The 72,089-nt window shown below is 41.0% G+C and overlaps 3 protein-coding genes across 3 annotated transcripts; 2 read left to right on the top strand and 1 right to left on the bottom strand.

Annotated features, from left to right (window-relative positions):
- The first annotated feature begins 27,811 nt into the window (after positions 1 to 27,811).
- Positions 27,812 to 28,759, top strand: LOC101403057 (olfactory receptor 6V1-like). Its single transcript, XM_004430674.2, has one exon. The coding sequence runs from the start codon at positions 27,812 to 27,814 to the stop codon at positions 28,757 to 28,759; it is 948 nt and encodes a 315-aa protein (XP_004430731.2).
- A 14,769-nt stretch (positions 28,760 to 43,528) lies between these two features.
- Positions 43,529 to 44,470, bottom strand: OR6V1 (olfactory receptor family 6 subfamily V member 1). The gene has a single exon (XM_004430673.3). The coding sequence runs from the start codon at positions 44,468 to 44,470 to the stop codon at positions 43,529 to 43,531; it is 942 nt and encodes a 313-aa protein (XP_004430730.2).
- A 16,533-nt stretch (positions 44,471 to 61,003) lies between these two features.
- Positions 61,004 to 61,947, top strand: OR9A2 (olfactory receptor family 9 subfamily A member 2). Its single transcript, XM_014787792.2, is given in 2 exon segments — positions 61,004 to 61,427; positions 61,430 to 61,947. Coding segments are annotated over 2 exon segments (942 nt in total).
- Positions 61,948 to 72,089: the final 10,142 nt, after the last annotated feature.

The following is a 72,089-nucleotide window of genomic DNA, read 5'->3' as shown; positions in this document are numbered from 1 at the left end:
TTGGTAATGAGTCATGGGGCAGGGGGTGGGAATGCTGTTCAAGTTCATGTGCATGTGACCTTGCCTGTTAGCCAAGTGCCAGTTACTACAGTCTGATGTGCCTGTGCATGTGTCTGTGTATTGGTGTTTCTAATATAAGTCAATGCCTTTCTGCACATGGGTCTGTGAGTTCCAATATATGGTTGATGAACACGTGCATTCCCAGAACAGTGTGTCCTCTGCTTTGCCTCATTTCCATATGGTATCTCTGGAAGTCCAAGCCCAGGATAAATATCCGGCTGCTGGCCTGTGCCAAGAAACCTTGTGCTAAACCACTTATGACGTTGAGCTAATCCCACAGTGTTGTTTTTGGATGATTTGGGAGACATGAATCTTTGGGATAGAAAATTAACCTTGTGACTGCTAGTCATGGAATAGCCTGGGCAGGACTGAGTCACCCCACTAGCTATCGAAGAAGGAACTGTTTCTCTAAACTCCGAAGGAGGGCACCCCGAGAAACATATCCCTCCGGGTATGTTTCCAATGAGGCAAATGATACAGATGGAGAGAGGACTACTTCTCTTCCTAATCTATGACCATATTAGGGGCTGGGACAGAGTGAGATAAGAAGATGCCCCACACTGAGCGTTGATGGAACTGACTTGGAACCAAAGAGGGAGAAATGCACATGGAAGTAAGGTGGTGGGGAGGAGGGGTGCTGTCTGTCAACATCAGCTGCAAGGGGATCATTGCATAAGCCATATAGCTAATGTCACCACCAGGTAATAGAATCCAGGAATTCCAGTGAGAATTTAGCCTATCATACACCATCCTACTTTCTCCATTAGCTTATTCCCTATTGTATAATCTGGAATGTCTGCATTTCTGAAGGGGGGATATAGGTATGAAGGAATAAACTGCTTCCTTCTTTCAAGGCAATACCATTTGTTTTTGGCAATAAATGCCTAAGGTATGGAGTATTGTCAGAGAGGACCTGGGTATGTGGCTGATGCTGATAACTAAAGCTGGAAGGACTTCGTTAGTGACTGGCTCGGGAAGCCAATCATCTCTTTTCCTGCAATGCACTAAGAGCAAGTTTCCATGGTTCTTGATGTGTGGCAAATAATATCACTTGGACGAATTAATTATATCAGAATTTCTGAGGATGATGCCTGGGCATCAGTATTGTTAAATACATCATAGAAGTGATTGTAATATGCAGCCAGGGTTTCAAAACAATGAATTTATGGAACCTTTCAGACTGGAAACATGTACCCAGAATATTCAACCAGGCACCTAGATATTGAAAGAGGAATAGAAGAGGAGACTGTGTCTCCTTTGTCCACGTAAGAATCTGGGTGTACTGCTCACCACGTGACACTTTTATGATGTTCAGTGGTTGTGTCTGAAAACTGAGCTGAGCCAATTAGATTTTCTGTCTCAAAATTTGAAGGGAGACACAAAGGCAATATTGGATGCCTGACCTGAAAGTTCAGGATAAATTGGGACATGGTGGTCTTTAAGAATCTATGGTCACACAGATTTATCGGGTAGGAGAGACTTAGAGGAAGTTGGTCAGGAGAGAGAAGAGGATGAAAGAGCGGTGGGAGAAGCAATAGAGTGACATGGGGGACACAGACAGAGGAGGATGATCAGTCCTTAGAGATGCCTTGCTTCGTCCCCTTGCTGAGGTCTTTTCCTATACTGCATTGTAACCAGAAGAACATAAGTAGAACTCTGATTTAGAATTCTAGGCGAGAAAGAAGCTGTTTTCTCTCCTGTCTTCAAGCCTGGCATTTACCTATCTCCCTGTCTCAAATGCATTTTCTTTTCCTCTCTGTCCCTCAAATACCTACTCCTTTTTAAAGAACAGTTTCAACGTGATTCCTACTTGGCTCCCCCAGAACAAGCTACAGCCCACTCTTTGCTCACTCTATACTCACATAGGATTTTGTTCATGTTTATTTATTCCTTTTACACATTAAATTGTAATTTTCTGTTTACTTGTCTTCTGTACTCGATTTTGAACTCCTTGAGGATAAAAGTTATGTCTGGTTTATGTTTTTCACCGGTATCTAATGTAGTTCTTGGGATATAGCAGTTGCTGAATAGAAGCTTGTTAATTGAGCACATTCTTAAAGGTTGAATGGGGCTGAGTTTGTTGAACTTTCTGTTTTCTCATATGCTCAGAAAAAGGTTGATAAACATAAAATCTTTCCAGAATTGGATCTGAAGCTTGAAAATTATTTCCCCCAGTAATTTCTTACTTTAAATAACTACTAAAATCCTTTAGCAGGAAATTCTCCTCTTCTGTCTTTAAACATAATACTTTCATAGAAAATTGGAAAGAGAACTAAGACATAATAATAAGATTAGTTTATTAAACGGAACCTGTTTTATTTAATGGCAATATGCCTTTGCAAATTAATTATCCAAACAATTAAAATGAACCACTTAGCATAACTTCCCCAAACGTGGGATTTTGAAATGCATATTTAAGTGCTACAATTGTTTTCATGAACGGTGACTTGAATGGCATCAGAGGTTGTGTAAATACATGACACCTGGAGTCAAAATGAAACTGTATTTTTCATACCTGAGCCAATAATGTGATAGCCATGACTATACCTGGAACGCCATGGACATCATATAAACTGCATATTGTAGAGGGTTTTTTGGCTGCAATGCTTGATTTATGACTGGATGCCTTCAATAAGGAGTAATGCGTCCTGTGCTACAATCTATTATTGGCTAGTCAGATAGCCAGTAATGAGCCAAATGTGAAACAATTGCATTGAAAGTGTTTTATTTATTAAAAAATTTTTTCTTCTTTTTTTCCTGTTCTGATCTATTTTATGTTGACTTTTTTTTTTAATGTGGTAACATTGGTTTATGACATTATATAAAGTTTGGGTGTACATTGTTATATTTCGATTTCTGTGCAGATTACATCATGTTCACTTCCCAAAGACTAATTACAATCCATCACCACACATGTGTGCCTAATCACCCCTTTCACCCTCTTGCCTCCCCGCTTCCCCTCTGGTAACCACCAATCCAATCTCTTTCTCTAAGTGTTTGTTTGTTGTTGTTTTTATTTTCTATTTATGAGTGAGATCATACAGTATTTGACTTTCTCCCTCTGACTTATATCTCTTAGCATGATACCCTCAAGGTCAATCCATGTTGTCATGAATTGCCGGATTTCATACTTGTTTTATGGCTGAGTAGTATTCCATTGTGTATATATACCACATCTTCTTTATACATTTTTCCCTTGATGGGCACCTAGGTTGCTTCCAAGTCTTTGCTATTGTGAATAATGCTGCAGTGAACACAGGGGTGCATCTATCTTTACACACGCATGTTTTCATGTTCTTTGGATAAACACCCAGCAGTGGAATAGCTGGATCCTATGATAATTCTATTTTTAATTTTTTTGAGGAATCTGCATACTGTTTTCCATAGTGGCTGCACCAGTTTGCACTCTCACCAGCAGTGTAGGAGAGTTTCCTTCTCTCTACATCCTCTCCAACACGTGTTGTTTCCTATCTTGTTAATTATAGCCATTCTGACCAGAGTGAGGTGATATCTCATTGTAGTTTTGATTTGCATTTCCTTGATAATTAGTGATGTTGACCATCTTTTCATATGCCTGTTGGCCATTTGTAGATCTTTTTTAGAGACATGTCTGTTCAGACCTTTTACCCATTTTTTAAATTGGGTTGTTAGTTATTTTGTTGTTGAGATATATGAGTTCTTTATATATTTTGGATATTAACCCCTTATCAGATATATGGTTTGCAAATATCGTCTCTCAATTTTTAGGTTGTCTTTTCGTTTTGTTGATGACTTTCATTTCATTTGCTGTGCAGAAGCTTTTTAGTTTGATGTAGTCCCATTTGTTTATTTTTTCTATTGTTTCCCCTGCCTGGTCAGACATGGTACTTGAAAATATGCTGCTAAGACCAATGTTGAAGAGTGTACTGCCTATGTTTTCTTCTAGAAAGTTCATGGTTTCAGGTCTACATTCAAGTCTTTAATCCATTTTGAGTTAATTTTCGTATATGGTGTAAGATAATGGTCTACTTTCATTCTTTTGCATGTGGCTGTCCAGTTTTCCCAACACCATTTGTCGAAGAGACATTCCTTTCTCTGTTGTATGTTCTTGGTTCGCTTGTTGAAAATTAGCTGTCCATAGATATGTGGGTTTATTTCTGGGCTCTTGATTCTGTTTCATTGATCTGTGTGTCTGTTTTTGTGCCAGTACCATGCTGTTTTGATCACTATAGCCTTGCGGTATATTTTGAAGTCAGGGAGTGTGATACCTCCAGCTTTGTTCTTTATTCTCAGGATTGCTTTGGCTATTCTGGGTCTTTTGTTGTTCCATTTAAATTTTAGGATTCTTTTTTCTATTTCTGTGAAAAGTGTTGTTGGAACTTTGATAGGGATTGCATTGAATCTGTAGATTGCTTTAGGAAGTATGGACATTTTAACTATGCTAATTCTTCCAATCCAAAAGCATGGAATATCTTTCCATTTCTTTTCGTTGTCTTCAATTTCTTTCAGCAATGTTTTATAGTTTTCCGTGTACAGATCTTTCACCTCTTTAGTTAAGTTTATTCCTAGGTATTTTATTCTTTTTGTTGCAATTGTAAATGGGATTGTACTCTTAATTTCTCTTTCTGCCACTTTGTTTTTAGTGTATAGAAATGCAACTGATTTTTGTGTGTTAATTTTGTATCCTGCAGCTTTACTGTATTCATGTATTATTTCTAAAATTTTTTTGGTGGATTCTTTAGAGTTTTCTATATAAAATAATTTCATTTGCAAATAGTGACAGTTTCACTTCTTCCTTCCCAATTTGGATCCCTTTTATTTCTTTTTCTTGCCTGATTGCTCTGGTGAGGACTTCCAATACTATGTTAAAAAGGAGTGGTGAAAGGGGGCATCCCTGTCTGGTTCCTGTTCCTGATAGCTTTCAGTTTTTCTCCATTGAGAATGATATTAGCTGTGGGTTTGTCATATATTGCCTTTATTATCTTGAAGTACTTTCCTTCTATACCCATTTTATTCAGAGTTTTTATCATAAATGGGTGCTGTATCTTGTCAAATGCTTTCTCTGCACCTATTGAGATGATCATGTGATTTTTATTCTTCATTTTATTAATGTGGTGTGTCACGTTGATTGATTTGTGGATATTGAACCATGCCTGCATCCCTGGAATAAATCCCACTTGATCATGGTGTATGATCTTTTTAGTGTATTGCTGTATTTGATTTGCTAGTATTTTGTTCAGGATTTTTGCATTGATGTTCATCAGTGATATTGGCCTGTAATTTTCTTTTTTTGTGTCGTACTTATCTGGTTTTGGTATCAGGGTAATATTGGCTTTGTAGAATGAGTTAGGAAGCTTCCTCTCCTCTTCAATTTTTTGAAACAGTTTGAGAAGGATTGATATTAAGTCTTCTTTGAATGTTTGGTAGAATTCACCAGGGAAGCCATCTGGTCCTGGACTTTTATTTTTTGTGAGGTTTTTGATTACTGTTTCAATCTCCTTACTGGTGATTGGTCTATTCAAATTCTCTATTTCTTCTTGATCCAGTTTTGGGAGGTTGTATGATTCTAAGAATTAATCCATTTCTTCTAGATTATCCAATTTGTTGGCATGTAGGTTTTCATAGTATTCTCTTATAATCTTTTGTATTTCTGATGTGTCTATTGTAATTTCTCTTCTGTAATTTCTGTATTTATTTATTTGAGGCTCTTCTCTTTTTTTTCTTGGTCAGTCTAGCTAGAAGTTTGTCAATATCTTTTCAAAGAACCAGCTCTTGCATTTATTGATTTTTTCCATAGTGTTTTTTAGTCTCTATTTTCTTTATTTCTGCTCTGATTTTTATTATTTTCTTCCTTCTACTGATTTTAGCCTTTCTGTGTTCTTCTTTTTCCAGTTCCTTTAGGTGCACTGTTAGATTGTTTATTCGAGATTTTTCTGGTTTGTTGAGGTAGGTTACTGCTATAAACTTTCCTCTTAGAACTGCTTTTGCTATATCCCATAAATTCGGGCATGTAGTATTTTCATTTTCATTTGTCTCCAGGTTTTTTTTATTTTTCTTTTGATTTCTTCATTGACCTCATCATTGTTCAGTAACATTTTTTTAAATCTCCACATATTTGTGGCTTTTCTGATTTTCGTCTTGCAGTTGATTTCTAGTTTCATACCACGGTGGTCAGAAAAGATGCTTGCTATTATTCCAATCTTCTTAAATTTATTGAGACTTGTTTTGTGGCCTAATATGTGATCAATCTTGGAGAATGTTCTATGTGAATTTGAAAAGAATGTGTATTCTGTGGTCTTTGGATGGAATGTTCTGTATATATCCACTAAGGCCATCTGGTCTAATGTGTCTTTTAAGGCCAATGTTTCCTTATTGATTTTCTGTGTGGATGCTCTCTCTGTTGGTATTAGTGGAGTGTTAACATCCCCTACTATTATTGTGTTACTGTTTATTTCTCCTTTTATGACTGTTAATAATTGCTTTATATATTTAGGTGCTCCTATGTTGGGTGCATAGATATTTACAAGTGTTATATCCTCTTGTTGGATTGTTCCCTTGGTCATTATGTAGTGCCCTTCTTTGTCTCTTGTTACAATTTTTTGTTTTAAAATCTGTTTTGTCTGATATAAGTATTGCTACCCCAGCTTTCTTTTCATTGCCATTTGCATGGACTATCTTTTTCCATCCCTTCACTTTCAGTTTGTGAGAGTCTTCAGCTCTGCTGTGTGTCTCTTTTATGCAACATATATATGGGTCTTGTTTTTTTATCCAATCAGCCACCCTTTGTCTTTTGATTGGAGCATTTAGTCCATTGACCTTTAAAGTAGCTATTGATAGGAACGTACTTATTGCCACTTTGTTACTTTTTTTCTGAGTGTTTTAGTAGTTATTCTCTGTTCCTTTCTTCTTCTCTTACTCTCTTCCCTTGTGACTTGATGGCTTTCTTTAGTATTATGTTTGGGTTCCTTTTTCTTAATATTTTGTGTATTTATTATAGGTTTCTGGTTTGTGATTACCGTGAGGTTCATATATAATAACTTACATATATAACAATCTGTATTAAGTTGATGGTCTTAGTTTGACCCCTTGCTAAAAGCTGTACTCTTTTACTCCTCTCATCCCACATTTTATGTTTTTGACATCATATCTAACCTCCTTTTTTGTGAGTGTGTCCATTACCCTCTTATCATGGAAATAGACAATTTTAGTACTTTTGTCCTTTGACCTTCATATTAGCTTCATGGGTTGTTGATCTGCTACCTTTATTGCATATTTGCCTTTACCCATGATTTTATTGCCTTTTTTTTTGATAATTTTCTTATTCCTGTCTGTGGTCCTCTCTTTTCCACTTAAATAAGTCCCTGTAGTATTTCTTTTAAAGCTGATTTCTTGGTGATAAACTCCCTTACTTTTTACTTGTCTGGGAAACTCTTTATCTCTCCTTTGATTGTGAATGATAACCTTGCCAGGTAGAGTATTCTTGGCTTTAGATTTTTTCCTTTTAGCGCTTTAAATACATCATGCCACTCCCTTCTAGCCTGTAAGGTTTCTGCTGAGAAGTCAACTGATAGCCTTATGAGGTTTCCTTTGTATGTAACTCATTGCCTTTCCCTTATAGCTTTTAGGATTTTTCTTTATCTTTAACTCTTGACACTTTAATTATAATGTGTCTCGGTGTGGGCCTCTTTGGGTTTATCTTGTTTGGTGCTCTCTGTGCTTCCTGTACGTGGATGTCTGTTTCCTTCATTAGGTTAGGAAAGTTTTGAGCTATTATTTCTTCAAATAGATTCTCTTCCCCTTTGTCTCTCTCTTCTCCTTCTGGGACACCTATAACACAGATGTTAGTGTGCTTGATGTTGTCCCAGAGGACCCTTAGACTGTCTTTGTTCTTTTTAATTCTTTTTTCTTTTAGCTCTTCAGCTTGGGTGATTTCCTCTAGCCTTTTGTCCAGCGTGGTGATCCATTCTTATGTATCCTCTACTCTGCTATTGAGTCCCTCTAGTGAATTTTTCATTTCCAGTATTATATTTTTCATTTCCGATTGGCTCTTTTTTATATTTTCCAATTCTTTGTTGACGTTCCCACTGAGTTCATCCATTCTTCTCCCAAGATCAGTGAGCATCCTTTTGCCTCTTTGTTTGAACTTTTTATCAGGTGGATTGGTTATCTCTGTTTCATTTAGTTCTTTTTCTGAGGATTTTTCTTCTTCCCTTACTTGGAACATATTCCTTTTTCTCCTTGTTTTGCTTCTTTCTCGGTGCTTACATCTATGTATTAGGCAGGTCAGCCACGTCTCCCAATCTTGGAGAGGTGGCCTCATGTAATAGATGTCCTCTGAGGTCCAGCAGTGTGCTTCCCTCTTGTCACCAGTTCCAAATGTTCCAGGAGCATCCCCTGTGTGGGCTATGTGTGTCCTTCTTTTATAGCAGGGTTGCTCTTGCTGCAGCTGCCTGGGGAGGCTAGGCTGTCCCCCTGGCCAGCTGGTTGTAATGCTCAGCTGCATGTCACTGCTATGGTTCTTTCAGTTACGTTATCAGGCTTGCGAGCCCTAGTACACTTGGCTGCAAGGTCTAATAGCACGTTGCTGTTGCAGTTTTTCTGTTAAGTGAGTAGGCCCCAGAGTGGCTGATTGCTAGGCTCAGGGGCTTACAATTGCTGTAGGCCTCTGGCCTGCGAGGCTGTTGTCAGCTCTCTCAGGGTTGCAGGTGAGTGGGGCCGGCCCCAGGCCTGGGAGCACCCAATTGTTTCAACCTTTGGAAAGTGGGGCTAATCCCCTATGTGGCTGTTTGAGAAGTGTGAGTCTGCTGCAGCTAACAGACCCCACTGCCCTCCTGGCCACACATCCCATCAACACAGTCCTGCCCTGTGTGCATGCCCCAACCCACTAAATTGGAGTCAGTTACCCCACCGCAGAGGCCCCACATGCTCCACCAATGCAGACCTGCCCCTCACACATGCCCTGCCCCACAAAGTTGGACCCACTCACCCAGTTGCCAACGTTCCAGGCACCCCACCTATGCTGGCCCACAAGTTGCCTGAGGGCTTGTTGTTGAATGTGGCCAATTCCTAGGGCAGGCTTCCTGCTCTGGCTGAGCTGCATTAAATCAGTGCTCTAATGGGTGGGTCAGACTTGTGGGCTAATTGGCCAGGGGAAGAACTCCAATGGGGTCATCCAGCATCTGTGTCAGCACAGCTGTACTAGGTCACAATAATGGCTGCCGCCAATGTCTCAGTCCCTGGAGAGGTCTCACCTCTAACTGAGATGCACCCAGAGTCTATCAGATGAGTCTCCTTTCACCAAAGAACTATGCACCTTTCTTTCTGGTGATTTTACATTGCTTTCTGAATGGGTGAATTTGTGCATGGGCCTTTTAAGAGCAGGTTTTTTTCCCCCTTATATCTGATAGCTTTTCTAGGGGTATTCTCCATTGTAGTTAATAGCCAACAAAGCCAGATATTATGACACTTGTTTTGGTTGTGCTGAGTCCAAAAGTTGCTTGTTGTGGTAATGCTCCCCTGCTCAGATCCCCCTCTCCTCCAGGGAAGGCTTCATACTTTAAGGTTGCTCCTGGCCAGCTGTGAATTGTTACAGCTATAAGGTGGCTTTTTTCTCTCCAGGAAGGAATTTCTGCCTCTTCCAGCTCAGTCAGCACTGTCCCTTTTTGTGGGGGTTCTTTTTGTCCAGGTTTCAGTTCTGTCTCAGGGATAATTGTTCCAAGAGTAGCTGCAAATTTGTTCTGTCCGTGGGAAGAGATGAGTTCATAGTCTGCCTACTCTGCCATCTTGACACTGTCTCCTCCTCTTAACATAATATATCCTTTATCCTCATTCCTCACTCCCATTCTCCTCTCATTCCCTACCAGCCAGCAGTCACTCTAATCTCTTCAGTGTCTATTTTCTGTCTATGTTCTTGGAAAATACATAGTAATGTTTTGCGGGCTGGTGCTTTTATTTTATTTATCCTCTTAAAATTTTTATTTTGACAAGATAGTAGAGTCACATGACTTTGTAAGAAACAATACAGAAAGATCTCATGTACCCTTAATCCAGTTTCTGCCAATGGTAACATCTTTAAAAACTATGGTACAATATCACAACCAGGATATTGACACTGAAAGTTAAGATACAGAACATTTCCATCACCAAAAGGATCCCTCATTTTGCTTTTGTATAGTCATATCTTCTTCTATCCTGCCTCCATTCCTTCCTTAACTCCTTATCTGTTTTCCATTTCTATAATTTTGTCATTTTAAGAATGTTACATAAATGGAATCATATAACATGTAACCTTTTGTTGTTAGTTCTTTTTTTTTTTTTTTTGTAGTCAGCATAATTCTCTGGAAAGTCATCCAGGTTATTGTATGTATTGATAGTTCATTCCTTTTTTAATAGCTGAGTAGTCTTCCATGGTATTGATGTACCACAGTTTGTCTAACCATTCACTGCTGAAGAACATTGGAGTTTCCAGTTTTTAGATATTATAAGTACAACCACTATAAACATTTGTGTACAGTCTTTTGTGTGTACATCAGTCTTCATTTCTCTAGGATAAATAACTAGGAGTGTAATTGCTGAATCATTTAGCAGTTGCATGTTTAGTGTTTAAAGATACTGCTAAACTGTTTTCTAGAGTGGCTACACCATTTTACATTCCCATCAGTAATGTATAAGTGCGCCAGTTTCTCCACATCCTCACCTGCATTTGATGTTGTCACAATTTTTATTTTAGGCATTCTGATAAGTAAATCTATCTGATAGGCTATATCTCATTGTGATTCCGTTTTCCCAATGGCTAATGTTGTTAAACATCTTTTCATGTGCTTTTTTTCCCCCCCATCTGTATATCTTCTTTGATTAAATGTTTCTTCATGTCTTTTGCCCATTTTCTAATTGGATTGTTTGTATTTTTGATGTTGAGTTTTGAGAGTTCTTATATATTCTATATCATAGCCTTTTTTTGTATATGTACTTTGCAAATATTTTCTCCTAATAGCTTGACTTTGATTTTTCATCCTCTTGACAGAGTCTTTTGCAGAGTAAAAATTTTTAATTTTCATGAAGTCCAATTTATCAATTTTTCATTTTACAGATTTTGCTTTTAGTGCAAAGTATGACTCTTTTTTCCTAGCCCTGGTCTCTGAAGATTTTCTCCTATGCTTTTTTTCCTATAGATTTTATAGTCTTATGTCTTACATTTAAGTCTATGAACCATTTTGATTGAATTTTTGTATAAGGTGTGGGATTTAGGTCAAGATTCCTTTTTTCGGTCTGTGAATATCCAATTGCTCCAGCATCACTTGTTGAAAAAGTTATCTTTCTTTCATTTAATTTCTTTTGCATCTTAGTGGAAAAAACCAGTTGGGCATATTTGTGTGGACCTATTTCTGGGTTCTCTGTTTTGTTCCATTGATCTATGTGTCTACCTCAATGTCAATACCACACAGTCTTGATTACCGTAGCTACATAATAAGTCTTGAAATTGGGTAGACCGATTCCTCCCACTTTTTCATTTCCAAAATTGTTTGAGCTATTCTAATTCCTTTGCTTTTCTATGCAAATTTTAGAATGATCTTGTAGATATCTATGAAAAATCTTGCTGGAAATTTGATAGGAGTTGTGTTAAACCTGTACATCAATTTGAGAAGAATTGACATCTTTACTATGTTGAGATTTCCCATCCATTAACATGGTATCTCTTTCTATTTGTTTAGATATTTTTGATTCGTTTCTTCAGTGTTGTGTAGTTTTCAGCATACAAGTCCTATACGTATTTTGTTAGATTTACACCTATGTATTTTACTTTTTTAAGAAATTGTACATGATGTTAGGTTTTTAATTTCAGTATCTATGTGCTCATTGCTAGCATATAAAAATATAATTGATTTTTGTATGTCTATCTTGTATCCTGCAAACATGTTAAACTCACTTACTAGTTCTAGGTGGGCTTTTGGGGTAGATTTCCTAGGATTTATACATAGACAATAATGCCATCTGCAAGGAAGGGCATTTTTATTGATTCTTTTCTGATATAAATGCTTTTTATTGCCTTTTTGTATTGGCTAGAACTTCTAGTGCTATGTTTAATAAGAGTGATGAGAGCAGACATCCTTGCCTTGTTCCCAATCTTAGGAGAAGAGCATTCCCTCTTTCACCATTAAATATAATGTTAGCTGTAGAATTTTTTGTAGATGCTCTTTATCAAGTTGAGGTAGTTTCCCTCTATTTCTATGTTGCTGAGAGTTTTTACCATAAATGAGAATTGAATTTGTCAAATGCTTTGTCTGCACTGAATGATATGATCGTGTAACTTTTCTTCTTTAGCTTATTAATGTGGTAGGTTACACTGATTAATTTTTGAATATTGATTCTGCCTGCTCTCACTGGAATAATCCCCACTTTGTCATGGTGATAATTATTTTTACATATTGCTGAATTCTGTTTGCTAATATTTTGTCAAGGATTTTTGAGCATATGTTCATGAGGGATATTGGTTTGTAGTTTTCTTTTCCACCTTGTCTTTACCTGGTTTTGGTATTAGGATAATATTAACTTCATGGAATGATTGAGACATATCCCCAGTACATCTATTTTCTGAAAGCGGTTGTGCAGAATTGGTATTCATTCTTCTCTAAATATTTGGTAGAATTATCCAGTTAAACCATGTAGGCCTGAAGATTTCTTTTCGGAGAGTTTTAAAATTATGACTTCAACTTCCTAGATAGTAATTGGATATTCAAATTACATATTTCATATTGGATGAGTTGTGCTAGTTTGTGCTTTTTCAGAAAGTGTTCTATTTTGTCTAAGTTGTCAAATGTATGTGTGTAGAGTTGTTCTTAATATTTTCTTATGATCCTTGTGATGTCTTCAGTGTCTATACTAATATCTCCTGTTTCATTCCTAGTATTAGTAATTTTTATCTTCTCTCTTTTTTCGTCCACATTGTTAGAAATTTGCCAATTTTATAGATGTTTTTGAAGAACCAGGTCTTTGTTGCCTTGATTTTCTCTATTGCTTTTCTATTTTCAATTTTATTTATTTATGCTCTTGGTTTATTATTTCCTTCCTTCTTTTGCTTTGGGTTTGTTTTACTTTTCTTTTTCTAGGTTCTTGAGGTGGGAGCTTAGATTATTGATTTGAGACTTTCCCTCTTTTCTAATGTATGCATTTTAGTGCTATGAATTTCCCTCTCAGCACTCCTCTAGCTGTGTCTCACAGCTCTGTTCATTTTTTTACTGTTCATTTTGTTTATTGTTCTACCTTCCAGTTCACTGTTTCTTTCCTCTGTTACCTCCATTCTGATGAAGAGCTCATCAGCTGAGCCTTTTATTTTGGTTATTTAATTTTTTTATTTCTAAAAAACTGTTTGTTAAATAAATATTAATTAAAAATCAATAATTTTAATGAAAACATATCTGTAAATATTACTAAATTATTTAAGCAATAATACTAATTAAAAGTAATAAATAGAAATAAATAGCATTTTATTCAGAAATAAAATAAATTTACTTTTATTTCTAAAATACTATATTTCTAAAATGTCCATTTGGTTCTTCTATAGTATTTTCCAGGTTGATTTTTTTGGTCAGGAAGCTAACTCCAGTTCTTGTTCTTCTTTATAGGGAAAAAAAAAGCTAAATCTAGTTTATTAATAGATCAGTATGCTGTAACATTGCCCTGTTTCTATTAGCATCTCTGGAGAGTTTTGAAAAAATAAGATTATATTTACAGGTACAATTGCAACACCATAACTATCAGCAAAGGACCCTTCTGATAGTTATCCTTTAGTATTCATGATGAAGAATTAAAACAGAGCTGTCTTCCCGAAGGATATAGGAGCTTTCAGAGAAGGTAAAGTTGGACAGCATATTAGATATATATGCTAGGTGATGCTACAGTAACAAACATAAACAAAAAATATTAGTGGATTAACCAAAAGCCTCTCACAATGCAAAGTCTACCACAAGTCTAGGGCAGCTATCTTCTACCTAGATATGGCTCAACATTCTAGGTGCCTTTCTTCTGCATCTCCATCCATTTACATGTTTCCTTAGTCAATGTGGTAGGGGAGTAGAACATAGAGTCTCTTAAATGCTTCCTCCATGATTGACTTATGACATTTCTATTCATATGTGACTGATTAGAACAAGTCACATGACCACACCCAAATTCAAGGGTGTAGGAAGAGTGTGTACGTGTATAAGAGAGAGACAAAAAGACAGAGAGAGTGAATCCTAATACATATCATGCTCTTTGATAGACAATTGTATGTATATTATAGCACATATTACTTTTAATTTACACAACATCCTTGTGAGGTATTTGTTATCTCCAATTTTACAGAGTACAGAATGGAGGATCAGAGAGGTTGCATAAATTGTAAAGACAAGATTTGAACCCATCCAAGGTTTTCTGACTTCAAAATTCAAGCTTTCTTTTTAACATATATAGTGATAAACAGCCTATAATGCTCAATTCAACAGCTTCTCTATTAATTCTGACTTGCTTGAACATCTGGAATAGGCTAGGGCATGAAAATAAATCACAATACATGAGGGCAATAGAGTACAGTGGAAGAATTCAGTTAAAAAATTTTTAGTCAGCTCCTTCTATGTACCAGGCAGCAGGAAGGCCATAGTCTAAAAGAGATGTAAGCTAATTGACACCACTTGGTATGTAATAAGTAGAAGTTTGCACAGAATGCCATGGAAACATTCAAGAATTTATTCAGTATAATTGGAAGAGGCAAGGTCAGTGTAGGCTTCTTGGAAAAATTGATGTCTGAGCTGAGTCTTTTAGACCTTGATTATCTCTGCTACTTTGGTGTTAATTTTATTCATTATATTCTTTGCTGTCACTCCTTCTCCCTTGTAACCTATTGATCTCCCAAACAGTCCCTCTCATTCATTGAAGACTTTGGCATCTGGCTGAGAATTATCTTTTTCACTCCAATTATTCCATCATTCCAGGTAATTTCTATGTCTGTGTGGATAATCCATTCAACACCTTGGCCTCTCTCGATCTTCTCTACTCCGTTGACATCTACCTAAACTTCACTCTCATGACTTCTTCCCTTATTGTCATTAAGTGCTCAGAACTGCAGATATTCAACTTAGAGAATCAAGTTTGTAAAACTTATAATTCTAGCCTTGCTATAAGTTAGCAGAGCCACTCAGATCATGTCCTGTTGTACCTTTCTCTAACTCCACAATTCATTATTTCTAACTAGGCGCCTGAAGAACAGAAGGGACAGCAGGGGTTTGTGAGCAAGACTGAAGCTTGAGAGTATGGCCCCTACAAATGCATAATTTTACTTAGGGACAGCAGCAAGAAAGATGAGAAAGTTGACGAGAAATTTAGCCTAGAGTCTCTAGTAGCTTCACCCGAGTTTCAACTCCACTTTGTTATGTAACATCTTCGAAGTTGCTTTCCTAGGCCAAACTTAAATGGTTGTTGCTCTGGCTAGGTGAAATGGCAAAGGAATACAAAATAAATTGTCAAAGAATGAGGAATAATAAAGAGGCAATCCAAATTTTATGAAAGGAAAAAATTTGCTAAAAAAAAGAAGTGTGTGTGTGTATGTGTGTGTGTATTTTAATTTATACCACACTTCACTAGAGAAGTTTGCAAAAATGTCTTAGGGCTAAACAAACCTAAAACTGAACTGAAAATATATTCTTCTATTTTTTAATACAAAACTTGTAATTAAACTAGACTGAAGAACAATAAATTTAACCTAGAAAAAAAGTGTTGTATGTTGAAAGTTGATGCTTTGGAAAAAGTAGATTAATAAACAGAGAATGAGGGCAGAGATGGGAAATTTCCCGATTCTCTTCAAGGATCTCTGCACATGTCCAAAGGGCTATGGGATGATTCCTCAGATTCTTTGTCATTTCCAATTTGATTCAAAACCTATGAGTTTCCAAAATGGTAACGGTCATTTTCTCTGGGCAGATGGGTAACAGGTGGTTTTTATTTCTATCTTCTGGTAATGAGAAAATGTACTAATTATTTCTAAAGGAAATTGATTTTCTTTTTTCTTGTTAGACACCAGTCTAACACATCTTGGTCTTGGCTTAGGTGGTTTTAGACCAATAGAAAGGAAGTAAAGAGAAGGAGCGCTATCTGAGCTCAGAAGTTTGGGGCAAATGAAGACCTAGATGTGAATGTGAGAAAGAATGTCTAAGGACTGTAAGAGGTGAAAGAGAAGGTAGAAGGCTGCGAGGCAATAGTTTATACATAGCTCCTCTGTAGAGGGAGAAAGTAGATGGCTAGAAAGATGTTTATCAGATAAATTTTGATTTTAGCTCCTGCATGAGGAGAGGTAGATGTGTTAGGGAGGGGTGGAGACCAACAAGCTCTTGATGTTTATAAGATGTTTGTAAATTTGGTTCACAATTGCAGTCTTCTTATCCTATAACTCGTATTTTTATTGTCTGAACCTAGATTTCCTTAACCAAAGCTACCATTGTCTTACATCCTTGAACTTTCCATTTATTTCTAAGTGTATTTCCTAAATAATGCTCAATTATTTGCTAGGAAGCTACAGTCAGACATACATAATTTTGCTGTAATAAGTGTTTAGCACCCTTTTGGGAAAGCTTAGCCGCTCCATGGTGATCTCACTGTCAGGACGTGTAACATATGGCGATAATGATGCTTCAGTCCTTTAGAGATAGTACCATGGGCTGATAACTAAATGCTGAATAAGGAGCTGCAGACACCTGCCTCTTCAGGAGGTTCTGTGGGTTGCCTACGATGTGGAAAATTCTTTAGTGAGCACTTTATTCTCATTACAGGGTAATTTAATTTTCTGGATATCTAAGAACAACAGTATACTAGCTCCTTTATTAATTCTCATCAATTTATAATTTTCTGCTAATTTCATTTTCTTCTTTCCTCCCAGCCTCTATAAGGTCTTAAAGTGGGTTTGATGCTTGTGTAATCTAAGTCCCTAAGTGCTAAATGGAAGACTAAAATGAAATGACATGACCGCTTAGGATTTTTATGATAATGGAAAGAGATTGGCAAGTTTCTTTGTGTGTAGGATATGAGATGAGGGAGGACACTGTGATGCAGCATTTCTAGGAGGAGGAAATGACCAAGTAGCAGTTCCAAGGAGAGAGAACTTGTCATGGTAAAGAGGGTGAACTGATTTTCTTGATGAGGAACAGAGATTTTGTTGGTATGTGGACCAGGCAGTGATAAGGAGGCAGTTATAACAGAATTTCTGCCAGAGTGAGGTTTGTGAATTTGAATTAGGATTAATAAGGAACCCAATCAGTTTTAGTGATGCTGCTGCTGTGTACTTGAGGTTACCTAGAGGACTATGGAGGAAGGATATCTGATGTCTCAGGCTTGGGCTCAAACCGACCACTATGGGTAAAAGATCCATGGCCCCAGGGAGAAAATGGAATCGTGTGTGTGGATGTGTGTGTACGCACAGATGGAAAGGTGGTCCTTGGGAGAGGATTATTTCAGAAAAGGAAGGAATATGCAAAGGTGTGTTCCATCTCGGAGGATATATTTGCTTCCACTTGTTTCTGTGGGTTCAAAGTTCACAAGAAGGCAGAGTAATTAGCCCCATGAGATCCAGAACACAGAAACTGTTCCCACTCATGGTCCCATCTCCACCATCCCCCAACTCTTCAAAATTGCTGAGGTAATGCTCAACAATGACATTGACCCACCTACCAAGTATTCCCCTCCAAGGAGGCCAGAGATTGACCAAACTATCCCCAATCAGCCCCAAACCCAAGATTCTCTCCCAGGCAGATTTTTCACTCCCTTGGCTTTGGGGCATTTTTCTGTTGTCTATACAATAGGACAGGGGAAGACATCAGAAGGGCGATTTTCTTTTCCTATAGCAATGTCCTGCAATTCCTTTCTTTCTCCATTTGTCTTATCTACACTTTATCCAACCACATCCACCAACCCCCAGGAAGTACAAGAAACTCAGAATCTGCTCATAGGCAAAACAGCGTAAGGATGACGTAGGCAGAGTTTGCATACAGTTGAGATAAATTACAGGTGCCCCATCCATATAAAGTAGAAGCTCGATGTGGTAGTCTGTCTCTGGTGGACTCCGTGATTTCATTCTCCCATCAGTGTTGTTTGGTGTCATTACTTTTTCTGGTTTGCACATCTCTCACTCTCACACCCAAGACAAGCTCATTTACTTGTTCATGTTATTTCTCTCTCTATTGCTTTCACTCTCTTTTTCTAGCCTTCTCCTCCTTCTCCCAAATCTATGAGAAAAATATGTTTTTCCTGCCAGAACTGCAAATCCATCCATGAGCTCTGCCCTCAGACTTTTCCTTAGACTTTTGAGCAGTGTCTCTTCAGATTCTGGGCACTCAGAACAGTTAGTCATGTTCTCTTTGCCAAGCATCCTTCCTTGGTCAGCACATGCCAGAATCTCTGGTGGTTATTCTCCATTTCTTCTCCCATCCTGTCTTTGGTGTTTTTCTTGCAGGGGGATTATCACAGCACCCCTACTTCATCCAGCTCTTCTAGTGCTGTTTGTGATTACTTTCTAAATCCAGTTCCTTTAAACAGTCCCCACCCCCCAATTTCTCCAGTCTCTCACTACCACCATTCCTTTAGTCTCACGTGGGTCACTCACAGCTTCTGGACACACATAAAATATGTTACAAAACTGCTTACAAATGACTTGAGGGCTCAAAACCCCTCTCTACTTTTGTTACACTTTATCATTTGAACATTAAAGTGATGATAGTTGTGCCCATCATCGTATTTAACATGAACTTAACTGGGTCTTTGCATCTGCAGCAGAAAAAACTTATTTTTCCTATAGATTGGGAAAAAGGATGAGAAGTCTAGAAAAAGAGAGTAACAGATACCTCACAGAAGCATGACTGTTGCACTTCCTTAAATTCTGCCTTCAGATCCTTCCTTCCAGAAGTTAGACATGTTCATGGAACTCTATCCTGGGATCAATATTTGAGACAGATGGACTGTGATTCCCCCCCCCCCAATATTCTTATGTAAATTCATTATACAAATAGAAGTTCACCAAGCTTGGGATTTTTGCCTCACAGATATATGGGGAACATACTCTGTAAACCAGATCTTTGGATGGGAAGATCTGTTCCATATCAGTTGATGGGGAGTTAAAAAAACAAAAAGGATGATATAAGAGATCAAGATAAGAGTAACCAAATGGAAAGCAGAAGAGTTTTGAATAGAGGATGGAGAATGAAGAAGAAAAGGCAAGGAGAATGAGAAGCCTGGCAGGGAATTCTAATTATCAACAGTGGATGTCAAAGTATGATTTCTAGTAGAAAATCAACAAGTTCACTATTACAGGCAACTCAAAGCCATCTCATTGTCTGTGTGTAGGAGGTGATATCTAGGTGTAACCAGACTGTATCTTCTGGATATACATAGAACTTAATAGTGGAAAAACAGGAGGTTCCTCTTTGGTTCTACCAGGAAGGTCCAAGGAGTCCTGGAATAAGAGAAGAACTGTATCAACAAGGAGGTAATTGAGGAAAGTTGGAGAAAGAGAAAATGTTAAGTCCAGTAGAAGTTAAGCACCAGAATTGAAAACCTACTCTCTTTCTGTGATGAAATGGAATAGGACATTCCTAATGAATTCTCAGTGGTTAATCCCAATTCTTGTGGTAGGGCAGAGAATGGTATCCAATCTTCGGTTGGAGAGTCACAAGCACAGATAAGCCTTCTTATGGACATATCTCATGGTCTTGCCTTCACCATAGGTTATCTTTCCATCATTGCCTTAGCCTTCATGTCTACACATTTGCTTTCAAAAAATGTCTTTTAGGGGCCAGCCCGGTGGTGCACTGTTTAAATTCGCACACTCCGCTTCAGCAGCCCGGGCTTCACAGGTTCGGATCGCAAGCGGGGACCGTCGCACCACTTGTCAAGCCATACTGTGGCGGCATCCCATATAAACTAGAGGAAGATGGGTATGGATGTTAGCCCAGGGCCAATCTTCCTCAGCAAAAAGAGGAGGATTGGCAATAGATGTTAGCTCAGGACTAATCAACCTCACCAAAAAAAAAAAAAAAGTCATTAAACTCTCTTTTTGTTGCATGAGCTCAGAGAAATGTACTCCTCCTGCTTCTCCTTAGTTAGGCTCTGATTTCTAACACTTGGGAAGTTAAGGAGTAAGCAGGGCATTCTTTTCAAAAGCTGCAACTCTGGGCATCTGTTTCTTCATGTTGGGCCCCATCTGCATAGCAGTTAGTCCAAATAATAGAAGTTAACACATTGCTTGGATGACAGAGGACTTTAGTTGATTATGAGGAGTTCCGGGGACAAAGAATATACTTAGCTTAGTCATTGAATCCAGTGAGACTTGCCTCAGAATTCAGTGGTTAAGCCCTTTGTGGTTCCAGCCAATCCTCTCTCATCTTTCCAAGACAGTCTCCCTTCATTCAGCTCTCTGCTGAATCACCTTCTTTCCAACAACTCACATTACTCTCCTCCTCTTAGTTGGCTTTATTTTCCTTCCATCTCTTATCACTACCTGAAATTCTATTATATATTTGATTACTTGTTTGTTACCTGTGACCCTCACTAGATTGCTAGCTCCATGAAGGCAGGAATTTGTCTTGTTCACTGATCTGTGTCTGATCCCTAAAATAGCACCTGGTACATGGTTGAGCTCGATAACTCCTTGTTAAATGAAAGAATGCACCTGGCTACCCTCTATCATGGTTTTAGGAAATCCTTTTTCTGCTTAATATGCTCCAGTTGTAATCTTTGATTTCAGGTAAAAATAATTTAAAATTAAATATATATATATATTCATATAAAATGAAGAACACTCCTAGTTTGGCCTTTCCTTTCCTTTCAGCACATCTTTAGTGTGATGTCTTCTTCCTTTTCTAGCTCAATTGATGGATTCTCCTAAAAAAGACCTCTCTTCTCAAACTATTTCTGGCTGATCTCTCCCTCATTAGATACTGCATTCCAAAATTTCAAAAATTGTATGTAATTTTGTCCTTCTTCTCTTATATTTGAACATGCAATCAACCAGCTTAAGTTCAGTGAGCTTTGAGGCTAAAGATGCCCCACTCTTACTATGCCTAATGATTCCCAACTTTTATGAGACGTGTTTTTTTTTTTACAGGCATCAGCAATTTTCAGGTTTCCATTTTTACTTTTTAATATTTTCCATTAAAATACTTAAATAATTGCACAGACAAAACTGAACTTTTAGGTGGCAGGGGATGCTATATGTGACACTTGAAATGTTCATAGATCTGCAGGTATATGAATTGGCATGTGGAAGGTGAATTAGGAAGGTCAGTGTAGAGTGCGTGCAAGGTCATATGCTACAAAATTCTAAAGTACATAAATCGAAGAGGACCTGTACTCTGCTCTGTGTGGTTCAAATCCAGGTACCACTAGGTTGGTGTGTGTCCTAGAGTAAGGGCTTCCTCTGGACCATCAGCAGGGAAATGAAGACACTACGAACAGCTGCTTCACGGGGTTCTTGAGAGAATCAGAGAAAACAACACCTGTGAGAAGCATGTGATAAAGGTATTATTGCTATGAGAGAGAGAAAGGGCCAGGGAAGAAAAACTATATAATTTCCTGAGTCCTTAGGCCCTGGAGGTGATGCACGTCCTTGGGTTGATGGAGAAGTCAGGGAAGCTGGTCTTCCTGGTAAAGAGATACAAAATTCCTTTGGTTTTGGTATTCACGGTGTTGGGATTCTACCTCTATTAAAGTGTTTCTTTGCCATATTTTTTCATTTCTTCATAAACCTATGTAATATATAAAATTACAAATACTGTGTGTGTGTGTATGTATAATTACCATTTCATAACTGTAAATAGGTTCTCAATTTCTCATTTTGGTTTTGGTTAATATCTTTTCTCTGGTAACCATGGCCATGATTCCTTCAACAGTGGCTTTCTCTCCTCCCATTACCAACTCAGGAATGTGCATTTAGGATTCGAGTCCCCTGCTATAAGAGGGCAAACTGAGGCCCTGAGGAAGATGCTCTGAGAATCATTTTTAGGCAGGAGAGTGAACCGCACCCAAAGTCTTGATGCTCGGGTCCTGGTGATTCCTTTTATTTTCTAAAAGAGGTGTTTTTACTACGTCAGCTTCTCTCTTATTCCTGGGTTATAAGAAAACAAGAGAGTTGGACCCTGTTTTTCCCTCTGGGGTGAAGAGAGATAAGGAGAATTTTTAGCTCCTTGTCTTTTCTCCTGCATTGTCTGGGTCTAAAGCAACAGGTGCCCAACTCCTTGCCCCTACTCCCTCTTCTCCTCACCCCAGAGCCCAGATCCCAGGGTTGTCAGGGCTGCACTGAGCTCCACGCCCACAGGAGACAAGAGAGAGTGAGAGAGCAGTCATGGTTCCAAGGAGGCCCCTGTGGACTCGCAGTTGCCTGCTCCCTGGAGCTTACATTTCCCAAAATGAGGATGGTGCTGGGATATGCCCAAGTCCCCAGTGAGACACCTGCTCCTTAGGAACCACTGTTGTGGTCCTATTCAGCCCTGCTGGAGCACACTGTCAGTGCTGAGGAGAGCTGGAGGCTTCTACTTTGCCCAGTGCATTTTGGTTTCAGGTCTTCCATCAGGAGTGGCTGAGTAGCAAGAGGAAGGGGATACAGAGAGAGGGGCCCAGGCAGGGTGGAGTGTCTCCATCCTGGGGTTGTGTTGTCTCTGTTTACTGTGGACCACCCCAGAGGTCCCAGGTTTGGGAACTGTGCCTGCAGGGAGTTTGAGAGGTACATCTTTGCTCCATTCCATCCATTGCACTTGCCTGTTGTCCACTGGGTGCCAGCCACCACAGCCGAGTCCTGCACCTGGGCCTGAATGGCAGGATGGGACCTGGCATTGGTGAGTCCCCTACCTACCCCTCAATCTCTGTCATGCCCCTTTCTTTGCCTGCATATCACTTGTCAGTTTGTCCTTTTAAACTCATTTACTGTCTCTTTTCCCAACTTGGCTGTGAGTCATGGGACTATTTTGCTCACCACTGTATTTCTTGAGCACCAATGGTATCTGACACAGTCAATCATATTTTTCTAAATGAATGAATGATTTGAGTTACCTGTATCCTCTTGCTCACTGTGCTGCTACTGATTTTGGGGACAGCAATGAATCTCATTGTGACAGGACTCCACTCCTTATATTGGTCTCATCTTGCCCTCCCTCTTGGGGACAATCTGGGGATCTTCTGTCCCACCCCACTCCTTCTGCCCCTTCCTGAAAGACCCAGGTTCAAGGGAAGCTCAGCCTAGGTTCCTTCCCGATGTGTCTCTGTTTTCTCTTGGAGCCTTCACAGACCCTTGGCTACCTAGCATATGGTTGTGTTGCATCATTCTTTGCCTCTATTTCTTCCTTCCAGCTGGTCTGCTCACCCCAGTGTGCTATTTACCTCTGTACTGCCCCTTGCAAAGGCCTGTGAACCACAAGGGGATATTCAGGTACTTTCCATGCCCACCCCTCTATCCTATTCCTCACCCTTGCTCTTTCATTGACTTGAGATGTCCTGCATGTCCCAGGACACTGATGATCACTATCACTGCTACAAACAACCATGGTGACAGAACTGCTACTCCCACTGCATTTCCAGTTATTCAAAAGAGAGTCATTTCTGGTTTAGGAAACTTGTTTCAAAAGTCAAAAAGCATGAGGATAATTCAGTCAGAAGAATTGAGAGGATTGACTTGGAGAGAGAGAAAGATATGTAACTAGGAGGGAGCTTTCAAATGAGTTCCAAGTCACTGGAGGGTTATTATATGGAGATAGGAGAGCTCTCTGTTTGTTCTCATTTTGACAGAGATCTGCACTGCAAAACCTCCAGCATGAAGGGTTTGGATAGAGATGAACAGGACCTCTTATCAGCGAGGATTCTTATCAGGAATGTGTGAGGGAAAATGCGGACATACTGGGAAGTCCAGACTGTCAAGTACAGACAATGTGCAGCCCAGTCCAAAGCATGTGCTAAATGGCCAACCAGAGCCTTGGCCAGTCTACTTTGTGAGAGCTAAAGCTGCACTTGGCCTGCTTTGATAGGAAACTGCATTATCTCCTACTTGGAAAAGCTGAGTGTTCTTGGGTCAGGGGAGGCAGGACTCCTGGGCCTGAGAGAGGATCTGTCCTGTAGTAAGGGAGAGAATTGTTGAAGGGCTGCTGCAGAGGCTGCACTGAGGAAAATCTGGTCTGTAGAAGACCCTGATGCACAGAAAAGTCGATTCTACCTTCAAGTTAAACTTTACCTATTTTAATTTCGATTGTATTAAACAACCAGTTTTGACAAATAAAAACTTGGGATGTAAAATTATTCAACAAGTACAGCAGGTCCTAAAACATACTCCAGGGGCTTGTCCTGAGTTGTGGGCTCTAGATTGCTGAGCTGGAGTCAGGGGAGGGGTGGCTAAGAGTCTTGAAGCAACAGGTAGGGATGGGCATGCATCTTGGACAAAGATGTGGTACCAATCATCAAATCTGAGAGGGGGGTCAAGATCTTGAATAGGATGAGAAAAGTCTAAGGGTGAAAAGTCGAGTAGGTTGGAGAGAGGTTGGGAGGAGGAAGGCAGGTAGTGTTGGGATGAGGGTGTAGTAATGAGGGTTGTGCTGCAGGCCAGTTGAAAAACATGGCAGCTGGAGGGTGGGGAGCAAAGCCTGCTGCACTAAATGGAGAATTCCTGCCTCCAGGGTCAGCCCTGGATCTACTCTTTCACCTCTGATTCCAGGATGTTGAATGTTTTAGATTGTGGAACCTCAGGATGCGATGTCACAGAAACCTGTCGGGTAAGAAACATATTGCTCTGCGGGTGGCAGCGACGGTGAATAAAATGTAAAATAGTCCTATGGGTTGAATTCCTTATTCTCACTTAGGCATTTATAACGCCTGCTGAATATGACACAGGTCAGTATAGGGCCAGAGAGGTTGAGATCACAGTCAGGGAAGTCATAAGCAGAGGAGCAGCAGCCTCTGGGGGACTGATTGTGGTGGATTCCCAATGAGGGATGGAGGACTGAAGGCTGAGCCTGTTGGGGGCCATCTAACTTGCCCTGCAGTAATGTAGAGACCCAGGTTAGATCCTTTCCATGCAGAGAAAGGAACACCCTCCCTGTCTCCTGTGCATCACTGAGCATCAGCAGCTGATGATGGGAATTTACTCTTTAATACATTCCTTAATTTACCATTTATTAAATCCTTTCTCCATTTGCAGACCCAAGCAATAGGCTTTGAATTCTGTGTCCAGAGATTGACACGTGTTTGAAAATTTTGAAGATTTTACATACTTGGCATTTTGATTACTATGAACAAATAGGTATTAGAGTTGAAAAACCTTGGGCTCAAATCCCAGCTGTACATTTACTAACTCAGTGACTCGCGAATGAGATCTTTAAGGATCCTCGGCCTCAGCGTGTATCACTTGTGATATGGAGATGGTAACTTTCACAGCCTTGTTGTGGCATAAGGACCAGTGCATGGTGAGCCCTCAGTGAATGAGGTCTATCCGATCACCAAACTTATCCACAATTCTGTAGTCAAAAATGCTTTGACAACTAAGAGTTCTTTTCTAACTTTGTGTTGAACTAACTAGGCAGCTAAACCTGATCTGAACCTAGCAAAGTGAGTCTATTTATAGCCTTATTTATTCCATTTAGTGTGAATATTTATGTATTATGCTGCAGAAATAGTATTGTATTTGATGGCAGGGTGCTACCCAGACCCTTCTGGGACTGGATTCTGAAACACACCTGGTCTCATCTTATCTTTCTGATAAGAAATTGTCAGGGCATGATTGCCCCATTACCTTCCATTAAAGCCCACAATTCACGCATACAGATAATCATTAAAGAAAATGTTAGTCCATTTGGCAAAACTTTTTTTCTCAGGACCAGGAATGAAAACCCAATTGAGGTCTTTATTCATTTATTTAACTAAAATATACTAAGTCCTTAGACTGTGTAAGACATGTTGCTAGGTATTGTGAGGGCTATAAAGATGGAAAGAGAGCCCTGCCACTAAGAAACCAGAATCTAGTGTTCAGGATAAGGCTGGCACAAGAATAATTATAATGCAAGGGAGAACATGCTAATTTCCCTGGTTGGTAATTCCAGGCAGGACGAGTTCACATCTGGATAGAGGATGAAGCTTCATAAAGGAGGGACATTTGAGACAGTCTCTGAAGGATGGGTAAGAACTTTCCAGACCAAGAAGGCACGAGAGGGTATTCCAAGCATAAAGAACAGTAAGGAAAATGATGTGAAAGCCGGGTGTATTTAACAAATTTGTTGACTAGCTAGTGGTCCAGTTTGATGGTAGCACAAAATATGTGGTAAGAAGGAGGCGAGAGTAAGGTTGGAGGGGTAGATGGGCAAAGCTGTGGAAGGTCGGGATTGCCAGGGGTAGTTTGTGTTTGATTCATATATTGTTGTTTCATTTTTTTTTTCTGGTCACTAAAATAACATATGTTCAAATGAAAAGAATTTGGAAAACAAAGAGGATATATAGGAAAACATTTAAAATGCCTATAATCCACACCCAAAGATAGCCATGGTTAATATTTTTAAATGCATCCTTGTACTGTTTCTCTGTATGAAGGTAGATAGCTAACTAGTTTGATTAATTGATTTTGAGAGTAATGTATAAATGAAATCACATTGCCTCATATTATTAAAAAAACAGCCTATGGACACAATATTTTAGAAAAATAAATATAACAGCACATGTGGATAGGTTGGAAATAGAGAAATGTACAAATAAGAAAGTCATTAAGAATGCTGTTGCAATGATTAGGAGGAAACAAATCCTCGAACCTGGGTGGTGGCTGTGGAAAAAGATAGGGGGACTGGATGAAAAAAAAATCCTAAGGGTGGCAATTCAAGAGGTTTGCAAGAGAGAGAGAAAAATCAGAGATGCCTTCTAGGTTTCAAGCCTGGATGACTGGGGTTTGGGGAGCAGTAAACATGATATTGGCTTTGGGGGAGGGGAGGATTATGTGTATTTTTACACGTGTTGTGTATGTGGTGGTGGTCATCAGGCAGTTAGAGATGTGGGCTTGCAACAAAAAAGCAGATTTGAGTTTCATTTAATTTTTAAGATTGTTGTGGTTAAGAAAGCCAGTGAGATTCTGAAGGAGAGAATAGAGAGGTAAAAGAAGAATGAGAAGAGAAATGTGGGGACATCCAGATTTAGAAAGACAAAGAGCAGACGAGGAAAAGTCAGAATTGTTGGAGAACTAAGAGTAGAGTGTCCTTGCAGTCAAGAGTGGAAGTGGTTTTAAAAATGTGTTTTCATAGCCTGAAATGTCACAGAGAAGACAGGGAGGATGAGGATTGAGCACACAGGATGAAAAGAAGTAATACATGAGGTACCTAGCCCGTTTCCTGGGACAAGGAGTGAATTCAGCTAATAGTAGGCGTTATTATGATGAAAAGACTATTAAATTGGGCAGTTGGGGAGTGTTTACCAGACCCAGCATAGAGTTGGAGCTTAACAAATGTGTTGAATGAAATAATGACTAGAAGACAAAAGAGGAAGAGTTTAGGAGTGGTGATAATCTGCTGGTGGCCAACTCCTAACCTGTTCATCAGAACCAGTCAGTTCCTTGCCCTTTCGGAACTTTTGCCCTTTAGGAATGTATCTCCTGGACTTTGAGATTTACCATGCATACAGGCCAGTATGCTTGGGGAGCCAGGGCAGCCATCAGAGGGCAAGGTCAAGAGAGAAGTTGATGTGGATTTCCCACTAAGATTTCCTGGCTTCTCACAGGTAGTACAGAGAACTGGCGTCAAGGGCAATGAGTAACTTCAGCGTCGTCAGGGAATTTGTGCTCCTGGGATTTTCTCATCTCCATGAATTTCAGATCCTTCTGTTTGCTTTCATCCTATTGATATATGTACTGACAGTGCTGGGGAACCTGGCCATTATCACCCTCACATGCCTTCACTCACGCCTCCACTCACCCATGTACTTCTTCCTCTGCAACTTCTCCCTTATGGAGATGCTGGTCACCTCCACTGTGGTTCCTAGGATGCTGGCAGACCTCCTGTCCACTCACAAGATCATGTCTCTGGCCGAATGCCTAATCCAGTCTTTCTTTTACTTCTCCCTGGGCTGCACCAGCTTCCTCATCCTCACAGTCATGGCCTTCGATCGCTATGTGGCCATCTGCCGCCCTCTGCACTATCCAACCATCATGAGTGGTCTAGTCTGTGTGAAGCTGGTGGTAGCCTCCTGGGTGTTCGGGTTCCTCTCCATCATCTCCCCAACCCTGCAGAAAAGCCAGCTCTGGTTCTGCGGAGCTAATGTCATTGACCACTACTTCTGTGACTCTGCCCCACTTCTCAAGCTTTCCTGCTCTGACACTTGCCACATTGAGAGCATGGACTTCTTCTTGTCCTTGCTCTTTGTGCTGGCCACCATGCTGCTTATTGTGGTCTCCTATGTCCTCATTGTGGCTGCAGTCCTGCACATCCCGTCCTCCTCTGGGCGCCAGAAGGCCTTTTCCACCTGTGCCTCCCACCTCACTGCGGTGATTCTGGGCTATGGCAGTGCCATCTTCATCTATGTGAGGCCAGGTAAAGGCCACTCCACACACCTCAACAAGGTGGTGGCCCTGTTGACTGCAGTGGTGACCCCATTCCTCAACCCCTTCATCTTCACCTTATGGAATGAGAAAGTCAAGAAAGTCCTTGAGGATATGACCAAAAGGATCCCCTTCAGGGACCCTGCAGTCTGCAGATGAGAGGGCTGGAGAACACCTGTGAAGTCTGAAGGAGGAAGGACATTTTGCTGCAGGTGGACACCCAGGTGCCTATGCTAGAGACTCTCAATCTCCTTCTTAGTCTCTCCTGCTCCCTCACCATACAGAAGTCTCTGCTCACTCACTACAGAGAGCTAATGAGCTCATATCATCTGAATGTCTCAAATGCAGGTGTCTGAGCCTGAGATAGTGAAGGAATGGATGATTTTGAGGGAGCTGTGCAGTGAAAACAGTACGATAATATCAATTAAAAGAGATAATCCAAATAAAGATCTTAGCCTAGGGTCTGGTACATAGTAAGGCCTCAGTAAATGTGGCTATTATTGTACAAAATGTGCTATTAATATCTGTCCTCTTCATTCTGGCTCTATGGTTTTGTTCACATTCCTTTACGGTACTTTATGTGCAATAATTTTTGGATGTGTTCCTTTCTCAGGAACTGGCTTCAGAGTCTAAGATGGGTTCTGAAAGTGAGAGATTCTCTGAGAAGAACAGAGAGGCCTGTCATCTCCCAAACAGAAGAAACCATGGGCCTCCCATTGGGACCCCATTTCTGGGACTGCTCCTCAAGTAGAGTTACCACTCACACCTAGACTGCCACCTTCCGGCTCCTGACACCTCTTGCCTTTAAACAGAAATGGCTCTCTGGTGGCTGCTTTCCCAGGTCTCTTACACAGAAAGTTCCTGATGGCCCCATGCCTAGATGTTATTCTTTCCATGCACTCAAAAAATAAGAGAAAGCTGGGTCACTGCTCCCAGACTTGCTGCCTTTCCCTCAAATGGGCTAGTTGTTCCCTTCTCCCACAGAAACTTAGGTGCATGTCCTAGAGGGAGGGTCCTCTGAGGTTGGGTTTCCTGGAAGCAGCTGGGTCAGGAGATTCCCAGGGGTCCTATGTGGTAAAGGAAGGTTGGTAGTAGCCAGATGAGAAGGAGGAAATGAAGTGGGACTCGTGTTGTGGGTAATGGGGTGGGAGGGTGGATGAGGGAAGGCATTCCTTGGAAATCTGGAAATGGTTTAGGACGTCACGGGAAGATGATGGGAGTAGAAATAGCTCTAGTGTCTGATTTCTTATACTAGAATGAATCAAGACTGGGCTGGTGTTATGAGAGGTTCGGGGATTCGATCGGAGACGTAAAAGACACTGTCCACTCCCAACAAATGGACTGAAGGTATATTTTATTATATAGAGGACAGTAAAGGCGACAGTCTGCAAACAGATCAAATAGGTCAAATATTAAGAGGAAAAAACATCAGCCCGACTGGAAAGGGAAAACACCCACATCGGCTGAAGAGAAATGACACAGATCAACCAGAAAGAGAAACACCAGGTTGACCGAAAAGAGAACACATCAAATCAATTACTTCATATCAAATCAATTACTTCCCATCAAATCAGTTACTCTCAACATCCACGCCCCACTGCCGGGAGAGTCCTGTCAATCGACACGGCTGGGCAAGGATCACACGTCCTGGGCAAGGTGTCCCCTCCACACGTGGAACTCTCACCGGGTCTCAGTTTCCAGCAGTTTTTATACCATCAGTAATTTTCAGAGTAAGCAATTACAGAGTTTGCAGAGCAAGCATTTAGTGTTTCCATGCACAAAATGGTTATCAGTGGCGTACGTGCACTGAGCCCCCTGGCTAACGTCCCAGCCCAGTAGTTGTGTACGTGCATTGTTCTCTTTGGTTATCGTCCCAGCCCGGCACAGATGGCCAGTCCATCCCGTGCTACGACGCTCCAGGAGCCTTGAAATGTTACAACTTGCAACTCCCTCCGTGAGAGAAGGGCCAGTTCCCACCACGCAGAAAGCAGCTTTTATATTTCTTTTTGTGCTGGTGGCTGTAGGTCAACGGAGCGGCCAAACATGGCTGTACTCATGTCAAGACATATTCGGCTGTGGCCGTCTCCATTAACCATAAGACATCATATGCACAGACAATGAACTTTGTACATAAGTACATAAGGCACATCCAAGAATCCAAAATCCAATGACTACAATAATTATAAAACTATCTCGCAATAAAGGACCCAAACCCCAAGGTAACCAATTAAACAACCCCTTAGAATATGAAATGTTATTAGTTTGATCTTGCAAATCATGTACAGTATCAAAGATAACATTAGTTTGATCTGATACATTGAAACAACACATACCCGGTATTTTAGTACAAGGTGTTTGATGAAGAAGAAACAAGTAGTCTAAAGCAGCTCGTTGTATGAGAGTCTCTCTACGCAGTTTTTGTAATTCTTGAGATATAGCCAAGAAGGCTCTAACAGTATCATTCATTACATGTGTCAACAAGCAGGAAAGGTGTTTAATTTGACGATGGTTGTCTACAATTAGGCCAGGATCAGGTAGTAGAAGGGCGGCCAGCGTTGCCACAGTAGAGATGGGGAGAAGGCTAACATGAGGGTCACAATCTGCAGTGAGTGCTCGTTTTACTCGAGAATTCTTGGTAGGGAAAGCGGCTATAAGGGGAACTATTGGGCCAATACCACATGCGGCAGATGTGTCAGCTGGAATGTGTGAATACGCAGCATTATCACATAACCAGAAATATCCAGCAGGTAATCGTGAGGGGGTAGGAATAATAACAGGGATAGTCTTATTACAATAGAATGGAATATATGTACAATTAATACAGTAACATGTAGTGGAAGTCACTCCTGATATGGGCATAGTTATTAAAGAAGGAGGAATAGTAACTTTAGCATGTAACACATTAGGTAAAGTAACACCTAGACCCAACAGATTAGCTTGCAGAAGTCCAGATCAGCCCCCATCACGGATGGTAGCAGAAGGCAGGGTAATAGAGAAATTGTAACTAGTTTTGCGTGACTGATCAGATACAGGCTTATACCGAGAGATTGCTTGATGTTTCTGAGACCAAATTTCTCGGCCATTCATAGTCCAGGTTATAGGTCCCACTGGTGTAGAGCAGTTGGTCTAACAGTAGAGGGTCAAAGGTTGTCCTACAGAGGCATTAGTTGGTGTGTAGGTCAGCAGCAGACATGGAGTTGTAGTACAGCATAGCGAATACAGCAGGAGTATCTATTCACGCAAAGAAACAGAATTTTTAGGAACATGATATAACTATTTATTTCCTGGATACATAACTATGAGTGTTGCAGTGGGCCCTTGGGCCACTACTTTTGCGGCACGGGGAGCCGCATTGGGTGGATGTGTCACCCACACTTTTGCTCCAGGTTTCCATCCATCTGTAGACCCAAATCCTTGCATTCCTCTTTTAGTTAATTCACTTGGAGGTTGTCTTTGTGACACATTTGGAGTCAGGAGGGGAAGCACCAATAATTGTCCCACTCGTTCCCCAGACTCTACCGTTAGTACTGTGTCACTACCATTATATAATATAAATTTTATTTCTCCCTGGTAATCTGGATCAATAACTCCTCCTAGTACATCAATACCTTTTGCTGCCAGTCCAGAGCGTCCTTTTAACAAACCAAAGGTATTTTTGGGAAATTGTACCCCTATCCCAGTAGGGACTATAGACTGCTTCTTAGGGGGCAATTGAATAGAAAGAACAGTAGATAAATCCAATCCAGCCGCTTCGGCCGTGGCACGAAAAGGCGGTTTAGCAGACTGAGTCAGGGGCCAATAGGTTAAGGTCATAAGCTCATGGGTGGCGGCTGCCACTTCTGTAATCTTTGCTGGTAACAACCTTGACAGAGGATTCTCATTAGGGCCTAGTGGCCTATTATTTAACACATTTAGAGCAGTACTTAAATGGTTGTGCCACCCCTTTAATGAGCCATGACCAAGTTTCCTCAATTGTTGTTTAAGCAATCCATTCATTCTTTCTATGAGGACTGCAGCTTGGGGGTGATAAGGTATATGATAAATCCATTCTATATAATTTTCCTTGGTGTAGGTTTGAATCAACTTACCTGTAAAGTGGGAACCATTGTCACTCTGAATTTGCCTTGGTGTTCCATAATATAACTTGATTATATCTAATAATTTTATGGCACTCTGTTGGGTGGCCACTTTAGCTGGTATAACCAATAAATAACCAGAATATGTATCAACAGCAGTGCAGGCATAAGTATATCCACAAGAATTTGGCAATGGTCCAATAAAATCTATTTGCCAGGTATGGGCAGGAAATAATCCCTTTTGGATATGACCTTGGTAGGGGTGTGGAACTCCCCGTTTATTTAACTGTTGGCATAACTGACATTGTTGTACTGCAGTGGCAATATCATCGTGAATGACAAGGATTCCCCTTTGTTGTGCCCACCTGTATGACGCTTGTTCTCCCAAGTGTCCACTCTTTTCGTGGACCCATTGTGCTAAGCCTGGGTTGTGCGTTGCACGAATCTGCACGAGCTGATTAGCATGAGAATTATACTTTCGTTCTGCAGAAATTAAAGAACTGTGAGCATCAACATGAAATACAGTAACAATTGTGTTTTGACACCATAACCATATGTCTTCCCATAATTTCTTTCCCCATATTTCTTTATCATTAATTTTCCAATCATGTTTTTTCCATTGTGGCATCCACGTTGCCAACCCTTGTGCCACTGCCCACGAATCAGTATATATATGACATTGTTGCCCCCGTTCTTGTTGAAGTGCCTGATACACCGCATAGAGTTTAGCATATTGGCTACTCATATTATCTCCGGTGGTGACAATTGTTTGTTGGGTGGATGGGTTATAGGCAACTGCTTTCCATTTCCGTGAGCTTGATATCATTTTGGCAGAACCATCTGTAAACCACGTATGTTTTTGTTGTTTTTCAGTCAATTGATCATATGAGACACCCCATTTAACAGGAGATTCTGTTATATCAGTCTTAGGTGACACAGTTGGCTCACTGCTATATTGAGACACTTGTTTATGCAATAGAGACAACCCCTTTGGGCCAGGTTTGGCCCGGTCTTGAATATACCATTTCCATTTGATGATATTAAATTCTTGTGCATGTCCAATTTTATGAGTAACAGGCGTGCTATGAATCCATTGTATGATGGGTATTTGGGGTCGCATAATTACCTCATGTCCCAGGGTAGGGCTTTCTGAGTCTATTAGAGCCCAATAGCAGGCTAACAACTGTTTTTCAAAAGGACTATATCTTTCACTGGAACAGGGAAGCTTGTGACTCCAAAATCCCAGAGGATAACGTCGGGCACCTTGTTTTTGCCATAGACTCCAGCTGGCATACTGATCAATGACATCTACCTGTGACTCAATGGGTCCCGGTCTAATTGGCCATAGATCTAAAGCAGTCTGAATAGCATGCTTGGCTGCTTCAAAAGCTTCTTTTTGTTCCATTCCCCATTCAAATTTATATTTTTTTCTGGTAACTTTATATAAAGGTGCAAGGAGCTGACTTAAATGTGGAATATGTGCCCTCCAAAATCCAAATAATCCAATAAATTTTTGTGCTTCCTTTTTGTTACGGGGTGCTGCAAAATCTAATATCTTTTGTCTAGCTTTAGGTAAAATTTCTTGTTTTCCATTATTCCAAAGTACTCCCAAAAATTTAACATTTGAACTCGGGCCCTGAATTTTAGCTGGATTAGTTTTCCATCCATCCTCCTCAAGTGTGTCCATTATTTTTTCTAACTGTTGTTGTACTCTTTCTTTTTTATTTCCTTGGATCATAATATCATCTATATAATGTACTATTTGGACATCATCAGAAGCAGGTACCTTTGCCAAGGTCTCAGCAACCTGTCGATGGCAGATAGTGGGACTATGCACATATCCCTGAGGAAGTCTAGTAAAGGTATATTGTTGTCCCAGCCACGTGAAAGCAAACTGTTCTTGGACACTTTTAGGTATAGGTATGGTGAAAAAGGTATTAGCCAAGTCTATGACTGCATACCAAGTGCCTGGATAACATTGCACTTTTTCTATAAGAGTAATCAAATCAGGGACGGCCGCTTGAATAGCCGGAGTCACTTTGTTTAGCTCTCTGTAATCTACAGTCATTCTCCATGTCCCATCACCTTTTTTAACAGGCCAGATAGGATTATTCCAGGCTGTAGTTACTCTGCGAAGGACTTTTACAGCCAAATAATCTTCTATGGTCTCAGATATTTCTTGTTGTCCTCCAGGGATGCGATACTGTCTTTGATTGATCACTTGCGTGGCAGGTGGAATTTCTACTTTATGATGCAAACATCCCACAATTACAGCATTAATATGAAAAGACAAAGCTCTAATAGCAAATTGGTATTGTCCATCAGCCAAATTTAATGTCAATCCTTTTAGAATATCAATCCCAATTATATATTCTGGTATTGGCACAATCATAACTAGATATGTGCGCCGGGGTAGTTGCCCAATTTGTATAGAAAGATTAGTGGTAACTGCCTGGATTTCTTTTCCTCCCAATCCAGTTATCAGAATTGATGTACCTTGAAACTTAGTTGGATTCCCATAGATAAGGGTGGCCTCTGCCCCTGTATCTACAAGTGCCTTCACACTAGTTGTAGATCCATTCTTCCAAAATATTTTAATTGGTACATGTGGTCTAATATCTTTTCTTATAGTGGCACTAATCGATACAGAGGTTTGGCCTTCCCCTCAATCACATAAGTCAGCAAGAAGAGGATCCAAGGGAGGAGGTGGTGCACTAGGTGCAGTAGGCACTGGGTTGGAAGCATTCTCTATACTGTCCCTTCTGTTCACTTGTTTTACATTCAGCCCTTTTTCTTTATATAGTTTCCATAATTCTCTAGTGTCAACTCCATCAATCTGGTCTTTAGGTACTCCTGCCTGGAGTAGGGCCAAAAACATATCACCTCGAGTTATTTTATCCTTTTTAAAGAATGTTTCTCTTTTTTCTCTTCTTGGAGAGTTTTCAGTTGTCTGCCAGTCTCCCAAGTCTGCTAGCTGCATAATCTTATCTGCAAGTGTTGATATAGGGCTTTCAGTTTCATTCATGAGAAGGGTTGTAATTATTTGTTTGTATGCCGGAGGTGCAGTTTTTATCAACTTGTTTTGCACCTGGACACTTAAAGTCATTTTATTTAAAGCTTCACCACACCCCAGAAACACAGCCTGTTTCATGGTTTTTTCTCTCATCTTTTGAACACAATCTTTTAAAGTATACCATGGTCTATTAGTGTCTGGCCACATATCATCCGTGGGGTATTTATCTTGAGCTCCTTTTACTGCAAGAGCCAATAAAGTTGTACCATCAGTGTCTTGTCCACGATCATTTGGGGGGTGAGCATTCATGCTCCAGTCTCTGAAAGCTCCCCGTATTACTGGATCATTGGTCAAAATTACAAATTTAAAAGCATCTCCTGCATCCAGATTAATTCCTGTAGCGCCCATATCATATAGGCGAACAAGCCAGGTTATAATGGCTTCTCCAGGCTTTTGTGTAGCCCGGGCTAAAATATCAGAAATTTTTTGTTGGTTAAAATCCTCAATCACATCTTTCCTTACAGGATGATTACCATCCATTTTCATCCGCCGACGGCGAACAGGACATGCCTCTGTGCGTTTGGGCGGTTTTTCCTCTTCCTCATAATCAGTTTCAGAATCATCATCCCAGATATCACCATCCCAGGTGTCCGGGTCCCACTTAGGACCGGCCGATGCTATGGCCATATGAACTTTTCGTTCATTTACCTTTCCTCTCCTCTTTCTATATTTATATTTGGCAACTCTTACAGCAGCCTTTTCTGCTATAGCTTGGTAGTTACGAGCCTGATCTCCCAGTGCATGATATTGACATTGAATCATAGCCAAGCGAGACTGCAAATCTAAATTTTCTTTTTCCGAGAGTGCCTTCTCTTTCTGTATCTTATCCCTATCTTCTATAGCCCGGTGATAAGCAGTTAACAAACACCAACCTCGCCGTGCCAAAAAAGAAACATCATCTTTCTCTTTCCTTTCCACCATCTGCAAAGCTTTGGTCACATCCAACTGTTCAAATCGTCGCAGACGAGCATCCCAAGCTTCACATAACCCTGACCTATGAGCCCACTCCCCAGCCAGAGTGCAAAAGGGAGGGTCCTCCCATCCTGGAATCCCTTCCACCTTGGCTTCAGTTACCTTTCGTTTGAATAGGAAAGGCATCTCCTTAATCGAATCCTGCTCACAGCGCCAATTATGTTATGAGAGGTTCGGGGATTCGATCGGAGACGTAAAAGACACTGTCCACTCCCAACAAATGGACTGAAGGTATATTTTATTATATAGAGGATAGTAAAGGCGACAGTCTGCAAACAGATCAAATAGGTCAAATATTAAGAGGAAAAAACATCAGCCCGACTGGAAAGGGAAAACACCCACATCGGCTGAAGAGAAATGACACAGATCAACCAGAAAGAGAAACACCAGGTTGACCGAAAAGAGAACACATCAAATCAATTACTTCATATCAAATCAATTACTTCACATCAAATCAGTTACTCACAACATCCACGCCCCACTGCCGGGAGAGTCCTGTCAATCGACACGGCTGGGCAAGGATCACACGTCCTGGGCAAGGTGTCCCCTCCACACGTGGAACTCTCACCGGGTCTCAGTTTCCAGCAGTTTTTATACCATCAGTAATTTTCAGAGTAAGCAATTACAGAGTTTGCAGAGCAAGCATTTAGTGTTTCCATGCACAAAATGGTTATCAGTGGCGTACGTGCACTGAGCCCCCTGGCTAACGTCCCAGCCCAGTAGTTGTGTACGTGCATTGTTCTCTTTGGTTATCGTCCCAGCCCGGCACAGATGGCCAGTCCATCCCGTGCTACGATGCTCCAAGAGCCTTGAAATGTTACAACTTGCAACTCCCTCCGTGAGAGAAGGGCCAGTTCCCACCACGCAGAAAGCAGCTTTTATATTTCTTTTTGTGCTGGTGGCTGTAGGTCAACGGAGCGGCCAAACATGGCTGTACTCATGTCAAGACAGCTGGGATTAGCAAAGCAGGACAAAGAGTAGATGAGAACGTCCTCTTACTTCTGAAGCTAGCTCCATTCATGGGATTTCTAGATGAGAGGCCCAAGTCCTAATTTGCAGTGTGTAGATCACAGTATAGGGGCCAGCCCATAGAGCCACAGCTGTAAAAGACCAGTGGTGGTGGGATGGGAGAGCGTCCCAGGGTGTGCAGCCTAGAGGCATAAGTCTCTTGTTATGACCAGGTACCTTGATTTCCCATTGAGATTTTTTTTCTGTAAACTACCACAGAACATGCTCCTATTTGTGGGCCTCTCCAAGAAAGTGGGCAGATACTTTTCATTCTGCAGTAAACGCCAGCTGGGGAAACTGTCTGAGAACTTTCTTTCCTCTACCCCTCAAGGGACTAATTACTTACCCTCCTTGCAAACTTTGTGAAAAACTGAAGAACTAAGTGGGAAGCAATTACCTCCTTGTAATATGCAAACACTTTCTTTCAGCTGCTCCTAAAATAATCAGCAGACAAATCTACTCAGAGTTTCCTCTGGAGAGACTCCCTCCTGCCACTCCCTCATCTCTGCACATATTTCCTTTTTAATAAATTAAAAATGATGAACAGCCTACAGCAGTCTACTGCCTGTTTTTCATAGTGTTTTCTTAGAAGTGGAGTCTCTGACTGGTCAGTTTGGGGAAGGTACATCTTGCCTTGGGCCTCCACAATAATCACCCATCACAGCCAACATCACACAGGCATGACATTGTCAACAAACTTGCCTGTGGTGCCTTGCTACTCAAAGGGTGATCCTTGGAACAGCACTGGCATCTCCTGAGAGCTTGTTAGAAATGCAGACTCTCAGACCCCACCCCAGACCTGCTGAATCAGAATCTTCCTTTTAATAGGAATCACCCTGCGTGACTCATATACACATTAATATTTGAGGAGCACTGATCTGGACAATCTGCTGGGGTAGTTTCAATCAGGAAATTGTGTAAGAAAGTGCTTGTCTCAGTCTCAACAATGTGAAGGGCACTGAAAGAGGGAATTTGAGGATGTATTTGCAATTACTGGAGCCACCCTTTCTTAATCACTTTCATCCCCAGTCCTATTTCTAGTGACAGTAACCAGAATTTAGGCCCCCGAGATTTTCCTCTTAGTCTGACTTCAAACTTCTTGAGTGACTTTGGCCTAATGGTCCAGCCTCTAACTCGCTGTTAGAATCCTGTGTGGACATGACCTAGAGATGTTTTGGTTCAGTACATCGTCTTGATAAGACAGGGACCCTTGGTGTGCACAATGTCAAATGAGGCTCCTGCATAGACACAGCCTAGAAAATAACTTTAACATCTTTCCACCTTGCTGGAAGGAACTGGAGATTCCAGTTCTAAGACAGAGTGGCTGTCTGAAAGTGTCTGCAAATTTAGAGTCCCGATGTAACTAAATCGTAGCCTCTTGGCATCTCAAGGGAGTGTGTAGGTCATCCAGACACACCTCCCCTGAGTGCAGACACCCCCACTGCAGCACACACACTTGCAGGTGGGCGAAGAGCCCTTGCTTGCACCAAGTCTAAGGATGCAGCACTCACAGCTGTGAGGCAGTCCCTTTCTTTGCTTCACTGTTCTGAATTTCAAGATGAAACCCTTATGTCCAGCCTCACTGTGACTCCCTCAAACATTCACCCTCTGTGCAATTTTGAGTTACACAGGCAGACTTGCAAATAAGTGAGGACAACTACACACTCCTCTACAAAATATTCAGATTTACAAGTTTGATTTTGCCACTGAACAATTTCTAGGCCTCTCACCATCCACATTGCTTCTCCTTGTGCCTGTTGTTATGTGGGTCTTGGAACTGGTTGTGGTACTAGTTTAGACAACTAACTGGATAGTGTGCAGGGGGATAACTTCTTCTCATGCTTTGTTTACCATACTTCTACTACTGTCACCTAAGATGGCATTCCGTGTTTTTGTTTATAGTGTTTACTCATAGTCCAAATTCATCCACGAACATCTTTACTAAAGGCAGCCGGCATTTTTTGAACATCTACTCTGTTCTAGGCACAGGAGACACAAAGACATATAAGGCATGGTGCCTAACTTGAGTAGCTGAGAATTTAGTGTGGGAAGACAAGCCTATGTATTAATTACTAGACTATGCAAAGCACTCTGGGAATACAGGGAGGGAGTGCCTAATTCTCTTTGGTTAAATTGAAGGTCTTCCCAAACACAGTGTCCTTTCCGTTTAGGTTTGAAGTATGTAGAGTAACTTCACAGGTCGTGAAGAGAAACAGGGAATTCCAGAGAGAGGCAACTGAATGTATAAAACAATGTAGGCATAAAAATGGCATATTATGTAGGCAAGAAATCCCAGAGAGATGGTATTAATGAATGCTGTCTGGAGTGTGGTCATGGATGTTTTCACTAATCAGATCCAAGTTTCTTAGGGGACTTGTAGGTGTCCTCTGAAAGATGTTCCTCTCTGACATTATAGGACATATCAGATTACAGCAAACTTTGTAGTGGGTACAGAGGTCACTGGTGTGGAAAACTTTGCATGCTCGGGCAATTATATTGTATTCATGAAAGATACTATTTACCTTCAGTGCTGTAATTTTATTGCCTTCAGTTTTGAAAATGACCTGAGTTCAGAAAGGGCTTAAGAATAGTTTTGTTAAGGGGCAATTTCATGAGGTTTCCTTCCATAGGACTTGACACATATCTAACTCAAGAGAAAGAGAAGGACAAAGATGCTGGTTTGAATGGGGAACAGGATCTAAGGGAAAACTCAGAGTCAGAATGGTCTGGAGTGACGCTCTGGAGCTCTCTTGAGAACCAATTGCTAAACTTTCAGGAATTAAACATAGCCATTATTCAAAAATTAAATAATAGAAATTTACAACCAAATAGATTATGTTAAAATCACAGGTAATAAAAACTCTAAACTCCTAATTATCGTACTACTTTTTACTTTTACCTATATCATTGAAGTTATTTGTGTCGCTTGTATCTCCTTGGTGAAAATACTGTATAGTGGTGTGCTGCTGAGCATCTCTTCCCATCTCCAAGTTCAGTGATGTCATGTTGGTAGTTTGAAATTGTGCATGATGGGAGTGAAATTGACACCATGGAGACTGTCAAATGCTGTAAGTCAGCAAATGCTGCAACTGGAGAGCCAGTGGCTTAATATAAACCAGCAGACCACTAAATTACTATCAGTTTTCTTCAGTATCTGTCAGGCATTGTTGCAAGGACCATATTTACATCAGGAAATTTAAAGCTTAAAGAATTGGTGAACTAGATTGATATGAGCATGGTCCTCTATAGGTAACACTAAAATTTTCCAAATTGGCCTTAGAGGATTTTACACCTCACCAAACTCTTAAAATGCCATGTACACAGGGCTTTCAAACTACTACTGGTTACTATAGGACCCAGGCCTGACTTTTATTTGAAAAATGATTATAGCCCTTTATCTTCTCTCATCAAGACTTTCATATCTTTGATTTCTTGCCCCCTAGTCCTCCCAATAGGAAGGAATAAATCTATTTTTCAGCTTCCCACTGGGATTTATATACGTGACAATGGCTTCTTGTGTTAGCTATTCAGAACCTTGCATTTCTAATGGTTGCTTACTAGAATGCTGTATTTCTGTGGATAGAATGCCAGACAAATGGAGGGTGGGTGGGGAGGATGTGGCAGGCATTTTAGAGTCATGAAATCTCACCACTGATTCTACCTACATTTAAATCAATTTTGGGTGTTACAAGCAATCTCATCCCAATCCCCTGCAATTATGCTCCAGTGTAAGCTACTTCTGTGGAGAGCGAAGGCTGTTGCCTTCTGTCAAATGGCCTAATATAGAACAACAATCAGATCAATTGTTTCCCTCTCCTGGGAAATAAGGTATTATAGCAAAGAGAATGTGGATCCATCACGCAATTAACAGTGTGCATGGAATGAATAAAAATATTTCTTGCATGTACAAGTGTTATTTGCTATCTTTCAAATGTTTGTGAGTACTATTGTGATAAATAAAGGAGAAATCTGTAAAAGTGACACTGAACCTATAGTTGCTTTCTGACAGTTTGTTTCTTTTAAGTGAGGATATTAATGATACAATTACTGTTATGAAGGGGTTACTAGAATCCTTGGAATTACAATTCTACAAACTTGATGGGAACTTGATGGATACACACTAAATAAGGGGCTGGATGAGTCTACACTGAGTGGCTTCAGATGTTGGAGATTCCAGCTTTAAATTAATCCAAGTTTGATCCAGATGGAAGAAGAATTTCCAATGATGGAGAAGTGGAAAAGAAGTTTGAAGACCAGATTCTGCTGTCAGAACTGCCATCGCTTTGAACAACTCATTTTTCCTCACAACCATGGTTGCCTTATCCATTAGTGGCTCAGAAACTGCTTCGTTGCATCCCAAGGAGCAGTACTTCCTTTCTGGGCTCTCAGGCACTTGTTATAAGTAGGAAAATCCCTTATCAAAATGTGTTAGATTAATTGTACTTTTTTCTCTCACAGGTGGAGAAAACTTTGAGGTTAGAATCCATATTTCTTTGATCTTTAGAAGTCAGTGCAGAGCAGAGTGCATTGCACATGGTCAGTGATCAGTGAATCTTCATTTAATTGAATTACTATGAGGGTAAAGGCAAATGGAAAACATACGTAAAAGCAGTTTGTCAAGTGTGAATATGTATGTATACACACACACACACACAAAAGTAAGGTATTATCAGTGGAATTATTTTTAATTTCTTCATCATCCTTTCATTTATTCTACAAATATTTACTCTTCGAGGTGGTGAGCAGAGGACAATTAGAGAAAATAAGTCAATTTGTGCAATAGAAACAGCAAACAGCAGACTCACTGCTCTGATGTGTAATTGGAGGAGACAAGATTTTGGACCAGAAGCTGAGACTAGGAACCTAAAAATACCCTCTGATTTGAGTGAAGGGCATCTCAGCAAGAAAGAAATTAACTTTTCAGAAAGTCAGAGAAAGGGGCATTTCGGTTAGGAGGAGGTTAGTCTGGGGTTACACTGGAAGTACATAAGGAGAACCAATGGACCACTAACTGAGCCACATCTCCAAAGCTAGACACTCTGTATGCACCAAATGAGCCTACAATTTCTTCTCTTGTTTACTTCCACATAGTAGGCTTTTAAAAAGCTTGAAATTTGCGATAAATTAGTAGTTTTTGTCGTTTTAAAGAAAGTGGGCCACGAGTACTCTCTTGATGAGTGAAGTCATTGTAGTTTACTGGAAAAGGTAATTTGGTAAACTAAAGTGTATTCACAGAAACAATTTGGCAGATTATTAAAATTGGGGCTGTTTTCAGGAGAGGTGGAAGTTAAGAGAACACCATGATTCTGAGTACAAAGTAACTGGAGGGTTTTTTAAATTTCAGATTATGGTTGGGGGAGGGAAGGGCAGTGGAGCTGATATTTCATTCCAAAGTGAATGTGAGACCAAACAGACTTTCAGGAATTTTACGCGTGCGCACGCGCACACACACACACACGGGCGCTGGATAACATCTCTTGATCAGAGAACTCTTCTTGGCTGCTATTCCTTGAACGGAAAGCCCATGTACTTCCTTTTATTGAAAGCCCCGCTCCTGGCTCCCAGGCCCTGGGCTACTTTCAGAATTCTTGTAGCTGCCAGTGGGTATGGGAGCTCTTCCATGGTGGCCTGTGAGAGCTTTGGTCCCGACAGGGTAGCACTGAGGATTCACTGTGGTTATCACTCAGAGGCACAGAGGAAAAAATCTAAAGAATCTCGGCAGTGGTCTTCCCACCCAGCCTGATACTCTGCCTCCTCACAGAACCACTTGACTGAGCCTGGCCAGGTCCTTCAGGCTCATCATAATGCCTTGCGAAGGCCTTTCACCCTCTGTATCTGCCCCCTTAGCACTGCCTTGACTGTCTCATTGTGGAGAGTAAGGATAAAGGGATTGAGAAAGGGGGTGAAGACTGACGTCACCAAGGCTACAGTCTTGTTGACTTCCACAGAGTGTGCTTTGCCAGGCCTGACATACAGGAAGATGGTGCTGCTGTAGCCAATGACCACCAGGGTGAGGTGAGACCCACATGTGGAGAAAGCCTTCTGGCGGCCACTGGCAGAGGAGATCCGCAGCACAGTGGTCACGATGTAGCCATAGGAGATGAGGGTCACCAGGAAGGAGCTGAGGACAAAGGCCAAGGCCATCAAGAAGTCCCAGAATTCCAGCAGGCTGGTGTCTGAGCAGGACAGCCGCAGCAGAGGTGCATTGTCACAGAAGAAGTGATTAATGATGTTGCCATGGCAATAACTGAGATGAGCCTGGGAGAGAACAGTGGGCACCATGGCTAGGAACGGAGCTGCCCAGGCCACCCCTGCCAGCCTGACACACACAACCCAGCTCATCAAAGTGCCATAGCACAGAGGGTGGCAGATGGCCACAAAGCGGTCAAGGGCCATGTCTGACAGGATGAGGAAGGAGGTGGAGCCCAGGGAAAAGTAGAAGTAGAATTGAACCATACATCTAGTGAAGGAAATGACTTTGTAGGGGACCAGCAGGTCTGAGAGCATCCTGGGCACTGTAGTTGTGGTCACCAAGATCTCCAGCAGGGAAAAGCTGCCCAAGAAGAAGTACATGGGAGTACGTAGGTGGGTGTCAGCTATGATTGTGACTATGATGATGGCGTTACCCATGAAGGCGAGAAGATAAAGCACGAGGAATGGCCCATACAGCATAACCTGCAGCTCACCGAAGGAGGAGAAGCCCAAGAGGACAAATTCAAAAGGGGGGCTCAGATTTACCATGATCCAGGGGCTAGGTCTCTACATGGAAAGGTAACAAGAGACAGAAATGGAGAGGCAGAGATAGTGACATAGAGATAGAGAGAGAATCAGTGACCATGAAACCAAGATAGAGGCAGAGAAAGAGAACAGGGAGAGAAAGGCAAGTAGGTGGTCACTGATAAACAGCAGGACAGAGAGAGAGATAACAACATGGGAATATGAGAATAATAGAGAAATAGAGTTAGAGAGACATAGAAGTAAACGCAAGGAAAGCCATTGAAACAAGGAGAGAGAAAAACAGAAAGGAGCAGATTAAGGGGAAAACACAGCAACAGACATTGACATTTAGGGAGAAGGCAAGAAAGAAACAAAAGAGAAAAGGAAGATGAGAGGGAGACCAAGTATATGAGACAGAGAAACAGAGAAAGATAGGGAGGGGCGGGAACACGGAAAGAAAGACAGACAATTAGGGTAAGTCACCCAGAAGCCTCCAAGTGATGGTAGTGGGGGGTCTGTGTCATGACCCAGCGGCTGTGCACCAAGACTTCTTTTAAAGGGTCCCCTTGGGTCTTTCTGGGCTGTCTCTCTGTTGAGGACCCTCATTCATTCACATTTCTCCAGCTATGATCATAAAACTGATGGAAAGTTAATTTGGAGTCAATAAATTAGCTTCCGTTAGGGAGGTCCTCTGATATGTGTTTGCAAAGATGGAGAACGGAAAGGACACAGGAGGTCACAGAGATAAGCCTGGGAAGCAGGTGGCTGCCCTGCCAGCTACCAGGTCATTAGCGCTCTACCTAATGGTGCTGCTCTGCAGAGGCCTCCCCTGCACCTCCCCTACTCCGCTCACTCACATAGTGGTCGAGGCATGAGCTCTGGACCTGTGTTTGAATTCTGCCCTGACACTTGTTTGTGGAACATAAATCTGCTCCTCGCTATAACTTACTCTCTCTGAGCCTCAGTTTACTCAGCTGTAAAATGAAGATAACAATAGTACTAGCTTCTAGGGCTGTTGCAAAGATTAAAGAGTAAACCATTTAGTGCAGGGAACAGCACATAGTACTATGCTCAACAAACAGTTGTGGTCATTGTTATTGCATGGTGGCCACTGCCCTCAAATTTTCTTGGCCCATCATCTCTCCACCTTCTTTAGGGCCAACCTGTGTGTGAAGGTGCATGTATGTGTGTGTGTGTGTGTGTGTGAATATTCCCACAGCTTTATGCTTTTCCTCAGAATTTAAGGTCACTAAAAGGATACTTTAAAAAATTTCAATTGTCAAAGAAAATAAAGATTACAATGCAATCTATTAGAAGTGGACAGAGAAAAGCTGTATATGTATATACTCTGGTCCTCTCTCTGGCCCCATAAAAGCTTCATCTGAAGCTGTGTCCTGGCCACCAGCAATGTCATTCCAATTTAAAGAAGAGGGTTTGTCCCTCCATCTACTGTTTACCCATCCTACTGACAAATCTTAACAGTAGGGCTAAAATCTACACCCAGGGCTGATCAATTCAAACTCAGTCCTAATGTCTGTGCTGCACAAAAGCCTGACCCATATACAAACCTAAACCACTCACCTTAGCCTCTTAGCACAGTGCCTTCTTCTCGAGCTCCTCACATTAAGAAATTAATGTCTAGAGATTCCTGCCTATTGGGTCCACTCTGTGACTCGAGTGACAAGAGACATGTGGTCCATCATCCTTGGTTAGTGTGTTGCAGCAGATGTGGACAGGGGTTTTGGCTCAGCTGGAATGGGGTGGCACTGCTGAGTGAGTGGCTTCACAAGCTACAACATCTCCAATCCTTATGCTAATTTCCTCATTGAAGGCTTACCCTGTGTCACCACAAAGCCTGGGGCGGCAACATTGACGTAGGACCGGAATGTGGGAAAGAAGTCCTTCTGGATACCAGAGGGGAAAGGTGCTGTTTGTGTCCCTTCTCTCCCAAGGATGAATGTTCTTGGTTCTCTCTCTCCACCCTATCTCCAAGCCCTTGGTTTCTTGAAGTGGTTTAGAGCTGAGCTTATACTGGATGGGAGACTTAGACTCCTACAGAGCATTTTCTCTGGGAATGATGGGAAAGCAAGGAGCCTTCTGGGGATTATGAGGCACTGGTGTTACTCCTTAGAATAATGAGAAGTCTTCTGTTCTGAGGAAGTAACATTTGAGGAAAAGATCTGAAGGAAGAAAGGGGTAGCGACCTAGATACACCTAAGCAGCTGATAGCTTAGGATTGGTTCCATGGCAGTGCCTGCCTCCTGGCCCTTTCTTTCCTCCTAGGATTGTCAAAGAAAAGGGAGATCATGGAAAAAGCACAAAAGAATTTCCCAGCTCAACTAGGATTATGGTTGACTGGGTATATGGCCAGGGTTAGATCCAGAGTTCCCATTTGGAGATTTTTGTCTCCCTCCCAGATCAAGGTTTTGAGATTGAGGAGTCAGGGAATGTAGACCCTGGACCACAGCACCCTCTTGACTGAATTCTCTGAAGGAATGGGAAATCAAAACCGTAAGCTTAAGAGGAGATATCTTCCTCTCAGAGGCAAAGTCCCTGAGAGATGCATCTTGGGAACTGGCCAGACTTAAAGGCTTGTCTCTGACTCCAGTGAGAGGACACACACATTGAGGATGAAGGTGAAGGCAATATGGCAGAGGATCAAGCTCCCCAGAAAATTCTGTGTCACAGTCTTTTATCTCAGAGTTCAGACTTTATGGATGCCACCCACTTAGTCCCACCCACACCTCCACCCACAGACAGGAATAATGACAAAAAACATATAAAGCAAAATATTTCCAATGAAGACAGTGCAAATGGGTCCCGATTTTAAGAACTACAAGGGCTGGAAGGGATTGGCCAAGCAATCTTTCTGTAGGATCTGAATCTGGAACTGAGTTTCCAAGACAGAGTCGTTGATCGTAACGAAGATTTTAGGTCTTTATGGACAGAAATGGGGGATAATGCTAGAAAGGAGCACGTTGCTGCTGGGCAGCTCAGGCAGACAGACAGGATGGCTGGTCAAAGCAGAGTTGGAGGCACGACATCTTGAGAATTGAGAGACAACCGTGCAGGCTGGGGTCATGCGGGCCTTCATGACTGTATTAGTTTTCTATGGCTTCTGTAGCAAATTACTACAAATTTGGTGGCTTAAACCCTACAAATTTATTATCTTACAAACTCCACAGGTCAGAAGTTTGACACAGGCCTAAGCAGACTAAAATCAAGGCATCATCAGGGCTGTGCTCCCCTCTGGAGGATCCTTGCTTTTTCCAGCTTCTGGAGGCTGCCCATATTCCCTGGTTCTTGGTTCCCTTCCTCCATCTTCAAAGCCAGCAACAGTGCATCTTTCTGACCATTCTTCCAACATCACATCTCCCTCTGACTCTGACCTCAGCTGGGAAAAGTTCTCCACTTTTCCAGGCCTTTGGGATTAGATTCAACCACCTAGCTCATCCAGGATAATCTTCTCCTTTCAAGGTCATTAATTTAATCACATCTGCAAAGTCTTTTTGGGGGGCCATTATTATGCCTACTACAATGACCTTGGGGATAAAGATGAAAGCAATGTGGTAGAGCCATGTGGTAAACAATATGGCAGCTTAGTCTGGTGTCTGGTCAACCACCTCTCTGGTGGTCTATCTATATACAATTGTGTTCATTCATCAACACACATGTAGCATCACTCTGTAAAATGATCATATGCAGAGCAGTCTCCATAATCCAGGAGCATAATTCTGAATGTTTTCCCATTTCCTTTGAGACAAGGGGCACGTGCAACAATGTTGATTCTTATTTCCTCTCTAGCCTACCCGACGAGAAAGAGCTACAACTGAATAGTGGGTAATTACTTTGGTGCCACTGAATTCTGTCTCCTTTGTTTCCTTGATTTAAGAATACTACTCCACATCCTTTTTTGTCATCTTCCTTTACTTGATTAGATCAATGGACAATACAGTCATTCTCTTGGCTGTATGAGTTGATGAAGTCTGCATTGTCCCATAGATTTCTTCCTCAGTCACCTCTCCATCTTTTCACAGAGTTCATCAATCTCTTTGTGGCGTTTAGGATGCCCTTTAGGGTGGTGTGAAATGCTGCTGTCAATTAGCTCTGACCCAAATCAGTTTTAGGTGGGACAGTCCTTGTCGAGGATTCTAAAATAATCTGGAAAGTACTAACTAATATCTAAGTTAAAACATATTTATTTTCATCATCAAATAATATATAATCCTCACACTCAGACTCTTGGAAGTGGGCAAGATATGCACAAAAATAAAACACATCTCATCATCAGTTACTGATAATTTAAGCTACTTCTTGTTTTGATTGTTTTGTGGTGAAATTGTTATTATTGTGATTTTTCGTGTGTGTGAGGAAGATTAGCCCTGAGCTAACATAAGTTGCCAATCCTCCTCTTCTTGCTGATGAAGACTGGCCCTGGGCTAACACCCGTGCCCATCTTCATCTACTTTATATGGGACGCCACCACTGCATGACTCAACATGCCGTGCATTGGTCCACGCCCAGGATCCGAATCTGCGAACCTTTGGCCTGCGAAGCAGAGTGCGTGAACTTAACTGCTATGCCACCAGGCTGGCCCCTGTTGTTATGTCTTTGAAAATCTGTAAGAAGAAAATGCTTAAATTAGGAGAGGAGCTTAAGAGAGAGGATGTATGTGTTCCCAGAGGGAGTTAGATTCTACCATAACTATCTCTGAATAGGAATTTCTAGGGGAGGAAGGAAGTATCTAGGGACCGCAATAAAAATCGCGGCACCTCTGCTCAGATTCTGCCCTATCATCCTTTGGAATATCTTGATATGCTAATTTGTGCCATCAGACTCAATCTCTTTATTCACACTATGCCTGCCACGAAGTCAGAAATGCAATCTGCCACATTTCATCTTGGCCCTATTGCTGCTGCAAAGCATCTCCGTTTTCTCTACATTTTGTCATAAACCCAACTGGGAGTGGCATGCGAGCTACATGGTTGGGAGGGGAATGGATGGACAGAATGAAAATGTTTGGTGGTAGGAGCAGAAGTACCTGTGGCCAAATTTTAGGGAACTGCTTAACTCACCTCTCATTTATGTTGTTGGTGAAGGAAGGAGACAAGGAAGGATTAAATGAGCAACTCTGGGTGCTGGATTATTTTTCTTTAAATGCTGCAGGAATCCTCTGTTTTCATGATGCCCTCTGCCTCCCAAAGCTCCATATTACTTCTCTGATTCCCTATACCCTCTCGTTTCCCTGACCCCAACCTCCACTTATCTCTCAACACATCCCTATAGATTTTCACCTCTGGCAGAGTTTAGAGAGTGGGAAGTTACCTCCTCAACTCTGACTCACTAAGAATTCAGAGGGTGGGCTGGCTGCCTGCTAATGCTCAGGAATATGTAGCTGTTGGATTTCCAGATTGGACAAAGGTATTCTCATATGTGATAATACCTGTAGGCTGCAGGCTGGAAATGGGCAAGAAATGGAACTTTCCTGAGGGTTGATGTGGGTCACCTGGAGAACTGAAGAGTCTAGCAAGAAGGTACTTGCCTAGTAGTGGATCAGGGTTGGGCTTAGTACAGTTGTATGGCTTATAGATTCCAAAAAGGTGCTGACTGAGGGGATGCATGGGGCCTGAAAGCCTGCTGTGACTCCCTAGCCCAACTGTGGGCTCTGGTTAGGAGCTGCATCTACTTAATGGAGGGGCAAATATTTGAGGTAGAAGTATATACTTTATTTGTCAAGCCTTCCTCTTCCCAACTACATCAGCTCAGGAGGAGCTTTTTCCTAATTCACCCAATGTCTCTGAAGTGGAAGGTGCTGCGCTAGGCTAGTGAGGGAGAGATGAGAGATCAGAGGAAGAGGCTGAACAGAACCTTGGCCATTGATTCCTTCTATGTGTTTTTTTCCCATTCCCCCATCCTGTAATCCATGTCTCCTGCACATTCTCCCTCCCCCTTTGGCTCTGTTTTATCTTCTTGCTGTTCACTTCCTTTTCTGTTTCTACCTTATAACAACTCCTCCCCCCATTATTATAGGGGCATTATTGTGCTCATTTTATTTATTTATTTATTTATTTATTTATTTATTTATTTATTTATTTTTTGTGAGGAAGATCGGCCCTGAGCTAACATCCATGCTAATCCTCCTCTTTTTTTTTTTTTTTTTGCTGAGGAAGACAGGCTCTGAACTAACATCTATTGCCAATTCTCCTCTTTTTTCTTCCCCCCCGTCCCAAAGCCCCAGTAGATAGTTGCATGTCATAGTTGCACATCCTTCTAGTTGCTGTATGCAGGACGCGGCCTCAGCATGGCTGGAGAAGCGGTGTGTCGGTGTGCACCCGGGATCCGAACCCAGGCTGCCAGTAGCAGAGCATGCGCACTTAACCACTAAGCCATGGGTCCGGCCCCATGCTCATTTTTAAGATAAGAATATAGAATCCCAGAGAGCTTAAGTGACTTCCAAATGTCTCTAGGTCATCACATGTTGAGGGCCAAGATTGAAGTTTGACACAGGCCTAAATGGGCTCTGATTTCATGAACTTTACAGACTGGCCTTTTCCTCTACATCAGACCAAGAATAGTAATTCAATGACTATTTTCAAATATCTTATTCTATAGCTTGGCAGTGACAGAAACTACCTAACTAAAATCAAATTATTTGACAAGCTAAACCTAAAATTCATGAGAAAGAGAAAAAGTCTAAATTAAAAAAAAAAACACCTATAATGGACAATTATTGTTCACTCATATTAGTTGTCTTTCCCGGAGCTGGCTCTCCTGGTGGGAATGCTATATATTTTTGCTTAATTGAACTCAGGGGTGGCCAGATGAGTTGCTTAGGCAGTGAGATGTGAGTGGAAGGAACATGAATCACTTCTTAGCAGAAGCCTTAAGAGCCAGCATTTGATTCACCAAACTCTCTTTGCCTGTATTTGTGATCACGAAAGAATGTGTTAAAATGGAGCTTCTGGGCCGGCCCCATGGCTTAGCTGTTAAGTGCACGCACTCTGCTGCTGGTGGCCCGGGTTCGGATCCTGTGCGCGAACCAACGCACTGCTTCTCTGGCCATGCTGAGGCCGCGTCCCACATACAGCAACTAGAAGGCTGTGCAACTATGACATACAACTATCTACTGGGGCTTTGGGGGAAAAAAAAGGAGGATTGGCAATAGATGTTAGCTCCAAGCTGGTCTTCCTCAGCAAAAAGAGGAGGATTAGCATGGATGTTAGTTCAGGGCTGATCTTCCTCACACACAAAATAAATAAATAAATAAATAAAACTGTTTTTTAAAAAAAAATGGAGCTTCTATTCATCTGAGTCCCTGAGGGAAAATAATGAGCAAGGTCTACTCCCTGGCCAATGATGGACATGTAGCATGAGTGAGAAATAAACTTAGCTCTTATAAGTAATTGGAATATACAGCTGTGAGGAAGTTGCAACAAGGACTTCAATCCCACAGGGAGCTCTGAAGCTAGGATGGCTTTTTAGAGTTGTCTTGAATTGTGCCCCTGATTAAAACACAGGGGCTGGGTATTTGCACTTCTGCATCAACAGGCCATTGGGGACAGGCTGCTATGGAGGAAGGGCTTTAATCTTGGGGAGGCATTTATCTTTGACTGAGGGCAATTTATGGGGATAGCATCAGATGTGGGCTGGGGGAATGAGTACCTGGTCCTGAAGGGGGGGTCTGGGCAATGCACAGAGCTTCTACTACAAGGATATTTGGAGAGCACCTGGCAGGGAACCTGAACAGTCTGAGGAGGTTGGGAAAAACCTCTACAAGAAAGTGATCATGAACTGATACCTGACATTAACTAGGTGACTGGGTGGGGAATGGGAGGAGCACTCTAAGAGATGGAGCAGCTTGCGCTAAAGCCTCTGAAAGAACTAGAAGAATGTCAGTGTTTCTTGATATCATGAGGTGAAGGATGAGTAACACAAGATGACATTAGAGAAAAGCATTTCTAGAAATCATGCAGGATCTTACAGGACCTGGGGCTTTGACTAAAGGGCAGTGAAAGCGTTTTAATCAGGGGAGAGACCTGATCCAATCTGTGTCTTAAATGATGACTCAGACTGCTACAGGGAGAACAGAATAGAAAAGGGAAGTTAGGGCAGACGTGAAGGTGAATTAGGAGGCTTTGGTGGCAGGCAGGTAAGGATTATCTCTTCTCATTTCCTCTTGTGTGGACAGGGCCTAGACTCTTGGGGTTATTACCCTGACTAGTTGACTAGGTCATCAAAATAACTTTTACTTTCTCTGGACCATAATGACTTCTCTTTCCTGGGTCCCCATGTGCTCACATAGGAAAGCCAGATACAGACATGAAATGGCCTTGAGCTTTGGCCGAGCTTTGGCCTTGAGCTTTACCCACCTGTAAAATCCAGTAGTCTATGCTAAGTTTAGGTACTGAATCTGGTGTGACCTATAATGTTACCTGGAAAGAGTTGAGTCTGACAAAAATGTTAGCTTTGCAGAGGGGTTCTATGACAAAAGATCATGAGTGGAGAGCCTCAGTGGGAGGCTGAGAGGCTCAGAGCACCTTTAAGAAGATTCTAGGACCAGCTCCATTTCTGCTCCTCGCTCCTTCGCTTTGGGCAATGTAGAGATGAAAGAAAAACTTAGACATCATTTATATCAATGTCCTGATATTTCAGATAAGAAAACCAAAGCCAGAGGACTGAACACTCACACTGAATGTAACATAGCTAATAGGTATGAAAAGGGATTATCATACAGGTTCCTGCTTCCAATATCAATTGTTTATCCATGATCTTACACTATCTTGAGATCTTTTCTCTTTCACCATAAATGTACACTTTAAATTGTGCTCTCAATGTTGTAAGCTCTACCGGTAGGAGGTATCTGTGTTCCTTTTGACAAAGAAAAGTTTCTATTCCCTTAAGAGGTGTTTACAGAAAGTTACTCAAGAACATTTTGGGAGAACTTGGCCAAAGAGACATCTGTTTGGGGAAAGGTCTGGGAGTTACTTGTCACACTGTGACATCTGTTAAGGTTACTTAAACCCTCTCCTTCTCCTGTGTTGTTATTAGCTCCCCCATCCCCACCCCCATCCCACAGCCACATCCTGATTACTCACTTAATCCATGAGCCTTCTAATTCACCCCAATGTCATCTGTAGCCGTCACCTGACCTTATCTCATTCCTCTCCCCATCAGGCTCCCAATGGTGAGCTCTATTCTGTGTTATATATTTTGAATTAATTTTTAAAAACATATTTTCAACTTTATTAAAGTTAATTTTTAAACAACAAATGCAGCATTTTAAGTGTGTTTCAATGAGTTTTAACAAATTTAAACACTCATCTAGTCACCACGACAACCAAATTCTCAAACATGTTCATCACCCAAGAGGTTTCTTTGTGCTCCTTTCAAGTCAGTGTCTACCCCATTCCCAGCCTCAGGCTACTTTCTGTTACTATAGAGTAGACTTTTCATTTCTTGAGTTTATTAAGGGGATATTAAAGTAGCGACTTTATGTCTGGGTTGTTTTGCTTAATATAGCCTTGTGGAGACTTATCCATGATGATGCACCTATCAATACTTCATTCCTTTCTCTTGCAGAGTAGTATTCTGCTATATGGATGTACCCATTTATTTATCCATTCACTTAGTGATTGTCATTTGGGTTATTTGCCATTTAGTGTGACTAAAACTGCTATTAACATTCATAAACAAGTCTGGTGGATATACATTTTCATTTACCTTGAAAAAATATCTAAGGTGGAATTGTAGGTTTGTAAGGTAAGTGTATTTTTAACTTCTGTTATTTATATCATTGTACTTTCCCACCAGCAATGTATGAGTGTTCCAGATGCTCCACTTCTTCACCAATACTTAATGTGGTTAAAATCAATCGAAGATATATGTTTGGGTATGTGTCTGAATTCTCTATTCTATTTTACTGGTCTATATGTCCATTGATCTTCATGGTACTATGTCAATAACATGCTATCTTGAATCCTGTAGCTTTGTAGCAAGTCTTTAAATAAGATATTGTGAGTCCCCCAGGTTTATTCTTCTTTGTCAAAATTATTTTGGCTAGTCTAGGTCCTTCAAATTTGCATATAAATCGTAGAGTCAGCTTTCCAATGTTAAAAAAGAAGTCTCCGAGGATTTAATCTTGTTTGTTTTGTTCACGGACCTTAGTGTACAAAAGGTCATGCCAGTAAGAGGCCATGCCAAGTGATTGACCTGGAAACAGAGTTAAAAATGATTAAGGGGTATGAAGATAGGAAATCAGTGATGGTTACTGCTTGCCAGCCAGGCATGTCCCATTCCACCATACCTATAATCTTGAAGAACCAGAACAAAGCGAGGAAAGCTGTTAAATGATCTGCTTCATTTAAGGTAATGAGATTAGCAAAAATCTAAGAAGGGCCTATATCAGACATGGAGAAACGTCTAATGACCTGGATTGAAGACCAGACACAGAAACATATCCCTCTCAGCACTGTGATAATCACAGCCAAAGCAAAAAGTTTGCTTGTGCTGTTGAAAGAAAATACTGGACCCAACTACAATGTTGAATTTACTGCTATCTCTGGGTAGATTAAATGATTCAAGAATCGTTGTTCATTACATAATACGAAAGCGAGTGGTGAGTGTTTGAGTGCTGATGTGAAGGCAGCTGAAGAATTTCTGGAAACTCTAAATTAGCTGAATGTGGAGGAAAATTACTTGCCAGAGCAAATATTCAATATGGATGAAACCTCCCTATTTTGGAAATGGATGCCTGAAAGAACTTTCACCCATAAGGAGGCCAAGTCAATGCCAGGTTTCAAGGCTTTTAAAGACAGGATAACAGCCTTGCTTGGAGGCAATGTTGTGGGGTATGATTTGAAAGCCCTTGTGATCTAGCCCAGTGAGAACCCCAAGGCCTTCAAGCATATCAGTAAGCACACACTGCCAGTGTACTACAGGAGCAATAGAAGTCATGTATGACCCAGCTCCTCTTCCAAGGTGCCCTCCTGAATGGTTATGCCAGCAAAATGGAGAAGTAGTGTATGAAGAATAACATGCCTTTCAAGACTGTGCTTATTGTTGATAATGCTCCTGGACATCTTCCGTTTATTGGTGATCTTCATCCCAATATCGAAGCAGTATTTCTTCCTGCAAACACCACCTCTTTGATCCAACCAATGTATCAAGGAGTTATAGCAGCTTTTAAGGCCTACTACCTGAGGAATACCTTTGCCCAGGCTATTGCTGCAACTGAGGAAGACACTGTAAAGACATGATACATGCACTTTTGGAAGGATTGCAACATCTTTGATTGCATGAAAAACCTTGCTTGGGCTTGGGGTGATGTCACAAAGGGGCTTTGAATGGCATCTGGCAGAAGATACTCAAGAGGTTCATCCATGACTTCAAAGGATTTTCCAAGGATTAGGAGATTGTAAAAAGTCACCGTGGCTGTGGTTGAGATGGCAAAAAATTTTAACTTGAATGTGAGTAGGGATGACATTGAGGAGCTCCTAGAGGTGTTTCCTGAGGAATGTACTAACGAGAAGTTGTTGGAACTGGAACAGGAATGCATAGCTGAAGAAGAGGCAAGAGTAAAGGAAACTACAGAAGAAGAACAAGAAGAAAAATCCTCAAGAAAATTCACAGTGAAAAGTTTAGCAGAAGCTTTTACAGACTTCAACAAGGTCCTTCAAAAGTGTGGAAAAATGGACCCCAAAACCGAAAAGTTTTCATGAATAGAGAGAAATGTTCATGATGCATTATTTGTTTACAAGCAAATCAATGATGAAAAAAGAAACCACCATGGACATTTTCCTGAAAAGAGTGACACCTCAAGAAGATCCTCAGGCAGGTCCTTCAGGACGTATTCCAGAAGAAATCATCGTTATCATAGGAGATGACAGGTCCATGCATGTTATTACCACCGAATACCTTCCAGTAGGACAAGATGTGGAAGTTGAAGACAGTGATATTGATGATCCTGAGCCTATATAGGCCTAGGCTAATATATGTGCTTGTGTCTTAGCTTCTAACAAAAAAGTTTAAAAAGTAAAAAAAAATTAAAAATAGATAAAAGTTAATAGAATAAGGATATAAAGAAAAACATCTTGTTGTATAGCTGTACCTTGTGTTTGTTTTTTAAGCTAAGAGTTATTACAAAAGAATCAAAAAGTTAAAAAAGAAATTAAAAAGTCTACGAAGTAAAAAACTTACAGCAAAGTAAGGTTAACTTAGTATTGAAGAAAGAAAAATGTTTTTGTATAAAATCAATGAAGGCTTAGAGAATATAAGTGTATACCGTACACTTATACAGTGTTTATAAAGTCTACACTAGTTACAGTAATGTCCTAGGCCTTCACATTCATCAGCACTCACTCACTGACTCATCCAGAGCAACTTCCAGGCCTGCAAGCTCCATTCATGTAAGTGCCCTACACAGGTTTATCATTTTTTATCTTTTATGCCGTATTTTTACTGTACCATTTCTATATTTAGATAGGTTTAGGTACTCAAATATTTACCATTGTGTCACAATTGCCCCAAGGATTCAGTATGGTACCAGGTTGTACAGGTTTGAAGCCCAGGAGCAATAGACTGTACCATATAGCCTGTGTGTGTAGTAGAGTACACCATCTAGGTTTGTGTGAGTACACTCTATGATGTTCACACAACGAAGAAACTGCCTCGTTTCTCAGAATGTATCCCCGTCATTAAGCAATGCATGACTGTACAGTCATAGCGGTTATGCAAATCAATCCAAAATCTTTGGAGTATAACTTGACACCAATAAAAAACAGTAGCTTCAATATATCTACCTTCTAAGCAAGAAATTCTAATTCTAGGGATTTATTCCAGGAATAGAAATGTGTAATGACTTATAAATATCTAAGAAAATTTAGAGCATCATTCTTCATAATAAAAGAATGGAAACAATACCGAAATTGATCAATAGAGAGGAAAGCTAATAAAGGACACCTTATAATGTATTACTATGCAAAAAAAAGAAGTCGGGGGGCTGGCCCCGTGGCTTGGTGGTTAAGTGCGCGTGCTCTGCTACTGGCGGCATGGGTTCGGATCCTGGGGCGCACTGACGCACTGCTTCTCCGGCCATGCTGAGGCCGCGTCCCACATACGGCAATTAGAAGGATGTGCAGGGCCGGCTCCGTGGCTTGGCGGTTAAGTGCGCGCGCTCTGATGCTGGCAGCCCAGGTTCGGATCCCGGGTGCGCCCCGAGGCACCACATCTCCGTCCAACCCGGGGCCGAGTCCCGCGTACAGCAACTAGAAGGATGTGAACCTACGACATACAACTATCTACTGGGGCTTTGGGGGGAAAAAATGAATAAATAAAATCTAAAAAAAAAAAAAAAAAAAAAAAAAAAAGTTTAAAAAAGAAATAAAAAAAAAAGAAGGATGTGCAACTATGACATATAACTATCTACTGGGGCTTTGAGGGGAAAAAAAGGAGGAGGATTGGCAATAGATGTTAGCTCAGAGCCGGTCTTCCTCAGCAAAAAGAGGAGGATTAGCATGGATGTTAGCTCAGGGCTGATCTTCCTCACAAAATAAAATAAAATAAAATGTTAAAAAAAGAAGTAGGGCAATATACGTTGATACAAGAAGGTATCTTATATATACTGTTAAGTGAGAGAGAAAAGGTTGTAAAGCAAATTTTCACAGCATTATGTTTAAACCACTAAGCAGATATATGCTTAGAAAATATCTCTGAGATTATATGGCAGTCTGGTTGGGTTTGGGAAATTTGAGGAATTAGAAGGAAAATTATTCCCAATTTATACCCTGCTCCATCATCTGACATTCTCAGATTTAACAGGTATACGTTAAATGAAATCTAAAATCCAGATGAGCGTTTTGTAACTCTCACTTTTTCTTTCTCACTCCAGCTCCAAGCAGATTTCCAGTTTACATTTTGTGGGTTATTCTAGGTTGTGAATTTAACTGCCTACATTTGGCTGTGCTTATGCTCTCCCAACTTTGAAGTACCCAGCTGGTAATCAGAGACATGCCATAGAAGTAAATGGCTAGAAGAATCTTGCTTGAATGCATACAGTTGCACATACGTTCAGAAGAGTGGAAACCTGAGACAATACCAGAAAGCGGAGCTGGATTTAGGTGTTGAACCTCTCTATAATGTTCTGGAGGGTCCACAGATTAGGAGCAAGAGCCTCTGTAAAATGAGTGAAGGAGAAATCAGGCTTTGTAGGGGATTTTTGGTGAAGTTAAGGCTTTGACTGAGACCAAGAGGCAGGCTTTTTTGGATATTGGTGCATGTTTTAGAGGTCAATTGTGGTATCTTCTATTTGGAGTTGGGGCTGATTTTGGCTCCAAATAGGTAAGAGAATCCTATTCCGAGCCTAGGATGAAGGGCATAAAGGGTGATCTGCTTAGAATTTGAGAAATCTTCTGGAAAACTAGACTTGGGGCCTTTGGAGAAGGCAGCCCTGGTATTGAGAAGCCTCTGATTAGCAAGATTTTAGGTTTTTCTGATTAAAAAAAAACTTTAAAAAGTTCTGAAAATTAATTGGTCAAAAACGAGACTAACTAGAAGTTTGTTCTACTCTCCTTGGACTGCTTTTTTAGGGAAACCCTGAACCTGGGCTAATTAAGAACACGTACCTCAGTGACTCAGTCCCCTTGGGAAGGAGGGAAGCAGGAGGGAAGGACAGAGAGAGACACTCAGCTCTCACAACACTCTTATTTCTGGACTTTCTCCTAAGCTCTTCCCCGAGAACAGTTTCCTTCTTCTCCATGAGTGGAGACAGCAGCAAGTTGCTCTGACCCCCATGTAGACAGGAATTAGCTTTGGCTGAGCCCTGGAGAGCATTAGAGTTGGCAGTGAAGCCTCTTCAAAAGGTGAGTGTCTTCTCAGAGTTCCCCTCTACAATGGAAAGAGTAGGAGAGGATCAGGTTGGGAAGGTCTGGGCTTGGTGTCTTCTAGAACAAGGACACCTAGAGCCTGAGAAATGGGCTAGGGGAGCCGCAGAGCAGATGGGCTCATCTCCAAATGGCCCCTGCACAGCAGAGAGCAGATACAGTTCTTCACTGATCCAATGCTAGGGATAGGCCCAGCTCCCTGATGTAGTCAGGATCCTCTCTTTTGTTTTCTTCATCTAATGCTGCTTATGCAGAGATTTGGGAAAGCAGACCACTGAACTCTCCCAACACTTCTGTCCTTGAAGCCTGTTTGCCCATCAGTAAAAGAACCACAGAGATATTGAGTAGATTGCATTAGGAAGAGAAGGGAGGAAGGGAAAATGGTAACGTGAGGCAGGAAGGGAAAGCTAGAAGAGCAGGTTGGGGGATATGGTCTAATTAGTTTGACCAGGACCAAGTACTACTTAATCACATATCATACATCCACACATCCATCACCTAACAAAAATTTCCAGCACTACTTATTTGACACAATGATATTTTATACATATATACAGAAAAATGTCCTTGCCATCATGGATTTTATATTCTAATGTCATAGATGAAGAATGAATAAATAGAATTACTTTTCTCTCTTCCTTGCTTTATTTTTTCTATGGCATGATTGGTGAACTACATCTCATATATTTTACTTTCTTGTCTTGTGTACAGTCTACTCTCAACTCTCTTCTTGAATATAAGCTCCACAGGGAAGGGATTTTGTTTGTTCTGTTCACTGCTACATTAGTTTCATGTTAAATGAAGGAGTGAAATAAACAAACAAGTGCTACAAAGACAACTAAAGTTCAAGAATGAGCAGGTCTTTCCTGTTTTAGGTTGGGTGATTGGAGAGAGTCCTCTGAGGAGACGACATTTGAAAATGAGATAGATGAAGTGAGGGGCAGAGATTCAGGCATCCTATGCAGATGACAGCCTCAGATCTGTCCTTGTCAGTGCCAGGTGTCGTCTTTCCTTCCTCCCAAGACTTTGGAAAGAAAATGGAGTTAGAGAGGAAAGAATCTGCTCTGGGAAATTGTCCTAAGCTCCCGAGTTCTCACTGGCAGATCTTGCTGCTCTGTAATACAGAGGTTTTAAAATCTGGAGAAAGTAGAGATGTTGGTCTTAGACCCCATGCTTCTTTTCTGCTGGCCTTAAGGTGGGTTTATGTAGTACCAGTATGGATGAAGGCCGCAGTTCAAAGTTCCATGCTTTGAACATCATCTAGAATACCATGACGTTATCTGGTACAGTTAAGCTAAGAGGCAGTAAGACAATCCCAGGACTGAAGGGGCTAATGGGCTCAGCTTTAAAATTGGCCATTTCACAAGATCTTAACCTCTGTTCCCTGTGAGAAGGCGTGTCCAGTGGGGGAAAAAAGACAAGGAAGGTTGTCTTCACACCAGTAGAGAAGAAAGTGTTGTCACCCATTCCAGGCAGCTAGCCTTGAGCTACATTTGAGGTGAGAACATTTAGGTGTGACTTTATGCAGAGCATGGCAGTAGGTGCATTTCACCCAATCATCATGTTGAAAATAGTTCCTCATCCTAATCTGTCTTCCTTCTCTCTTGAGAGCAGGACCATGTGGAGCAGTGTTACCTCTCTTCTGATCTCTAGGTTTCATAAGGAGCAGAAAGAAGACTACATGATGGTCAACCACTCCAGGGCCACTGAATTCTGCCTCCTAGGCTTCCCTGGGTCCCAAGAACTACATCACATTCTTTTTGCTATATTCTTTTTCCTCTATTTGGTGACATTAATGGGGAACATGGTCATCATCATGATTGTCTGTGTTGACAAACGTCTGCAGTCCCCCATGTATTTCTTCCTTGGCCACCTCTCTGCCTCGGAGATCCTGATCACATCCATTATCATCCCTGTGATGCTTTGGGGGTTGCTGCTTTCTGGGATGCAGACAATATCTCTGCCTGCATGTGTTGCCCAGCTCTTCCTGTACCTTGCTGTGGGGACCACAGAGTTTGCGTTACTGGGAGCAATGGCTGTGGACCGTTACGTAGCAGTCTGTAACCCTCTGAAGTACAACATCATTATGAACAGCCACACCTGCTTCTGGGGGTAATGGTGTCATGGGTATTTGGGTTTCTTTCTGAAATCTGGCCAGTCTATGCCACATTTCAGTTTAGTTTCTGCAAATCAAATTTGTTAGATCACTTTTACTGTGACCGAGGGCAACTGCTCAAACTGTCCTGTGGTGACACTCTTTTCACAGAGTTTGTCCTTTTTTTAATGGCTATTGTCATTATCATTGGTTCTCTGGCCCCGACAATTGTCTCCTACATCTACATCATCTCCACCATCCTTTAGATCGCCTCAGCCTCTGGCCACAGGAAAGCCTTCTCTACGTGTGCCTCCCATTTCACCTTTGTTGTGATCGGCTATGGCAGCTGCCTGTTCCTCTATGTGAAACCCAAGCAAACTCAGGCAGCTGAGTACAATAAGATAGTTTCCCTGCTGATTTCTGTGTTGACTCCTTTCCTGAACCCTTTCATCTTCACGCTCCGGAATGACAAAGTCAAAGAGGCCCTTCGAGATAGTATGAAATGCTGCTGTCAACTCCTCAAGGAATAACTCTTCTCTCAGTCAGTTTTAGGTGGTATGGTCCTCACTATGGATTATTCAGTAACCTATGAAACTTCAAGTCCTCTCTTACCATGATTATTCATACAAAAATCAATTATGTGTACCATTCCTGATCTGGCCTTGGAAGTAGACAAGTCAGGTAAAAATGACACCCATTCTCTGCCCGCCAAAATCTCATAGCCTTAGTTTCTGCTTGCTTCCACTGTTGAACTCAAAGGAGAATATCCTTGTGATGCGGGAGAAACTAGAAGAAGAAACAGATGCATTTTTGTAAAACTTCTATTAGCTCAATTCATTTGCTTCCGATCCATTTCTGAAAATGCATTCCTGGGGGAGGAAGGAAGTGAGGAGGGAGGTAAGGTGAGATAGATGGCAAAATCAGAGTGCAAAGGAGAGATGCTCATTTTGTTTCTTTGTCAACTGTTGCTGGGTCTTTTCCTATATTTTTGTGCAATTTTTTGACAAGATGACCATATGCATTTTAAATATCCTATGGTTCTCTTTTCTCTGGTTCTCTATCATGTCATCCTGGCCCCATTGCTGCTGCAAAGGAAATATAGTGTATATACGTTTTGCCACACATGCAATCTAGAGTGATGATGTGGGGATTGGAATGCCCTCATTCAGCAAATCTTTGTGATATAAAAAAGATGAAAATATTTGGGAATAGAATGGGCAAAAAGTTTCTTTTGCTAAACTTCAGCGTATTGCTGAAACCTCTTCTCTTTGTGGTGTGTACGAGGATAGAGACAAAAAATATTTGAATGATTAAATCTAGAGAGAGCATCCTGTGTGTTACACCTGCTTAAAGCAAAAATTTCTGGTCAGATTGCTCCCAGACCCAGACTTCAGGCCTCATAGTACCTGTTATGTCTTTGTCTCTCAAATCCTAGTGTCTCTGTACCTTTCCATAGACCTCTCCTGTGAGCAGAATTAAAAAATGAGAAGTTACCCTCTTAACTACCAGTCCTCAGCAATTCCAGCTCATGGCTGTTTGGCAATGGAATTGTAGGAATTTCATAATATTGGAGGAAGGGCTTTGAAGGAAGGAGTTTACATAAATGATAGCACTCAGCACATCCTGCCAGCCCTGAAGTGGGTGGGGAAATTGGGCTGCCCAGCAGTGGGTTGATGGGGATACTTAGGGTTCAATGGGTGATGTGTGAAGATGCCTTCCTGCCTGGTGAGGAGAGGCCGGGCCACCACGTATGATTGAGTTGTTAGCCCTGCATATGGGCACAAGATGAGGTGGTGAGTGGGACTTTAAACCCAGCCCAAGATCTGCCAGCCAATCAATGAGACCTAATGGGACTGCACTGGCTGGAAAGAGTTGAAGGCTGACACAAAGGTACCTCTGCTCTATAAGCTCACTTCAGGAGGTCTGTTCTCACTTCAAGAATATCATTTTTCTAATTCACTAACCCAGAGAGGGTGCCTTTTTTCAATTTCCACAAGGGCTTTATACAGCCTAAGCTGTCACTAGGCTGGTTGACATAAATTAGGAGGACAGAAGAGAGAGCCTCACTGCCCTCATCAACAGTTTCTTTTGTTCTTCAACGTGTCATCACACACGCCTCTTGCTCCCTGCCTTGCTGGCCCTTGTTCATCCACCAGCTTTCCTGTTTCTTCTTCCTCTCTCTCTTTGTGCTCCAGTTGTCATGTGTTTCTCTTTCTCCTTCTTCCTCTTCCCCTCATTTCTTTGTACGTCAAGCCTCTGACCTCTCACCGTTAACACATTCCTATTACTGCCCTCCTCCTCCACCAACATTTTCATTCCTCTCCTGTACTTTTTTTTTTTTTTTTTAAAGATTTTATTTATTTATTTTTCCCCCCAAAGCCCCAGTAGATAGTTGTGTGTCACAGCTGCACATCCTTCTAGTTGCTGTATGTGGGACGCGGCCTCAGCATGGCCGGAGAAGCAGCGCGTCGGTGCAAGCCTGGGATCCGAACCCGGGTCGCCAGCAGTGGAGCGCGCTCACTTAACCACCAAGCCACGGGGCCGGCCCTCTCTCCTGTACTTTAAGTGATGAAATGTCCCAAACTGCCTCTCTGAATGCTCTAGGATATGAGAAGAGAAGGAGAGTTCCAGGTCAAGGGGCTAGTGATAGGGCATGAAACATCTCTTGTACAAATGCCCAGGTTTTCCTGTTTGGTCTTTGATTCTGAATGAAGGAAGGTTACTGTTATATTAGTCTGCTTGGGCTGCCATAACAAAACCCCACAGACTGGATGGCTTAAACAACAGAATTTTATTTTTGACAGTTCTAGAGGCTGAGAAGCCCAAGACAAAGGTTCTGGATAGTTAATGAGAGCTCTCTTCATGGCTTATAAATGGCCACATTCTCTCTATGTCCTCACATGGCCTTTCCTTGCTGTGTGTGTGTGGGGAGAGACGGCGAGCAAGTGAGCTCTGGTGTCTCTTCTTATAAGGACACTAATCTTATTTGATCAAGACCTCATCCTAATGACCTCATTTTTAACCTTAATTACTTCCTTAGAGGCCCCATGTCCAAATGCAGCTGCACTGGGAGCTAAGTCTTCAACACATGAATTTTGAGGGGACACAAACATTTAGTCCATAACACTATCACTCTACCCCTGCCCAGCAAGCCAAGCTTATTCTCAACCAGAAGGCCTGCTCCATCTTCACACTGGGAGGTAGGAGACAGATATGTCCATCACTGGGGGCTCTAATTTCCCAAACTGCAAGCGTCTCCTATATAAAAGTGGAATGAGATGCCTCATGCCCTCCCCCCACTACTATATATTCACCATGGAACCTCAATAGCTTCTTGCTCTATTTTTTCTCTCTGTTCCTCACAGCTGAGCACAGAGATAATCAATACAGATATCTAAAAGAGAAATACTAATTATAGAACTTTATTTGAACTCCTTATTCACATGTAATTACCACACTAGAAAATAAGTCTTAGGTATACTTTGAGGTATGTCAGACCGAATGTGTTGCAATTTTTCCTTAATTTAAACATTGGCCTCTGTTAACATGTACTTTGTATTCTTAGTTATATGCTCATAGTAAAAACAAAACAAAACTAGAGAGAATGCTTCCAACCAAGAAAATTTTTAACTGTCTCTCTTCTGGAAATGTTCCTGGGTGAAAGTTAGATGTTTACCCAGATAATATCTGTTACATATCTCTTATAAGACATTCGCATTTTCTGTTTTATTTTCTATAGATATTACTCTATATCCATACTTAATGATGCATAGATATGGATGTATAGGATATAAATTAAAATATTAAATTTTCTGTTTTATACTAATGTTCCTTATTAGGATATAAGGAATAAGAACGGAGTAACATGTAATTAAAACTCCTATGTCGTCTGGATAGCCACCACACATATTTATTTTCTTTGTGCCTAATTGAAATATCTTTCATGTTTTATTAATATTGATAATAATTCTCAAAACTAAACAGAGCTACAATATGACTGAGGTTCACCTGACTCCAAAGTTTGCTCTTAAGCTCTTTATTATTTTGTTCTGTGAACATCAGCAAAGTTTTTTCAGTAAAGACACTGCATATAACTTTTATATCATTTAATTGATTTTTATATATTGAATACTTACTGTGTGCAGGAAACTTTGATAATGCTTGGGAAGCATGTAGGAGCAAGGGAACAAGTATTGATTGTAGGTACTTAGCAGGAGTACTTAATAATTTCTATATATTTTTATTCAATCCTGGCAATAACCTGTGAGGTAAGTAGTATTACATCCATTTAACAGACGAGAAAGGAGGTTAAGTAATTTGTCAAAGTTTACTTTGCCACCAACCGTATCATATCCATCAAATGGGAAAAAAGTGAAACACTGGGAATACTAAGTGTTGATGTGAATGCTGGAGAATAGGAGCTTTTATCCATTTCTGAGGGGAATATAAAATATTATGGCCCAAATAATTAGATTGTAGCAAAATTAGTAAACATGAACTGTATATGATGGCCTATTTTCAAATTTGCTAATTCTTTCTTCTGTGTTGAGTGTACTGATGAGCCCATGAAAGGAATTCCTCACCCCTCCTACAATGTTTTTGTATTTATAACATTTTCACTTGATTCTTTCTTATAGTTTTTATCTCTCTGCTGAAATTCCTCCTTGTTTATGCATGTTGTCCACATTTCCACTGCATCATTTAACATTAATCAGATTATTATGATTATATTATATGACTATGATATTATAATCATATATATGGTATTATATGTTTGTAATATTAATCATATTACTTTTGCATCAAGTGAATATTTTCTAGTATAACATTTTGAAACCTTCATTGATTTTTTCATTTTTTTAAGTAATTTTTTTTAGTGGATGCTCTAGGGCTTACCACAGACACCTTAACTTAGAATTGACTTCAGATTTATACTAACAATGTGAGTTAGATATTAATCCTATATAGCTCTATTTGTTTATTCCCTTTTGTGTTATTATTATACATATGGCATCTATAAAGTTACAAACTCAACAACACATTGTTACAATTATTTCTTTATAAAATTTTTAAAGAAGCTGGGAGAAGAAAGGAGAGCAAGCATATATTTATAGCATTTCTTATATTAACCTTATTTACCCTTTCTTGTTCTCTTCATTTCTTCCTCAGATTCAAATTGCCATTTGGTATCATTTCCTTTCTCCAAAACAGCTTTCTACCTACCCACATCATTTGTGATGTTATTAGCAAATATATTATATTGCTATATGTTATCCACTCAACAGCACAATTATATACTTACTGTTTTATATGGTTACTTTTTAAATAAGTTAATGGGGACCGGCCCCATGGCTTAGCAGTTAAGTGCGCACACTCTGCTACTGGCAGCCCGGGTTTGGATCCTGGGCACGCACCGGCACACTGCTTCTCCAGCCATGCTGAGGCCGCGTCCCACATACAGCAACTAGAAGGATGTGCAACTATGACATACAACTATCTACTGGGGCTTTGGGGAAAAAAAAAGGAGGAGGATTGGCAATAGATGTTAGCTCAGAGCCAGTCTTCCTCAGCAAAAAGAGGAGGATTAGTATGGATGTTAGCTCAGGGCTGATCATCCTCACAAAAATAAATAAATAAATAAATAAATAAATAAATAAATCAGTTAATGGAAGGCAGGAGAAGAAATATGCATTTATACTGTCTTTTATAATTACAGAATTACTTTTGTAATTCTGTACAATCATTAACACTTTGTGTGTGTGTGTGCGTGTGTGGACTCTAATTACTTTCTGGGGCCATTTGCTTTTAGTAAGAAGAACTTCCTTTAGTACTTCTTGTAAGGAAGATCTGCTAGCAACAAATTCTCTGTTTTAGTTTATCTGGGAATGTCTTTCTTTTGCCTTTATTTTTGAAATTTAGTTTTTCTGGATGTAAAATTCTTGATTTACCATGTTTTTTCTTTCATTACCTTGATTATATCATCCCACTGTCTTCTAGTCTTAGTTGTTTCGATGAGCAGTCAGCTGTTAATCTTATTAAGATCCCCTTGTACATGAAAAGTCATTTTTCTCTTGCTGCTTTGAAGATCTTTTCTTTGTCTTTCAGCAATTTTATATTTACTGTTTGTTGTGTGTTAGTGTGTGGATCTCTACACGTATGCTACTTGGAATTTATTGACCATCTTGGTGTAAATTAATGTTTTTCATCAAATTTGGAAAGTTTTCAACCATCATTTCTTTGAATACTTTTTACACTCCTTTGTATCTCTCCTATTCTTCTGCTGTTCCCATTACATGTATGTTGGTGCATTTAATGGAGTCTCATATTTCTCTGAGGCTCTGTTCATTTTTCTTTGTTATTTTTTTCTCTCTCTTCTTTGGATTGTGTAATTCCTATTGATCTATCTTCAAGTTTACTAAGTCATTCTTCTGTCAGTTAAAAATCTACTGTTGAGGGGCTGGCCCAGTGGTGTAGTGGTTAAGTTCGTGTACTCTGCTTCAGCAGCCCGGGGTTCACAGGTTTGGATCCTGGGTGCAGAACTATGCACTACTTATCAAGCCATGCTGTGGTGGCATCCCATATAAAGTGGAGGAAGATGGGCATGGATGTTAGCCCAGGGCCAGTCTTTCTTAGCAAAAAAGAGGAGGATTGCAAACGGATGTTAGCTCAGGGCTAATCTTCCTCACAAAAAAACAAAAACAAAAACAAACAAAAAAAATCTACTGTTGAGCTCCTCTACTGAATTTTTTATTTTACTCATTGTACTCTTCAACTCTAGAATTTCCATTTGGTCCTTCTCATAATTTTGATCTCTGTTGACATTCTCTATGTGGAGAAACATTGTCATCATACCTTCTTTTACTTCTTTAAGCATTGTTTCCTTTAGTTCTTTGCATATATTTGTAATGGCTACTTTGAAGTCTATGGCTGTGAAATGTGACATCTGGTCTCTTTCACAGGCAGTTTCTGTTATGTGCTTTTCCTCTTGTGCATGGGTCATACTTTCTTGTGTCTTTGCATGTCTTGTAATTTTTCATTGAAAATTAGACATTTTAGATATTATATGGTAACACTCTGATACCAGTACCTCACCCCAAGGGCTTGTTATTATAGTTTGTTTGCTGATTTGTTTAGTGGATTATTTTAGTGAAGTCAATTTTAGTTGGACTGGACTGTTTTAGTGAGGTCAATTTCCCTGGCACTGTTCACCTTCTGATATCACTCTTCAGAGGCCACAGTCTTAGTTCACAGTCACCCTGAAGTGACAGTGGCTTTAACAGGGCTCCCTTTGACTGTCTCTTTCTCTGATCACACCCAGTAGTTAGGCTCCACTGATTTCTAGATAATTGCTCTATTGTTTTTGATAGTACCCTAGGCCGTAAATTGCTCATAGTCTGATCCAATTAAGATTGCCTTTATAGAGGTAGTTTTTGAAGAGTTTGAGTTTTATTCTGACCCCAGGAAGGCATTTCTTAGCTCTATCTTTCTCTGATTCTCTCTATTAAACTAGCTGGCCTATAGTTTGCCTTGTATCCCTCATGAAATTACCAGCTTCCTCCTTTGATTACCACCAAAACCTCCATTGTTTTTGAGACTGCTCTTAGGCTGGAACTTCCTCACACTCTGTTTCAAATAAAGTCAGTTCCTTCAGAGCTGGCTCTTACCCTGGGCAAATTATCTGAGCCATGACTCTGGAGCCAGGGGTGGGGACAGTGGTGCAATTCTCTTTTAGTGATACCCTTGCTCTAGTTGCAGGGTGCTGGGCAGTAGCAGTAGCCTTCGAATTTCTGGGCTTACCTCTCTTGGTGTGGAACCTCCACCCTATGAGGGAGCTTGAGGGAGGGTTATTGGGGTCCTAGTATTCTCAGTGTGCTGCTCAATGTGAAGCCCCTGCTCTATGAATGAAAACTGGGTAGAAGCATAAAGTTCCAGACTCCTTGTCTGCACTTTCTTGGAAATCAGCTTCTGCAACATGGGGTTGTAGGGAAGGAGAAATGCTGACCACCTACCCAACCTGGGAAGATATCATAGCACTTAACTTAGAGCTCAGTGGAAAGAGAGCCAGCCCATTGTTCTTGGCTATACCTGCCTGGAGTGGAGTGTCCATCACACTGAGCTGGGAGTGGGGAGAAAGGTAGTGGGTCATGGTCCAAGTGCCACAGTCTCTTGCTGTTCTTAACAAATTTTAGTAGATTTTCTTGAATAAATGTTTCTTTCTTTGGTATATGCCTTTAATGTGATTTCCAGACCACAAATGTTTTTTAAAATTATAATTTCCACAAATTATGCTTGTTTAACTAGCCAGCCAGTCTGCAGAGCTCCCCCATCAATTGTAGTTGTTCTGAAGTCCTTCACTGATAGTTCCAATATGTGGATCTGCTCTGAGTTTGGTTTCACTGCTTTTTCTCTTAAAAATGGGTTGTTTTTCCTGTTTTGTGTATGTATGTCTCATAAATTTTTAAATTAAATGCTGTACATTGTATGCAGAACAGTTGAGTCTTAGGTAAATAGTATTTATGCTTGAAAATGGACAACCCTCTTCTTTGGTCCACTTGTAAGTTTGAGGGGTTCATTCAATCTGATGAGGAAGTTGGGCTGGATTGGGGGTATTTTGTTGTATTTAGTGAACCACATGCTTTCAATTTCTTTAGTGGTGGGCTGCCGTTATCTTGGCTTTAGAGTATCTAGACTGGTGTACACATTATAGGATTTAACGTAAAACAATAATCACCTTAGCACTTTATATTTGCGAAGTGTTTTAAAATCTTCACAGTGTTATCACAACCGTTTTTGACATTGTTGATCTTTCTTTGCCCTAGCCAGATAGATATATTTGTATGACAGATAATCCCCTATCCCCTGGTCACTGTTCTCAGTGTGCTGAGACAGACTGGTCTTGGTGAACCATTTTTTTCACTGCTCTTTCTCTTAAATTTATTTTCTGTTGTTCTCAAGGCTGTGAATGTGCACAGTTTAAAACAGAGTTGTCCACAAAATCACCCACGTATACAAATGCTCTCTCCATTTCCCTAGACTTCCAGACATTTTCTTCCACGAAGTTAGCACCAGATACCATTCTTTGAGAAATGAGCAAATTTTAAATCTGTGTTCTCTTCTTCACCACTACATAAAGACTTCTCTTCTATAGAATTAAGGGAGAGAGGACTAAACTTTTTTTGAACTTTTACTTTTACCTCCTATTCATTTTTTTAGAACAGGATGTTAGCAGCTGTGCTCAGGACAACAAGAACTGTTCTAATTTTATGAAGATTAATCAGGGCTCTAACTCTACACACACAAGCAGTTAAATAATTTACCTATAGCTCCTTTGAAATTTGCTTGATGTTGGAGTCTTCTGTCTAGTTACTTAAGCCAATTCCATTTGTGTATGAGAGCTGTCTCTCACCAGATATCAAAAATGTCTGTCTTTTCTTTGGTGTCTTTTTGGAAGTTGTTGTGGAAGTTGCAGCTGTTGGTGCCTCCTACTCAGTATTTTCTCTACCAGGTCACTGCAACCACCCCCCCAGCTACTGTGATAGTTGGCTGCTATGGGCTTACAACTGCTCCTTCTTCAGAGAATTGTCCTGGCTGAACAGGAGCCACCTCCTGCAGGAGGTTTTACAACCTACCCTCCTCCAGAGAAAGACTGACTGAGAGAGAGATACAAAAAACCATTCCATTTCTTTCAACATGAGTCCATGTTGTGGAGCAATTCTTTCATCAGTGGTCCCATGGGACCAGGCTGAACTAGTCTCCAACTGAGACCACATCCTTTATTAACTTCCTTCCCATGCCCTATTCTGCTTCCCTCACTCTCCCTTTCTAGAGAGGACTCCTACATAAATCACTTCCTCAGGAATCCCTGTCTTAGGCTCTGTTTCCAAGGAACCCAATCCAAATCAGTTGGTATTGGAAGCGGTTCTGAAAGCAGATACAAATGAAGGGAGTCTGGAGGTGGATCACTTGCTGGTCAAATACCAATAGGAACTCCACCACTGGCAGTTTACACAGACCCTAGAATGATGAGAATGATATAACAAATGCAGTTGTTAAGATTTTTAACTCTGGTGGACTAGTATTTGACAGGTTCAAAGAGAATGATAACCGTAAGGACTATGGAATTTGGTAGATTTTGTGAAATGCCATTGTTGAGGAGAGAAAATGACAGGCTCAGCTCTATTTAAAGCAAAGCGTGAGAGTCAGAGGGCCGCTTTGGTAACATTTAGGGAGACGTTCACTCTCTGTAGTCAGAGGACAGACAAAGTGTAGAACAGTCATAGAATTTAATTATGAAAGTAACAGAATTTCAAAGAAGGTTCATTCAGCCTAACAAGTCTCATATTCCAAAGACAGAGACCTGATAGGGAACAGGTGGGACCCTTAGTTTTGGTATGATGATTTCTGAGCAGATACAGTTGAGAACCTTGAACATGCAGATTCCTCTGAACTCTCTTGGCCTACAGAAATGACACAATCTCCTATTGGAAGACATGCCCCCCTCTCTTACTTTAGGAATATGCAGAGAGCTCAGATAAGGGAGAGGCCTGGTAAGACAATGCTTGTCTGCCTTAGGATCTGCCTCCATCTCTTTTTCTTCCACCGGATTCATAAATTAGGTTAAATCTCTGCATAAACTAGAGAAGAGCTAAGGTTGCTAACAGAAAAGAGATAT

This window comes from Ceratotherium simum, chromosome 1 (genome assembly GCF_057802395.1).
Source record: "Ceratotherium simum simum isolate JZ-2026a chromosome 1, ASM5780239v1, whole genome shotgun sequence".
Lineage (NCBI taxonomy): Eukaryota > Metazoa > Chordata > Mammalia > Perissodactyla > Rhinocerotidae > Ceratotherium > Ceratotherium simum.
This window is presented reverse-complemented; position numbering and strand designations above follow the sequence as displayed.

What these genes read in the sequence shown, in the direction of transcription:
- LOC101403057 (XM_004430674.2), top strand. Translation starts at nt 27,812, where the DNA reads ATGAGTAACTTCAGCGTCGTCAGGGAATTTGTGCTCCTGGGATTTTCT.
- OR6V1 (XM_004430673.3), bottom strand. Translation starts at nt 44,470, where the DNA reads ATGGTAAATCTGAGCCCCCCTTTTGAATTTGTCCTCTTGGGCTTCTCC.